Below are 72,089 nucleotides of genomic sequence, written 5' to 3'. Positions count from 1 at the left end.
AATATCGTTAGTTTTTAACGTCAGACTTTCGTTAAGTGTCACGTCATTGAAAAAGCTAACGTGGACGGTGGACATGTAACTGGATAATACCCTTTATTTTTATTTCACTACACACCTATTTCTCCTTTTGAAGAATCCAGCCACCAGTACTGCCCCCTGCCACCGCCAGAGCTTCGCCGGAAAATCAAATTATGAAGTTTCAAAAAAAATTACATACAAATACATTTATACATATGTATAATGTATACACACTGATACATATTCATAAAACCTTAATAATACATTGTTAACAATAAAACTCTCTGTATTTTAAAGAATCATCAGTCATCATCAACAAATCAAAACAAATCAAATTATGGCTTCATTTGCAAAAATCGTTATTTCAGAATACGTATAGCTTGAAGGGTTTCCCACCGGCAGCCAAAAACGGCGTTGCCAAAAATGAATATCGACTATCGAGCAACAAATTGTTTAAGATTGGATGGCAATTAATAACTCACAAGATGACACAAGTGGCATGAATTAATTACTACCGCAATTAAACTGAGATATGGCATAAAATCGTTTAAGATTTTGAGGTTGTCAGAATCTGCTGCCGCTGATGCCACCATAATCTTTTATTGTTCCCGTTACCGGAATCTGCTGGCTGAGTAGATTAGATCATTAAGTTAAGAGTCTCATTTTCCAATTAATACAATGGGGACTAAAAAAATCAGATCTATATTCGTCAGAATTTTGTTTATTGGAGTGTTTGGAAAAAAAAAAGAAAAAAAAAAAGTTGGATGGCATAAAAGTAGCAGACCCTGTATTGTTCTTTGAAGTTAGTCCTAATGTTGTAAACTTTGTTAAAATTGTACCAACAGCCATTAGTGTATGGATTCAAAGATCTTTAAAGTGTGCGATGTATATTAATGGGAAACTTTAAAATTTGCGTAAACTTCTTATAAGGAATTTGAAAATTAATGAATTTTTATGAGGAATATGGATGAATTTTTGATAATTAATTGAATTTGACAAATTTGGGTGTCCTTGGAATATGGTGATGTTTGTAGATGAAGGTGATGTTTGGATGTACTTGAATATCTAGCTCATATGCCCGTGTGAAATCAATGATGTGGCATGTTGACGTGACATTTAACGGATAACTAACGATCAAAATTAACGATATTACCTTTATTGAGAAATTTTTAGAAATGAAATACTTTTAATAGACACAAAACAAAATTTGTTCACTTTATTATGAATTTTGAGTAAAAATATTACCTTTTTATGAATTTTTTTCCTACTTTTTATAGTTATGTTATTGATGGTGTGTGAAAAATCGTGATTATAAGAATTAATTGGATTTGCTTAGATTATGACCTAAGTATGGATGTTTGTGGTCTGGTTTCGACTAAATCACAAACCAAACCGGCATTTCTGGTTTCAATATGTAGCAAACCAAATTAGACCAAGTGTGTTGTTTAACCAAACCAAACCATGTATATCAGTTCGATTTGACCGGTTTGACGGTTTATAGTTTTAATTTTCTTTATTTTCACAACATGCAATACCAAATCTGTGATTATTTATAAAAAAAAAAAAGTTAATTGTTATTACTAGTTACTACATAACATAAGAAAATATAATAAAATTAAGACATTAAACTTTATATAAATAGATATATATTGTAATTGCATATACCCTCCAGGTTATATATATTTCATGTCTGTCAAAAAAATTGCAATAAGATCACCATTATGTATTTCTAATATGTTTCTATATTTTATCCATTGTGTAACATCCTATATTATTAAGCTAATGAAAATTAACCTCTATTATAGTTTTGACATTAAAATAGTTTCCTAGTATTTTATTTTTGAATATGAGATTATTTTAGTTGGAACTTTAGTGGATAGCGGGTAAAATACCAACAAAAACTCATTTGGGTCGTGGCACTTAGAAAAGTTGTCAGACACTTCTTTTTTTTTTTTTGAATCACAATTCCACCACCAACACTTTTCATTATTTATCTTTTCTTCATTCCATCTTTACCTTAATTACTAGATTTTTATCCCGCGAAAAACGCGGGTAAGTTTTTAAAAATCGATTTTAATAAATTGATACAAAATTATATTTGAGAAAATAAAATAATTATTTTGGAAGTTTAATATATTAGATAAAAACCAATTACTAAGACATAATAATAACATAATTAGTAAATAGGCTAAAAAATGTATATCCATCATCAACACAACTATATTTTAAATTTTATATCTATTAAATACCTCTTATACAATTTTTTAAAACAAAACAAATTAATTTGATGAAGTACTTAACTAAAAGCGTCTAGATTTTAAAAAATTGTTTTTTGTAAGTTGGGTAACAGTTAAATAAGATCATTAAAGAAGTTTTCGGAGGTATTATGTAATCAAAGAGTGATTTAACTTTAAATATTTCTATCGAAATTTATAGTTTCTCTTTTGATTGATTAATACTAATATTTATGCTTATAATTTAAGGGCAGCCTGTTTAAGTTTGTAAAGATATTGAATGGTCTCATTCTTATTAAGACCTGCGCTAAAAAACTTTCACCACACTATTTCAAGGAATTGTCCACAAGAGCATTAAACCATAAGCAATAGAGTCTCTTTCAAAGTAATATCTACTAACAATCAGCTTCCAAGTCCTTTTTCCTATGCTTAAGTTGTTCCAATTCTAATTTAACTCTTCAAATAATATACAACTACGTCGTTTATTTAACAAAAAAAATATAGTGCACTTGGATCCTTCATAACTACCTCGTGACCAGTGTCACTTTCATCTTCGACATGATTTTCGTCATTAGCATTTGATCGAGTTTTCACTTACTCATATTCTGCTTAAATGACCATTTGTATACAATGTCCATGTGTTTTCCAATGACGTATTACATTGAAACTGGTTCCACAGTTAACATCCTCTAAATCAAATAAAACCTTTTCTTTTGCTCTTACACATTGATTTGCACTAACCTTTATGAGAAATGCTATTCATAGTTCTCTGCTTCCTCCATGTCCTTCACTTCAACAAACCCATCAATGATTGTTTCAAAATCATACGAATTTAAACCATATGGCCCATTTATGCCTAAAACCTCTTTTTCAATTTGAAGGAAATATATACTTTCATGTATATACCAGCACACTCAAAATCAGCATTTCTATATAGAAAGACATCCACGCTTCTGTTGATATCTTTCCAGTTAATCACATTCACTATGATGTCCACTCCATCATCATTCACTTTAAGACCCTAAAAATGACGTATTTTAGCACCCTGTAAATACAAATGAAGACGAACAATTCTAACTATACTGATCCGCCCATTTTGTCTACTTTGACCTGTATCTACCATCCATTAAAACTACAAAGTTTTAACCTTCATCTACTTTGACCCGTTACCCAACCCGACTGACCCGCCCATTTTGTCTACTTTGACCTGTATCTAACATCCATTAAAACTACAAAGTTTTAACCTGTATCTACTTTGACCCATTACCCAACCCAACTGACCCGCCCATTTTGTCACCCCTGTTTAAAACTAAATCAAATTCTTGATTTCTGACACCCTAGACCTCAGATTACTTTCAACCAATAAAACAACCATCATTATGACAAACCCATCTGAACTCACATCTTATATTTTCATAAAACATACTAATATATTATAATTTATATTTTCATAAATCATACTAATATATTATAATCAGATTTCAAGAACAGATGATATATAACTATATATAACAATATAAAAATAGTGATAAAATATGTTTATCAACCCATCAAAATAGTGAAATCTTTGAAGTAAACTTTGACCAATCTTTTGGTCAAATAATGTTTTTGACCCAGCCGCAACCCAAATCTGACCTAAAACAACCCATCTCAAAATTGACTTGTTGGAACCCACTTGCCATCTCTGATAAATTGACTTGTTGAAGCACATGTATAGTTAGAAATATGTAACAACCCCTACAACCTCATGTGTTGTAAAAATCACTGAATACAGTCAACCCAACCCTCCTGGTTCCGCCATATACTTGAAACTCATTCTTTGATCAATTACCCAACCCACTCGACCACTTTTGTTTGCCACCTGGTTGTGACCCGTATAACTATAAATGGAGAAAGCTTAAAAAGACAATAAATAAATAAACTATAAACACTCATTTTGTTAACTACCGCCTGTTTTGATCCTTCAACAATAGAATATCTGCCATGTATGCCGACCTCCAACCTTTCGTTATGACCAGCTTGTTGAACATCCTTGAGCTTATGAGTTGAGCTCTCATATGCGGCTGCACAAACAGGATTGTAGAACTCTTACATAAAGAACAGGATAAAGAAAAATTATAAACCATATACGGTAAAAGACCTCTTACTCTATGTGGACAAAAAAGAAAAAGAAACAGATTGCTTGCCCCAGTTCAAATGCAAACTAAATCTTGTTTTGAATGGGCCAAATGAGTACCGGCTCTTAGGCACCATTAATTTAACTTCTACTTATTTGTAGAGTACCACAAACACAAGCTAAAATAAACAAACCAAATGAGTACCGGCTTTTGGGCACCATTAATTTAACTTCTACATATTTGCAGCTATCACTAACATGTTATCGTAAACACGAGCAAAAAGAAACAAACGTAATGCACCCAACTGTACCAAATCTGAGGTGGGTAGATGTTGGATGTTGCCTTCTCAATCTCCATGTCTATACCTTGAGAAAATAAACTTTTGGACCACTCCTGGTTACATGATTGGGCTTGGGTCCCCAGGATCTCCCTCATTTAAGACTGATCTGGTATAACAAAACACGATTAATATTAGCAAAAAGACCTTTCAAATCACACACAATATGGGAATTAGGTAAAGGGTTGCAAGCATAGTATGTACTGAATTTGTATACATGTTTGATTTGGCTTGATTAAGCATAACATGTCCTTTTCCAAACCATAAGATCGTGTCCAAATCTAAGATGCTCACCTGATGGATTTTCTTTTAACCATAATGTGACCATTGTTTCTTTCCAAAAAGTAATAAAGTGAACATTAATAATAGGCCCATGAAAAGAAATAATTACCATTTGCTGAAACTTGGGGTTTGAGACTTCACAATAATAATACGACCTGTAAATCCAAAACATGGAAAGTTCAAGGATCTAATATTGTATAAATAAAATTGAGTATATTATCAAATGACTCACTGTTCCAAAGTTTATAGGATTTACATCCTTCAGTTTCCACACATGCCCTTTAATCTCACGGCTAAAAACACTTCCGATGAAACTATACACTTGAAAACAATTAAAAATGATCATTCTTCTTGAACCCCACATTAGAAAGCAGCTTAAAAAAACTCCAATTCTGTCCAATACAACTCTGTTAATAATTATCACATGGAACTGAGTTTTGTATATCACACTTGCTAACGACAACACAAGTTTCTCATATATAAAAAGAACTAACATAAGATTTACAAGTAAGATTACCTGTCAAAAGTCAAACCCTTGCCCACTAATGCAAGCTTGGTTTTGACTGCTCTAGTTGGCGGTTTATAACATAAATGAATAAATTAGGATTTGTAGAAGTAGCAGCAACACCAAGATAAGAACCCATTTTCAGTTCTTTGCATTGCTCTGTATCCAGAATTGTTGTTGTGAAATATCACGATGTGTCGAAGCAATCTTCTCAGCCTCTTCCGCAAGTACCTCTGCAGCATAACCACACACACAATTAAATCGGTAATTATTGGAACAGAGTGCTAAAAATGAACTATCAAAGCAAAATACTATATATTTTGTGACAACCTCATGTGCAATGTATTGTTGTAAAAGTCACCGAATACAGTCAACCCAACCCTCCTGGTTCCGACATATACTTAAAACTCATTCTTTGATCAATAACCCAACTCACTCGACCACTTTTGTTTGCCACCTGGTTGTGACCCATATAACTATAAATGATCAATTTGACTGAAAATAACCGTTATCTCAATATGTATGATACAACTTGAGTTGACCTCCAAAACACAAATACCTTTTATTGCAACGCTCAGCTTCTTCGTTCAAACATCGAAAGCTTCCTGCCAAGAGACATATTTACAATATTTAAAAAAGAAATCAGATTAACCAAACTGATTTAGATGTATCAAACTGATTACTTATTTAGATGTATCAAACTGATTACTTTCAAACATCGAAAGCTTCCTGCAAAAGGGTTATTATACCTTCTTGTTTTCGGCTGCTTAAAGAAACCCTTATTTAGATGTATCAAACTGATTACTTTTATATGCTTAATCGACTCTTATTCAGTATCAAACATAACTTTTAGATGGTCCATTATTGGCATCAAAATAAACTCATTGATTTGAGATATATATATTGAAAACTTACTAATCTCAAAGCAACCTTCAAGCTTGGTGAGGCATATTTTAACACCATCCCGAACCAAAACTTCAATGACCTACTCAACCTCACAAAAATTGCACACAACATTATTGAAGAAACCGAATAAAAGCAAACTAACACTCCCATCAGAAGAATACTCAAAGCACACAACATCAGTCCAATTTTTTGATTTTGTATAGACTATAGAAAAGCCAAATCAAATTCTACCTCAAATTGGGTTGTAACAATTCGCCTACAATCATGTTTGGCTCTGTTAAATCTCTCTCATTCACACGAACTTTACATCCTTCCTGTCACAACCAATCACAATACACACACTTAGGCTTATACTGGTATTTGAAATCTGAAAATAAAAAACATAAAAGATCAAAATCTTTCCAATCATAAATATTCAAAAAAAGATTATAAATTCAAAACCTTTATAATAAAAATGACGTATTTTTTCAAATCTATAAACATACAAAATTTAAAAACTTTATGACAAAAAATACCTTAGATTTCTTCAAATTTCTTTGCATAATCCTGAATCTGCCACAATATATGATGCAATAAAAATGCTAGTCACATAAAGTTATATCCAAATGAAATAAAACTTATAAATAAATAATACCCACATGAAAATCCAAGCTAAAACCAGATCGACCAACCTTCCATAACCCCTAACCCTACAATAATTTTATAAATGATTAAATCAGCAAATTTTGTAAAAGATTGAATTAACAAAATAGAAACTCAAATACACATACATATACTTAATTAATAAAAGATACATCAAATCTTTATTTTGAAACTCTGATTTAAAAAATCATAAATCATAAAAGATAAATTAAACTTACTGTAGAGTAGCAGCAGTAGGTGAGGTGTTACTTGATTTTCTTAACCTCTAATGAAGACCATCTTTTTGTTCTCTTTAATCTTCAAACTTCAACCTAAAATTCTTCATAGTAATCAAGATCTAGTTCCTAAAACAACATAAAAGTAAAAGTGTATACAAGAAGTTTAGAAAAATATAAAGAATCAGATTTATTTGATTTGTGAGTTTGATCCTGGAGACAAAAGAGTAAATAAAAGTGTATAAGATCACCTTCTCTCTCCTCTTCAAATACTGTCAGAACAAATATCTATACACACACACTCACATGTATATATCCAAAGTTTTAAAGTACCGAATTTTCATTTAACCTGATTTCCTTTAGAAAATTAGGGTTCTTGCTATTAAATTGAATTGGGAAATTTAGGGATTTTCATAAAAATGAGTTAATTTATATAATACAAGTTAGGGTTTTTAATTTAATTAATTTAGGGGTTTTTAGTTGGGTTGCATGATAGATTTTGGTGAATGTTAGTAAGAACAAAGTTGGAGAGATTTTGTCCCTGAGTTTGAAACGAGTTAAACATTTCCATGACAGAATTTTCACTTGTCGAGTCCTAAAAAGAAAATGCAGGTTATTGTGTTAAGTAAATTTTGCCACTGGATTGGGTTAAAAAGATGAAGTAGAACTCTAGATATGAATTTTTGAATTCAGAGGCGCAATGCTGATTTTTCAGCAAAACTGATTCTATGTCTGTCATTAAAACGGGTAAAACACATTCTTGCAAGTTAATTCATATCTTGGTCACTGAATATAAAATGTACCTAAATGTGTTAAGAAGAAGTGGCCACTGGGATGAAGTCAATATATGGTGTAGAACTCAAGTTATGGTCATTTGAAGTTAGTAAGGTCAAAACTGTTTTGTTAATGAAAACAGCAGCAGTGTTGGTTTTTAAAACGACCAAAAGTCATCTTTGAAAGACAATTCACATGTTGGTCACTAAAGATAAAATGTAGATATATGTGTTTTATAAATTAAGCCACTAGAATCAAGTAAAAAGAGTAAGTAGAACTTGAGTTACGCTTGTTTGAAGGTAGCTTGGTCAAATATGAAAATGGCACTTTGTGTATGGAAGTGAGTTTGGCCATATGAAAATGATATAAGAGATACATGTTATGTGAACTAACCCAAGATTAATATAAGATTGTAAATGATGGGTTTGGTGCTAAGATACTATTGAATGTGGCTAAGTGACCTTGTATGTGATTGATGACATTTTATTTATTTATGAATCCTTGCTAGGTTGATGCATACGTATTGTGTACTTGCGGTCTTGTTGATTTATGATTTATTTAGTTGTCGCGGAGGAGGTGAGTTTTCTTGCATACTTTTATATATGCCTTGGGTCAATTACCATTCATGTTGAGTGTGTCCATGGTGGTAATTGATTTGGCGTTAAGTCCCATGTTTATAGTTGAGTTTGATTACAGGCCTAATTGGTGGCCATAGGCTCATGTGGAGCATTTGTTATTGTTATAATCGATTGTGATGGTAATCATTTGCTTATATGGATCCATGTAATGCCTAGCCCAAGGGTGAGTATTATAGATATGACACGACGGTGTTATAGTCCATATGCAACAGTCCCTTGAGCATTGCCCTCCTTCGTATGTATAAATGTATGCAAGATTATTCACTAAGCTTTGCTTACTTTTTAGTTATTTAACCTTTTTATAGGTTGTCCCGGATATGGAAGAAAGTTAAGTATTCTAAAGATTGAAGTTAAAGTTGCTTAATGGATATGCTTACTTTAGCTAAATGCGGATAATGGTATTGGTATTAGGACCCTTAATGACCCCCTCTGAACTATCGGCTCGTTGTACCCTTGTTATGTCTTTTTGGATAAAAATATTATGATGTCTAGTGTAAACCCAAGTTTTTGGGTATTTTTTCAATGGGTCGTTTTGTAGTAGTGATGTATTGATCATGATTAAATGTGTTTTGGTAAAATTCATAATCCGTAACAGGTTTGGATGATGATTTTACTAATGGGTCATGCCAAAATTTCTAATTTTATAGTTTGACTTTGGTTATGATTATTTCCGAGTTTTAAAATTTGAAATGTTGTATTATGAAGTTTGGTTTTGGGTTGGAAATTGTAAGTTGATCGAGTGTCAAAAATAAAATTTAGTGTTGTTGCTGTACAGGACTCCCACTGCGGCGCAGTGGGCATGAGCACTCCCACTGCGGCGCAGTGGGCATGAGCACTCCCACTGCGGCGCAGTGGGAATTTACGGTTCGGGTGATGCTTTGTTTCCACTGCGACGCAGTGGGGAATGCACCCTCCCACTGCGGCGCAGTGGGATATCACTAAAAAAAAAAAATCTTTATTTTTCTATTAATTCGAGTTGAGTCGTTTCACATTGCAAATCCATGAAAATTGCAATAAGATTACCATTATGCATTTCTAATATGCTTTTATATTGTATCATTGCAAAGCTTTCTATATTTATAGTTAAGCATTATGCTTTTGTAAATTAAAAAGAAACTTTGATAAATATACTTGTGATATTCGATATGTTCATTTGCAAAACCTAAAACAAGAGACAAAATCATATGTCGTTATATATATAGCGTGGGTTATTTAGAGTACAAGCAATTCGAAAAATACAAAAATACAAGGCACCGTTGGATCTTCTTCCTTCTTCTCCAGCGAGACTTTCGCCGCCTGCCACCACCTTCTTCTCCGGCGACATCTCCCGTGACTTTTCCGGCGAGAATCAAGTTCATTTTCGGGTTGATACGGTACGGGCGTTGCCCTCAGTAAATTATATATTGGATCACATGTTTTTTTTGCTCATTCACATGTGAAACGTTATAAAAATACATGTTGTAGAAAAAAGTTTTTTTCAAAACCTTATATATACCCATTTGTTAACATGTGAACGAAAACGTGAACATATTCATTCACAAATTCACAAAAGGCTATTTTGAAAGTTTTTTAAAAAAGTTTATTCTACAATATACTTTTTTATATCATTTCACATGTGAATGGAAAAAAAAACATGTGATCCAAAACATAATTTGAGAGTTTTCATGGTTTTTACAAAAAAAAATTGTTCTAAAAATAAGGAGAGTATATATATATATATCGGTTTGGTCCAGTTTTGATGGTTTGTTTTTTACTCAAACTGTAACCGGACCAAAAAACCTGGTGTTTCAAAACATAAACCGTCGGATTAGACTTTAGCAACATAATTCAACCAAACCAATTCAAGTACCTCGTTTTGATCCAGTTTTGACGGTTTGATGAACACCCCTAGACCTAAGACCTAAGTACTTACATTATTTTAATTTTTTTTAGTTTACTTATGAAAGTTTAAAATATTGTAATATATGGGTTTCTTATGGGTAAAAGTTTGTATACAAGTAAAATTAAATTTTAAATGCAATAGAGTAAATCATAATAGGAAATTAGACTTAACACGATTGAAAAAGAAAAATCAAAATATTAGGACATATAGTTCGATGCAAAACGAGCCTACAATGTTTTTACAAGAAAGGTGTCCACTAGAATCATGTTTCATTTCTTCAAACTTGTCAACTATCATCACATTTGAATTTTCCTTTATTCTTTTATTTTTTTGGTTTTCCAAAGAGCAAGCAAATGCTCCATATATCGAACAAAAGAAACAATTTCTTATTGGTAACGTCATTGACTTTGGGAGTTTCATTTGGGTTCGATTCTTATTTTTTGCATGTATAAGGTGGATTAATGAGGGATTTTTCAAAAGTCTTAAGTTGTTTCTCTCATATTCGTGTAACTTAACAAAAGGATAGTGAGAAAAGAATCTGTACGTATGTAACTTGTGTTCAACTACTATTGTAGGAAAAAAAAACTTCGTTTTAGTTCATTGTATGTAAGTCTGTCTTAAAACTGAACAAATTGTGTAAGAAATCGGCTAGATACCAACGTAGCACCATCAAACATACGATACATGGTCCAATGAGAGACCACCACATCAGAATTTAGCAGATTATTTACACGATTCGTTCAGTTTAGCAGATTACTTACATGCAATGAACCAATACAAAGTTTTTTTCCTACAATAGTTGTTAAAGACAAGTTATATACACACAGATTCTTTGGAATGGTATGTCGTTCTAAGATAAATTAATTTCGAAAATGAAAAAATAAAATAAAATAAAGAGTTTGGCCATGTAAAATATTCATTACAAGTTTAGAAACAAACAGAGGCCCAAAATATGATATACTAGGCCCAACATACGGACCAACCAGTTATCTTGAAGATGAAAAGATGTAAAGACAAAGCTAACATATAATTCGTCAAAATCCTTAATTTAACACTTACTAGCTAATTAAGTTTTATAAAATCGCACTTTCGTCACCGAAGTTGCGATAGTCTAAGAGCACTCGTCTCCTCAAAATAGTATATCTTATAAGTTATAATTAGTTTATTAACTCGCATAATATGTGAATAATTAAAAATATGTTATGATAAAATTATTTAGACGATGAAACTTATAAAAACAATGTATAATTTATTAGAGTTTTTTTCTAAAAAAATTAAAAACTATATCTCTAAATTTTTTTTTGTAAAATAACAAAAACAAAAATGCAATAAATTTTAAGAATAAGAGTGTTTATGACATCATAAGTAAATTAAAAAAAAACAAACTTAATATTAAGAAATAATATGGATGTCACAAATAAGCAATATTTATAGAATGATGATGTCACAACAATCCTCTTTTATTTAATATAAAGATAAAGATTGTCAAAAATTTTAATGTAACCGTGTACAAGAAATAAATTAACTGATAAAACGATTGGATTTTCTCTACCTAACTAAATTTGTATCCCGAACTGAATTTATGTGATTACAAGTTGTATCCGTGCAACGCATATGATTGAATGACTATCCAAGAAAACTAAAAATTATAGTCTACATTAAATTTTTATTCTTCATTCTATACATGTATCAAAAAATGACGATTAAGGTTGTTGGTGGGTTTTGGATTATTTAACATTTTTTTTTTTTTTTGTTTTTTGCTCAAATAAAATATGTGTTTGTAATTTTTGCTAGAATGGTTTATCATCTTTTATTAATTTTCCGTATTTACTTAATGGATGATGTATAGCGAAGTTGGTAAAATATAACGGGGAAGTGTAAATGCATTATAGGGCTATATATTTATTCAATTTCTTTTATAATTTATTTAAAATATAAAAATACAATGAAATTGTCAATATCCTATACGGAAAAACATTTTAACTTATACTTGTACCAAAATTTCAGTAGCGGACCCATGACCCAATATTATACGGTCCAGAAAACATTAACACTGGATTTATTTTTCATTTCGACTTAATAAATTTTCATTAAAAAATATCCTTTTAACAGTTTCGAATAAAAATTATGTACGGATTACAGTACAATTATTCACACTTTTAATTGGTTAACATGAACAAATTAAAAAAATTTATTACGTTTGTAAATATGTAAAATTATATTGAATTATTTTTTTAAAAACGACATTATATCTTACTCCTTACTTTTAAGTTACGCCCATTTATGAGATTAAACTCAATTCTCTTTAAAAATCTCATATTAAGGTCAAAGACCTTATCAATGAGCTACCAAAGTCATTGGCAAAATTTTGCACCTTTAAGTGTGTAGAAATACGTATGAGAATTACAAAAGTTCACACTTAAAAATATAGATTTTTATCCACATTAAAAGTAAAAAAAAAATTTAAAATCCATATTTTTTAGTATGGAATTTCACAAATTTTCACTAACTTTCAATTTCTCGCACATCTAAATGTGAATCTATGATTAAAAACGTGTGAATATATGGCTTTTTTTTAGTTGTGAGAAGTTTATATTTTTAATTTTTTGAACATAAAAAGGTTTAAATTCCTACTGATTTGAAAATTATAATTTTTGATTGCCTTCTACTTCAACATCATTGTTTTATATGTATAATTATATGATAAAAATATGCATTTTAGAATTAACGTATAAACTAATTAATGAGGCAATCTAATAAAAACAATAATTTTTTTGATTGGTCTAACAGGGTATTGTATAACCGTTTCTAAAGTTTTTTCCGATGAACTCCAAATTTGGATCTGATGTGATTTGTAAAGAGGTTTAATATGCTAACCACAATGTCCCGTTCAAAATTAATCATGCTGAGTATTGTGTTTGGTAGGAGGGAATCACAGAGAATGAAAATATAATAGAGAATGGAAATAGTGAGAAAGAGAATGAGTATTTGAAAAAAGAATGGATTTCGTTGTTTGGTACCAACAGAGAATGAATATATATAAAAAAATAAAATTTTAAATAATAATACATTTATTACATATAACATATTAAAAAAAAAAAATTTTTTTTTTTCCATTCTCACCCATTCTCTACAATTTGTAGAGAATGGAATTGATTCCCCTTTCTCATTCTCTTTCTTCGTCGCAAACAAACAAGAGAAGTCTTTCCCATTTCCTTTCTCCCCTTTCCATTCCATCATACCAAACATTTCAAATTGGATAAATATATTATTCGCTTATAATTTTTTGTTCTTTCAAAGTGTTTGCTTGTTCTTTTTAGTTTATAAAAACTCGTTGGGATGGATATATTATTGAACGGAGTAGACAAATCGAATAAAAAATTATAAAAAAGAACAAATATCCCAAAGAAACTTGGCCTACCCGAAAACACCAAACACAAATAAAGAATCCGGCTCAACATAATACGAATAAGATAGAGAATATTCAATATGGTCCCAATCTATGAGCTTTATATCTTTTAGTCATTCGACATGTTCATCCAACAGAGAAAAGTAGCAAGTATAACGCATGACTGAATTTCTTTTTGAATGACCAAGCAAAGATTAATGTATGAGTTTTGGGTTTACATAATGGAAAGAGACATTTCATACATTGTTTACAACAGGGCCACAGGGCAGCCTAAACCCACAAAAGCTCATTTTTTAAAGAAAACTCACCATCTAATAGCCCATTATGATAAAATCCGATATTGATTGGATTTGAACCTTGAAACAGATGGTCTCAAATCATTTATCTTTATTTCCTTTTGGGCTAAAGCTCGTTGGCGGGCATGACCAAATTTAAACATGAGATCTTAATAAACGTTTTACTTGAAACGAATGAGCTAGTAATAATCTCTTTATAATGTCATGTGGAGTAAGTGCACCATATTTAGCTCTAATATGTTTTGGAAAATGTTAAATAACGTGCATAAAAACACTTGTATCTTTCATATTAAAAGTTCACCCCTGATTTTCATGGTAAATGTACAAATAATTTATGCACCTTAACAAACCCATATGTTTTATGACAAACTTATTGCAGATATTTTTAAGAGGTAAAAATAATAGGGTTAATGTCGTATATCCCAATTTAAGCCTTAAAATCTAATATTTACCCATCTAAAATCAAGAATTCCATATTTATCCAATCTAAAGTCAAAATCTATTATTTGTACCCATTTCATTAACTTTAATCATTATTGAAACACTAGTTATTTAAAGAAAAACAATTAATAATTACATTGACTAATTTGTCCTTTTATTTACAAATTGTCACTTTCTTTTCAAAACTGGAATTAAAATAAAATGAACATAGATGATTCAATAAAAACATTAACCAACATATTAAAATGAATTCAATGGAAGAAAAAGGTTCCAACCACCACTGATCAGACCCAATTGGTTTTAGTCAATGTAATTATTAATTGTTTTTTATTTAAAATGTTTAGTGTTTTAATAATGTTTAAATTAATGAAATGGGTACCAATGAAAGATTTTAAGTTTAGATTGGACAATATGATATTTATGATAGGTGGGTAAATATGATATTTTGAGGCTTAATTTTAGGATATATGAGATTAACCCAAAATAATATTCGTTTGTAACTTAAATTTTTAGTCACAATATTAATATATTATGATACAAGAGTAAATGAACCATTTGCGAATCATTAAAATAATTTTAAGAAATAATATATATTATGAAAGAGAAAACATGTTTATATCCGTAACCTTTCTTAATGTCACGATTTATAATATCATAGCATGTGTAATTCGATTAATGTCTTAATTCTGTCTCATAATTCGATTTCATTGAGAGTTGCATTCTTAATTTTGTGATGCATAGGAGCTAGGTTTCGTAACAAGGAGTAGTTGATATGTACATGTATATTAGTTTCACAATACGCAACTCATATCTTATCCGTACAATTATTGTATTGTATATACTACAATAATAAGTTGTTGTACATGCATCATCTTCCTCTTTTATGATAAACATAATTTAAAGGATAGTGATATCCGTATCATGTCTTTTGATACATTAATATTAATGTGCATTAGTTAGTTATACCGTATACATAAACTATTTGTATTTTATGATAATGCATCAAAATTTTAAGTACTAACATTATTGCCCTAATTTAAAAGGTGAATCAAACCTAAACCTAATTACTATGGAATAAAAAATGAGAGGTCAAAGCCCAACCATGTGGGTGGTGGTGTCAACCATTACGTGGCAGTCATTGTTCAAATTATAAGGTGAAAATTGGGGTTGTTGAAAATGTTGTTGAACATATACATATATGCGTCGATTTTGGATAAAGTGTCATTCATACGTTGAAAGTTTTCTTAAAAAAGTTTCATTACTAGTATTATTTATATTTATTTTATATTTTTAACGACTTACTTCTAAACCTTTTGATCGAACGCATAAAAAGAAATTAAAACATTTAAAAATATATTATATACGTCCTTCACCCACCATCATAGAATATGAAAAGTGGAACATAAATTTAGATGTGAAACTCCAAGGGGTATGAAAACTTTATTAATGGGTCATTAACCTCATTGGTTTTCTCTTTTTTTTTTCAAATGGTTATTGGATATTGTAAGATTAATTTTTTTTTTCTCTTGAAGGACTAAGAATTTAAAATTGTGACGTAAATATTATGTGGCAGTGTTAATGTGTCAACAATATGACACACCACCTTAGGCTGAATAGAGTGGGGCGCATCTCCCCCTTCTCTCGCCATTTTCTCGCCCTCCATACCACCCCTCTCTTCGTTTACGCCCCCAAAACACCAATGGGCGAAATTTTTCTCTCGCCCAAACTCTCCTTCCAAATCTCCTTCTTGCCCAAATCTCGCCCCCTACGCCATTCTCCCCTTTTCCCACCAAAATTTTCTTGCCCTCACCTCTTCATCTTCCCCCACTCTGTTTAGCCTTAGTGTGGTGATATAAAATTACTAATGTAATTGGACTATAACGTGAGGGCATCTTCCGTCATTTTCAAAAAGACATTCTATTGATACTCATTAAAATTGGAGGGAGTGAAGCGTCCTAAAAATGACCCTATGTATCTCAGTGTCTCACACGTTGACAAAAAAAAAGGCGTCCAAAAGGCAAACGTCCAACAAATCTTTTGGTCAGGATGCTCCTGGGAGAGGTGTTGAGGGCATTTTTGGAGGCGTCTTGGAATGAAAAGGGGGTTAGATCAGAATTTCCTAATAGTCTAACGTTCTTAAAAATTAACCTAATAATTTTTCTAACTATTAGATTATAATACTTGGTAAAATTAAATGATGAAATTAGAAAAGAGATAGCTTAAGTGACACTTGTCATGGTTCAAAATTGTTAGGATGATAATTAATTAGGCTAATTTTAAAAAGATATAAAATTTCCATTCTCATGTACATATATGATGGGTTTTTTTTTTTTTCTTCCAATGAAGTCTCTTCGAAGTAAAGCTATAAATGTCAAAATATCATATTTTACATACACTACGTCACATGTTACTGTATCGAAAGGTATAGTAGAAGAGAGAGAGAAATGAATAAATAAATGAAATAAAATAAAATAGTGAGATGGCTTGTAAACCTGGGTCATTGTTACTTATTGGTCAGTTTCTGCATGCAGTACAATGTCCACACACACATACATACAACAGTACGCAGTAGCAACAGCAGCTAGCTGCAGAAGTTAATAAGCAAGTACCAAGGCACAGACATGGAGGAAGCAAGCTGTGTGAATGAAATAGTTTTATTTATTTATTATTTTTTTTGTATGAAGTAGTTGTGATTATAAATTGAAAGAGATAGTAACAAAAAACATCGATTATATCCATTCACACGCATAACGATAAAAATACGAGGTTTAATTTTTCCCGTCTGAGATAATATTCAAAAATGATAATAAATATATCGACCCAGATGTATACAATTTAACTACGATAATTTTGGTCTAATTAGCAATCCTAAGATATTAATTTGTTAAATAAGATTTTTAAACTTGAAATCTTTTGTAAAAAGAAATAGTTTGATCACTAAATTAACCACATATATAAAAGAAAAGAAAGGGAAAAAAAATAAAGGAAAAAAAGAAAAGAAGGTAAAAGACATTTTAGGTTTTGAGAGTGGAAAGCATGGGAAATTGGCAGAGATATTGCAGGAGGCCACACAGTTTTTGTGTGATTGAGAAAGAGAAAGAGAAAGAAAGTAAATACTGGTCTCTCTCTTTCATCTGCTACTGCTTCTGTTGTTTCTGCAGACAATCAGTGGACCAATCCTTCATTAACTTCTTTCTCAATAATTATCATCTTGGTTTTTAATGGTGAATATACTTTTCAGTTATCACATTTGGTGAATATAAATTAACCAACATTTGTTACACACTATGATACATAAATATAACATTAAATTCAATAGTATGTAACATTATTAAGCATAAATATCTATGGTTGGATGAGTATATACTGGCTTTAAACCAGGTATAACAATATACTATTGTTTTAAAGTTGATATATGAACATTACTTACACTTATATAATCCATACACTGTTATTGTCGGAGCCATGTTTTACAAGCATATATCAATCTAGCACGGCCATTATACTTTTTTTTTTTCTTAATGTTAACTAACTAATACATGTGTTGGTCTACACAAGTAAGTTTTGGCCCTTGATCACAATTCACACATGTGATCATAAGTATGTATAAATTGGGTATACGTACATTATTATTGTCCGATCAACATGTCTACATTTATGTGATAAGATACACATCAATTAAGTTTTGACCACTAATCAATACATACATCTGGCCTATGCGAGCCCATTTTTGCTACTTAATCATTGTACGTATATATATATGGATATAGAATTAACACATGTACATATATACGTGTATCACTTATACATACCTGGTCTACAACATATGTGGTCTACACCATTGACATTTTGTCATATCATAAGTATGCATAAATGGTTTACACATTCTCAAGTTCACTTGCATGATACTCCTTGCTACATGGCTTATGACAAACAACACATGTGTGGTCTATGCCATTGACATTTTTGTCATATAAGCAATATATACAGATAAATAGATAGATGTTTCGCACATTCCCAAATTCACTTGTATGATACTCCTCCAAGACTTAAAATACATATTTAACTTCAAGTTATATTATAAGGTATAAATAAAGTCCTAGTGATCACTTAATCGAAATAGGCTTAACATGAAATTTCAAACTTTATTGCATTCTGGCTAGAAATCCTGGAACCACACCCTTAACTTTTCAATAACTATACTACTCCTTCCGTCCCACTAAAGTTGTCCACTTTTAAATTTTTTCAAAGTCAAACTCTATGAATTTTGACCATATATATTTTTAGTTGTGTTATATAATAGTAGATAGAAGTTATACTAATGAAACACACATCTAAAACACAATCAATCCATATAATTTTCATCAAATATTACATAACACAAACAAAAATATTTATAGTCAAAGTTCGTAAAGTTTGACTTTGAAAATAATAAACTTGACAAGTTGTTCACTATCTCTGCCGCCACTACCGTCGCTATTACCACCACCACTCATTACCGTCACTACCGTCGTTATCATTATACCACTACATTGTGTGAGCATATGACTCGTTACTCTCAATTTTTGATCTCGCATACATTAACATTAAAGTTTTTATTATATTTGTATTCCTATCAAATTTAATTATATATATCGTTTTCGTTATAGTATTATATAAAATGATTAATTTTCTTAAAAATTAGCTTAAAAATCCTTTTAAAAACATATAAATGTGACAGGTGAATTCAAGTTATTTTTTATTTATTTATTTTACCCTTTGAATTTTCACATGTAAATATGTAACGACTTACCATCTTATAAATTACGATGATTAGTTAAAGATAATAGAGGGAAGTTCACTCACATTTATTATTATATAGTAATTATATACACGTTATAATGGAAGATCATAAAAGTTGATGATGGGTCACCTCAAACTGTAAAAAGAATCAAAATGATAGGTAGAGTGAGAAGGTAGAGAACACTTTTAAGTTAAACATAAAAATAAGAAAAGTAAAAAAAGGGAAAATTAGAGAGCGGGGAAAGAAGCAATAATGAAGGGGAAGGAGGGAGTTTTGTGGGATGGGACCAAGCTTGGCAGGGCGTGGGTGATAACTCCCAACGTGACTTTGTCGGTTTTCTTGTCCATTTTCCCATTTCACCTTTTTATTTCTGTTTTTATTTTTACCATTTTATATTTTAAATAGGGATTTAAGGTACACTTTTGGTTTCAGACATAAGGAGGAGACGAGTGGTGGACGGCATGGCCATGTCGAAGCTACACCGGCGCCATCTAAATGGCATGAGGACGGCATGGACACGAGTGGCATTAAAGCCCGGGGAAGGATGAGAGTTTTGAACCGTTAGGAGGAGCGTGTGAGGGTGGGGTCCGTCACTTTTTAACCGTTGAACCTTAATTAAAAAAAAAAAATTTCCTTACTCTTTATTTATAAATACACATCATTTTTAACCAAAAAAAATCACCAAACGAAAAACATATCTTCACATTTTCAACAAAACAAACACCAAATTACTAAAAAATGGATTCCTCTTCCTCACCTTCTTCATTTTGTGTTCCCCAGAGTTAGACGAATCGTCTACGGGGAGTACTTTTGAGTTCTTTAACCAAGTGTACGCCGAGCTTGAAGATACCGGTACCTCTACCGACACTCGTAGGTATATCGATCGAGACCGGAAAGTAGCTCACGCGATATTAATGCGTGACTACTTCGTTGAAGACTCAAAGTTTGACGAACCATTTTTTCGTCATCGTTTTCGCATGAGCAAGAGGTTGTTTTTGAAGATTATTGGTGATATTGAAGCCAACTTTAGTTACTTTCAAGAGAGGTACAACGCACAGGGTAAACAAAGTTGCACCGCTCTTCAAAAGTGCACATCGGCGATCAAGCAACTGTCTACGGGTGAACCTTCAGACGCGTATGACGAGTATTTATGTATGGCTGCTAGAACGGAACGCAAGAGTATGGAGTACTTTTGTGATGCGGTCGTCAATTTGTATCAAAAGGAGTTCTTACGTAGGCCTACATCTCATGACTTGGCTCTCATCACACAAGTTCATGAAGAAAGACATCACATTCCAGGAATGCTTGGTAGTCTTGATTGTACACACATCGAATGGAGGATGTGCCCTAAACACTTAAAGGGGCAATACACGAAGGGTGATCACAAGGTACCTACTATTATGATTGAATGTGTTGCTTCTTATGACTTAGGGATTTGACATTCGTTTTTCGGTCCCGCTGGATCGAACAACGATGTCAATGTTTTGCAGCAGTCGCCGTTGTTTCAAAACGAGTGTAATGGATCCGCGCCAGACAGTTCATTTAGCGTAAATGGACATGAGTACAAGCGCGGTTACTAACTTACCGATGGAATCTATCCTAGGTGGGTTGGGTTTGTTAAAGCTTATCCTCATCCAGTGGAACAAGATGAAAAGAAATTTAAAAGACTACAAGAGGCTGCAAGAAAGGATGTTGAGCGAGCGTTTGGTGTTCTCAATGGAAAATGGAAAATCTTGGACCGTCCCCTCCGGCTATGGACAATGGAAAAAATCAAAAAAGTCGTCGCTGCGTGTACTATACTACACAACATGATCATCAAAGACAACGGGCGGGCGATATCACCGGTTCATATTATGGATCCACCGGTGCCAAGAGTTTATAACCCGGAAGCAAACCGGGAGATAATGGAAGAGAACGTGCATCATCGGTTCCGATACGATCTCACGGCGCATGTATCGGCTTTAGACTTATCATTCCTTGACGATCCAGCGATGCAGCAACCATCAGTTGCGAGTTTGATTTAGTTGTCTTCATTTTAGAAATTTAGAATTTAAATTTATGTACTTTTTAATTTATGTTTATGTAATGTTTAGTTTAATTTGAATGAAATATTTGAAGTTTTTATTAAAAAAGAAAATGTTTAATTAAATTAAATGAAAAAGAAAAAAAAAATTGGGAGGGGTGGGAAAGTCATGAATGACATTAAAAATAGTTGGGAGGGATGAAAAGGAAAATTGAGTTGGAGGTATTTGATTGATAGAATTTGGGAGAGATGAGAATTTGAGCCACATGACTCCTCTTCCCCTAAAAATGAGTCGAGTTCTTTAACTAGGTATTTAAGCCTAAGCTTGTTTAAACTGGATTCAAGCATGATTATGCGCGCTTCAACTTGAGTCGTACTACTCGTACTACTAGATTGATGTCACTGAGTTGAATTTTAAAAAGTTAATATTTGAGTCGCTTGTTCGAAAAACTTTCTTTAATTATTCGGTTGAACGAAGTATCTGAGTTACACGAATCACATGGATCCAATGAGCTTAGCATAAATAAGTTTGATGCGTTCTTTTTTAACTTAAGAATAAATTTACTTGGCATCATAAATGAGATTTCTTGAACACAAGTTTATGGAGTTCATGACTATGAAATATAGTTAAATAAAAACTTAAAAACTTAAAGAGTGTATCGAACTCAAACTAGAAAAATAACTAAAGATTCGTGTTCGAACACATTTTTGAAATGTTATTCAAGCTCGAATCTAACTAGAGCCAAATTACTAGTAAACATCATGATCGACTTGTTTATAACCTTAGTCACGGGTAATAATGTAAAGTGTGTTTTATAAATTACTTAAAAAGGTATTAAGGTTACAAGTTATCTCAAAGAATTGATTGGTTAAGACTTAAGAATCGAGTATTTAGACAAGTTTATGAAGTTCATGATTGTGAAATATAGGTAAATAAAAAGCTAAAAACATAAAAGCATATCGAATTTAAGCAAAAATAATAACTATAGATTCGAGTTTGAACACATTTTGAAATATTATGCGAGCTCGAATCAAGCTAGAGCCATATTATTAGTAAACATCAGAATCGAATTGTTTATCCCCTAGTACGGGTAATAATGCAAAAGTAGGTTTTATAAATGGGATTTGCTAACTAGTACCCCATGAGCACTAGTTACGGTGCATTTAATGAAGTCAAATTTTCCTTAAATATTTAATTAGGTATTTATGATTCATATAAAAATGGTAATTATCAAGTTGAATTAATGAGCATTAAATGTAATTTTTAATAATTTAGGAAAATTTTGACTTCATTCAATGTACCATAACTGGGGCACTAGTTAGCAAATCTTTTTATAAATTACTTAAAAAAGGTATTAAGGTTACAAATTATCTCAAATAATTAATTTATCAAGATGACCAAATGGTTAAACTCATGTTTCCATATTAGAATGCGATCTCATATTTAAGACCTTACTACTTTAAGAGTAATTAGATAAGTGGTCTAAAATGGTCACATAAATATCTTCATTAATTAGGTATATCTGAGTTTAAAACTACCTAGACATCTTTGAATCACCCAACATTTATATATTATAAAAAAATATGATAAATCTTTTTAAAAATTAATTTAAAAGTTTTCATGAAACTACAAGAATGTGATCATGTGATATCTACTAATTCTTTTTACTAATTTTACCTTTAATTTTGCGAAGATTTTTAAATCATTCTATTAAGAGGATTAATCATATATTTTATTATAAATGTTGTCAAGATAATAATAATACTTATACCAAATGACTATTATCGATCAATTTTTTTTCTATAACCTATATGATCACATAGTCTCAATATATAAGTCCAATTAAGGTTATTCTTAATATTAATATTTATATCTATAGATAGAAACTGATTTTTGTTATGCATAAAATTGATTGATGTATAACTTAAAGAAAAATTCATTTGGCCGGTATAAAGTGTAAAATAAGTAACCATTTGTATTTTTATAAAAACAAAAAGTGTTAGATGTTAATGATCCAAATCACGGCAGTGACATCCAAGGTAGACAATATGCTGGAAGTTGAAACCCGCGCTTTCTTGTAGAATATGAGTGATAACACGTACACGCTCAAAAAATAAGTAATGTCCGAAGCAATAGATAATCAAGACTTAATCCCAAGTCTCTAATCTAAGATCCCTTCCGCCAGGTTCCTAAAAAGATCCCCAGCTTCGCATTCTTAATATTAAATTTTTTATATTTTATTTTTTTACGGATACATTTAGTGTAAATGTAATAAGGAAAAATGATCCGTACTGCAGACTTTACCTAAGTTTAGATACTGGCACTTAAAAAAAGTTATAAATTAAACTTTTGAATTTGATAAACATACATAGCCCCCCACCCCTGAATTTTACATAACATCCCCCGAATTTTACATAATTCTCCTTGTTTTATCTACGATAGATACTACATGTTTTACCTAACATTTCTCATGTAATAATACGTTACCATTTGCATTTGATTAATGTTTTCATTTTCAATATATCATCGTGTTTAAGTTGGCTACTGCAAAAAAATAAAAATAAAATAAAAAATAATAATAATAATTAAATAAATTTAGAAAGTAAAAAGAGGGGAAAAAAAAAAGAAAAAACCTTAAAAAGTGTTAGTTAATACGTATTATTAATAATTATAAGATATACGTCTCCTTTAGCCATTTAATGGATTTTAAAGCCTGCAGATGAAAGTACATTGGCATAGTGGATTTGCGGTCGTGTATAGATAAGAAGACACGCTACAAGAAAAACATTGTATTAAATCTTTTAATTAGCCATAGAAAAATATATATTTTAGTCATATAAAAAACTATTTAATTTATAGTTAAATAGATTAAACGATAGACGCATGATGACATGATGCAACAACAATACTAGTAGCAGCGGCGGTGTCTGCAATGACGGTAGTAACAGCAACGGTGGAGACAACAGGTGGTGGGAGTGGTGGTGTTGTATTAAATTTAAGTATTTATATAAAAGAGAAAAGTATAGTTATTTAAAAGTTAAGAGGTATATACTCCAATTATTTTATCAAATGTAGTTTTAGCTCAATGGTTGAAAGACCATTTCATATTAGATTTTTTGAATAACTTTAAATATAATAATATGTTCGGTATATATTATACACTTTTTAAATACGAGTTAACATATAAAGTTTGTCTTTTCTTTGTATTTAGTAAAATATTGCTGATCTAAATACTTATTGACCAATAAAAAATTAATAAACATTTAAATACAATTTTACATGTTTTGTAATTAAAATTATTAATTAAAAATATAGATCCACAAAAGAAATCAATTATTCATTATCAGTCGTCACTTTTCAAGAGAGGTCCTGGGTTCGAGTCTTGCCAAAGGCAAACTTGAGATAATCAGGGGATTATTAAGTGGTTGAGATTCACCTGGACACTAGCCTAGCTGAGGGATTAGTGGGTACCAAATGGTACATGGGATCAGAAGGTTCTCATCCAATTAGCCTTTCTTTTTTTAATAATTGAAAAAAGTTCTTATTATCAGTTTATACTTTTCTTGTTTCTTTTTTATCATCAAAAGAAGTTTGCTAGAAGAATAGAGATCCGGTATTTTGTAATCCCATCTTTACATTACACTTTTTAATTTTTGCATACAAGAATAAATATCACAAAATACCTAAGTTAAGTATAACTATTAATATTTTTTAGCTTTTCATGATTATTAATAATTAAATTATTAAAAATATATTTTCATAAAAGTTACAAAACTTATAAATGTTTCAATTGACGATGGTAATATAATCTACATAATAAATATATCCACGTCTCAAAAGATTCAAAATGTATTACTTGATATATCAAAAATATATCAACAAAAATTATTAACATCTATACTTAAATAAACTTTCACATATATTTATTAATTCACCATAATTTGTTAACATTTATATTAAAATAAACTTAATCAACCCTTTTATATGTTACATAAAGAATTAAAATACCACATGACTTTTATATAAATCGAACAGGTTTTTTTTTTACGAATATCAAAATTCTAACATAGAAACTCTTGGTTCTTAATCTTAAATGGTAATAAAAGTTTATATATAAATTAGTTTCAAAAAATAAAAATAAAAATATTTATACAAGGCACATCTTCATAATTAAAATCTTAGAGTGTACATAAATTTACTAATTAGGAGTTTGAGGCACAAATAATTGTATATTGCGATCACTTGAATTAAATTAAAAAAGATATCAAAATGTTAATTACAAAAATGGTCCCTGTGGGTTTTCCAACTTAGCAATTGGGTCCTTTTCAAATTCATTAGCAATGAGGTTTCTTTTGTGTTGTATGAAATTAGGATATATCCCTTACACGTGATGGCCACGTGATAACATAACGACACTTGATAACATATCTGTTAATAAGAGACTAATCTTGTAAAAAAGTTTTAAAATAATGAGCCCAATTATAATGATACTCGGAAAAAAGGATCTCCATTACAAAAATAGACAAACCACATGAAGAATCTTACAATTAACTTTTTAATCTAAGAAAGATTTTGTGAAAATTATTTCTTATCAAAGCTAAAAATTTATGATGTCTAGATTTTAAATTAAAATTACTTAAAAATGTAATAGCGAAACTTAAAAAAATTTGTGTTGTAAGGTATCAAACAAAAAGCTTAACCGGTCTAAAAATAATTTTACATAAGTTATAAATGGCGGACTACAAAAAATTTATAAACATGGACAGACACAAAATATTACATTCTAAAAACACCATAAAAATTGATATTATGTAACTAACTTCATATGAATTGCAAACATTGTTATATCACTATTTAAATATTTATATAGCTAACTGGTTACATATATTAGATTCTAGTCTTGTATTTACATACGGTATGTTAAACATTATAAATGTTTTAAAAACTTTTATACATAACGAGATTTTTGATTTATAAATTCATTGAAAATAAAAGTGAACATATAGTTATAATAGTTTATGATATAAAAAAAATATTAAAAATATTTTATTTAGTTAAATAGTGAATTGATAATCTTTTTTTTTCAATTTTAAAGCTAAAAGTGTAATTATTATATTAAAATTAAATATTTAGTGAGATTTAATATTTTATGAATAGATAAAAATAAATGGAAATTTAGTGACAGTAGAAAAAAAAAAAATGAATTAATGAAATTTTTTCTATAATTATTAACATGGTTAATAATTTTTAAAAAAAAAATAGCCTCAGGTTATCTAATTTAAATTTGCAATGACAAGATATGAAAAAACTAATTTAGATCAATGAAGCTTTTTATGGGTAATTGGCATTCGAAATTATAAAAAAAAAAAAAAAAAAATCCCATATAATGATTAGCCTTACATGTATTATTTGATTGTTATCATATTATCATAGAACAAGTGATTGAAAATAAACATATGCGTGTTATGAACGCGCATCATGATTAAATACATTTTAATAGCGGGTTGGTTACACTTACAACCGAAATGGAAACCAAGTGTTTCGTGGTTCAAAAATGCGGAATCTCGTCTCAATCATCATTTATCAGGACTCTTCGGCGTAAGTTCCTTGGCTTGGACAGGGCATTTAGTCCATGTCGCTATTCCTGCATCCAGAGGGGAATCCGTTCGATGGAATAATTTCTTAGATGTATTACCACATCCCCAAGGATTAGGCCCACTTTTTACAGGTCAGTGGAATCTTTATGCTCAAAATCCCGATTCAAGTAGTCATTTATTTGGTACCTCTCAAGGAGCAGGAACTGCCATTTTAGGATGTCCTATTGCCAATTTACAGAAGCAAGAAAAAAAGGTAGCGCGCCTTCCCTCTTTATAACACTTCGGAAAGATTTTGCAGTCTTTTCTCTTGAATGTCATGTTCGGGATCACAAATATGTTTATATTTTAATTCTTAATTATTTTTTTTTAATAATATCACATTATGAGTACATCTGTTTGAAAATATATTATAATGGAGAAATTATTATATATAGCATGTGTCTTTGTGGAATAACTACGACAAACAATTCCATCAATATGTCTAGGCTAATAATGACAGTGAGGAACCTATGATTATTAACTACAACTTGCAAAATATAACACTATAAAACCGTGTTTTTTTTAAAATTGTAAGCTTTTATGACTTAAATGTATGAAGATATAATATTGTTAATATCGTAAATCTCGTATCCAGTGTTGGACACGGGTCTAAAATCTAGTACGAAATTATAAAAAAAAAAAATTCCCATATTAGAATGAAAAAATCCTAATATTTTGAATGAAAAAATCCTAATATTTTGAGTAATCCTATTGTGAGATTAGCTTTTTGTTTCTATTTTATTTCTTTTCCAATTAGAATCAATAATTTAAAAAAATTTAATACATTTTTGGCTCAATCTGTAACAAGCACTGATTCTCATACTAAGTAAAATTTTTTTCTTTTTAACTATATGCTATTAATAAAGTTCACTTATTTTCAATCCTCACAAGTAAATTCATTATACACGTTGATCAAGATCAATCATTATCATCAAGACAAAAGATAAAGGATCCTACATACGTAGCTTCTTACACTATATTTGGGCACAGGTTCGAGGCTTACATCCTACCTTAAACTTGTGAAATTTTCTAGACAGACTATTTGCCTGCGCTATAAACATTGTGGTTGTGTGTTGTTTGTATGGGTACTGATATGGTATCTGGGATTGAGGGGTCTCGTCCACTTTACCCTTTTTACACAGCTACTCCCGATCATGTTTTTTAGAATCCGATTAGTTATCTGAAATTCGAATTACTAATTTAAAAGACAATAAACAAATTTCAATTCAAATTGAAACAAAATTATGCAACAAGCCAACCAGACTGCTTAGTCATAAACCAGAGATGTTGGCTCACTATTTAATTGTTTTATAATTTTTTTAAAAAATAACTGATTTAAATATTAATATACGTAAATTGTTGTGTGATATATGTAAATATCCTTAAAAGTCACAAAAAAACATTATTTTGAAAATAACCAAAATGTTACGAGTATTATATATTTAGTATTCAATTTACACAAGACATTGTGGTTACTTTGATTAATGAATAAATTTTACTAACTTGCATGTCTAAATAAAAAATAGATGTTGCCTAGACTTTTAAACAAAACTGTCGTTGAAAGTTTGAAATGTTTAAAAAGTAAATGATTCAATCATATTCAAAAAATCTTTTATCAAATTCAGAAAATATTCGAATATTTCTAAAAACTAGTCCTAATACCCGTACGATGTACGATATCTACATAGATTGTATCGTAATAATTCGAATATAACTCATACATAGTTTGTGAGTATGAAATAAATTATGGTTAAAGTAAACCAATGATCATAGTAAATAGTAATGATATATATATATATAATATATATATATATATATATATTTAGTTAAAGTTTTGGATTTATGTTAAATTTTTAAAATCACATCAAAATTAGAACTTGTAAGCATAAAGGATGACGACAAATAGCCTTGTGATTTTGGATCGTAAACTCAATTAGTTAAAGTCTTTATGTTATTAACTTATTATGAGTAATATAAATGATAAGATTTGAAGAATTGAGGAAAAAAAACAAATTTTATTAATGAGAAAACGATTAATCAAATAAGGTTATAATGTGTTTTGTATCTATAAACTAAGAGCTATAGTTTAATTTTAACTCTAATAAGAAAATTGAATTTATATACAATTAAAAAAACTAATTTAATAAAATAAATAACTGAAAAGGACACGTGTCGATCAAAGATTACGCCATATGTCGTTTCAAGAACATCTTAATCCTGTTTTAATTTATTGGTAGATATCTATATATTTTTTGTATACTTTAGATATCCCGGATATTTCATATATCTAAAAATTCCAAAGTCAAATATTAAAAGTTTGAATATATATTCGGATAGTGAAATATATTATCCGGAAATTAACTTCAAATAGCCGACTTTCAACATTCTTAATTACTGTGTCATAAAATTTTGTCCTCGTAGTGTCATGGATAACTTTGAGTTGTATTTTTCCTTTTCCGACTTAACCCATTCTACTATGTTTAAATTGCACACAATGTAATCAAGTGAATACTTTTTAACCAATTGTCAAACCAACTCCGATCCTTTTACCGTCCACCCATTGTGTAAAAATTAAAAACACATATTGATTTGTCTGAAAAGAGATTATTTATGTGTAAGTTTCTCACATGTAGTAGAGTTAAGCATATTATGTCATCTTTCCTTTGTTGTTGAGTTGTTTCCCACTCTCTCCTCTCTCACTATTATTCTTATCTCCCTATCTCTCTCTAAACTCCATCTTAGGCAACCAAGCTGTCTCTTGTTGCCTTCATACTTGTCCTGTTGGAACCTCTGCAACACCTTCTCCTACTCCCCTTTTTCTATCTCCAAATTCCATGAAATTATCACCATAAGCTGCTAATTCTCTCTCAGGTAAAAGATTCTATCTTTTTTAGGGTTTTTCATCACATTTGATTAATTGGTTTGTGGGTCTCCAAGATTTAAGCTAGCACTATAATGGGTTTGTTTCTTTTTTAAATCTTGTTGACAATGAAGCATGTTTTTAGGGTTTTGATTATTATTAACTAGCTAGCTAAGCTAATTAGCTAGTTAGTTACTCATTAATGGCTTTAAGTGGAAGTACTCATGAGAAAGAAATGATAGGAATGCAAACCTCACCTCCTTATATCAACAACAACAACAACAACAACAACAATCATTTGATTAGAGAATCTTCTTCTGAAACTTTGGATCACCATGGTTTGGATCCGGATAGGTTTCCGGGTACTGGAGCTTCAGTCACCCCAATATCAGTCGGATCTAAACTCTTGAAGTCACCATTGCAACTTCCTCGTTACAAAGAATGCCTCAAGAACCATGCTGCCAACATGGGTGGTAACATCACTGATGGTTGCGGCGAGTTTATGCCATCAGGTATATACACACGTAATTAAAAACTATGCAATACTATCCTCATTGTTAATTTTAAGCTTTATAAATCAAAACTATGAGTGTGCTGGTTATATGAAGAGGCATGCTTTTGAACTCAAATTTACCGTTTAAAAAAAAAAACTCTATATGATTATAAATATGCTAATTAATTTTTATTTATTTATTTTTTTTTATGTATATGGTTATGGGGTTATTATATATATAATATATATATATATATATATACAGGTGATGATGGAACACTAGAAGCACTAAAATGTGCAGCTTGCAACTGCCACAGAAATTTCCACAGGAAAGAATACCCAGCCACAAACTGCAGTCCAACAGCAGGACCATTTCTTCAACTTCCACCACCATTACCATCACCAACACCATCACCCTCATTCCACCACCACCACCACCACCGTACACCACCGGCAATATCCCTCCACCACCACCACCACCCAAACTGGGCTACATCCATCAATGCTCCACCAGTGAAAATGGCATTTGGCCTTGGAAGTGGTGGTGGTGCAGCCACTGAGTCATCAAGTGAAGAGCTGAATTTCACTACTACTACTGGTGGTGGTGGTGTTGTACCACCATATGGGGTGGCTAAAAAAAGATTTAGAACAAAGTTTACACAAGAACAAAAGGAAAAGATGCTTGAGTTTGCTGAGAAAGTTGGGTGGAGGATACCAAGAGAAGATGATCCTGAAGTTCAAAGATTTTGTGCTGAAGTTTGTGTTAAAAGACAAGTTCTCAAGGTTTGGATGCATAATAATAAAGCCACTTCTGGGAAAAAGCAAGTTCAAGATTCCAATGAAAGCATTAATTGATTGTATGGTATAGTACAACCAATTTATGCATTTGAAGAAGAAAAAGAAAATGAATATTGGGAGTGTTAGAAGAATGTGTTTAGTTGGGTTGTGTATATGCTAGAAAAAACTAAGCTAGATTTAGAGATGCATTGTATTGCATCTTCTTAATTGGTGTTTTCATTTTACTACTTTTCTCTATATTAGTTGGGTTGAATATTATTTATCAATGTTATCATCTTAGTTTTATCATTATAATTCTACAACTAGCTTGCTAGTTTCTTTAATTTACAATATCTATATACATTCATTGAATTTTATAAATCCAAATTCATTTTAATATATATTACTTATTTTATTGTATTGTACTAGTATTATTTAAATGAAGGAAAGGACTTGGTAGATTTCATTGGGATTTTCCAAGTTATGTTTTTTTTCTGGGTTTCCAAGACCTTGTGAGTTTATGAAGCTACTAAACAAAAGTTGTTTAGAACATGGAAGTGGAGTGGGCATCCATTTCTTTGCAAGTACAAACTCTTTTCCACATATAAAAAAGTGGATGTACAATTTGCATCTTTCATTGTACATTGTTTTTTGTTATGTCTTGTACAAGCAGTTGTACACCTTGCATCTTTTGTTGTACATTGTTAGATGAATTGATGAAACAAATGTACATGTATATGGTAGGATATGGTTGTTGGTAACAAGTAATAACTTTGTCTTAGAATAAAGTAAATTTCTTGGCTTTTATAAGTAAACTTTATGGAATGTATTAATAGTGAAATCATAAATATTTACTGTGAGGAATTCAAAATTCTTGCAAGAAAAATGGAAACTTTTGGGTTTGGTATAACTTGAATGAATTGACCTTTGATGCAACAAGTGGCAAAATGACACGACATGGATATGAAAAAGATCAATGTTAAAACGACACGATATAAAGATGTAGGAGAGTACATTTGTGTATTTATGTCAATGAGTCATTATTTCATCACTATATTTTACGTGAAATAATATATCACGGGGTATTTAAATGTTCGGTTCAAAATTTATTATATGATCTGTTGTAAATCTTGAAATTATCCTGTTATAAAGCATTGTTGTTCTTGATAACAATATGATTCATACCGATGGTATTGTTGGGTTGTGGGTTCAAAAATGCTATATCTATATAAACTTTTATAAAGCAAATTGACTTTTCTATTTTAGAAAAATTAATATTTTTTATACCCAAATTACCCTTATACTTAAACAACCCTAATATCATACTTCTATCACTACCGTCACTACCGCTGTCACCCGTCGCCGTCACCACCGTTCCCGCCACCAACCGTCGCCATTACCGCCGACATTACTTGGATAATTATATGCACATAGTTATAGTTTTTAATGGCTTAGAGTATGTAGTTTGAATTTTTTACCGCCGTCACCACAGTTTTTACCACCCCGCCACCAAAGTTATCGTACTATGAGATAGAAAGTTTGGATTAGAGTATGTAGTTCGAATTTTTAATGCTTGTTTTATCAAATGTTAATTTTTTATACTTAAAAAAGTCATATATATTAATGATAAACAATAGTTACAATGCTAATTAATTTCACAAAAAAGAGATATAAACTGGTCAGATGCTAGACAATCATATTTTACCCGATGATAAAGAGTCTGTTTTTAAATATTAGTCATATTACTGATGAAGTAAGAGTATAAAATATTAAACCGCATATATTAGAAAGATGATACATTATGCCAACATATAGCCTAATACAAAACCACACTATCTTCGAAATCCTTCACCAAATGACCACAACAGTGTACTAAATATGTAGTTGTGAACTTGCGATAATGAACAACCAAGGCAACAAATTGGCATGACATCGACAAAACACATACTTTGGTAGAGCTATCCTAGCTAGAGGAAGTTATAAGCCGTAAATTACCTCAATCTTACAACATACACTTATCTACATAACTCATATATTTATATGCATAATTTACTGAGCTTGACTGGCCGGAACACGTACCATATATAGCATGCAAATGCGTCTAGTGCCGTGTGAGTTAAGTAGTTAACTATAACCAAAATCAGCCACCAATAATCCCCAAATCATATCGACAAAATTGATACATATATGTTTTTGAGTTTTGATTAATTGATGTGTTTAAGTTAGGGACACCATACGATACAAGTGCCAAAAATGATTATGACTATATCTTACACTTTAGTTTAGAGCTAGACACAATCCTACATAAGTGATTCACGGATTTTGTTAATTTGAAACTTCAAAAAACTAAGGATATCAATATGTTAATTCATGTATTATTTGTTAAGATAAATAGTGACCTATCTCTTCCTCGATCTTTTAACACTATGGAGGGCATGGGGGTTTTCTCTAGCATTTAGCTGGTTTTTTCCAAAATGGTAGTGGGATTTTCCACCGCCAATCATGCCCTTGGATCGACTGTGCTGGTGACGTGGTCGATTTCTACCGGACGATGAAAAGACAATGTCGCTGAATTCAACCACCATTGTTATTCAATAAAAAAAAAATTTGATACCGTTTTTTTTTTTAATGACAAATGTTAGTAGTTAGTTTTCGTTAAGTTAGTAATCTGATACGGATTTTTACACGAGGCATAGTGAAAAGCAAAATCTCCAACATTTAAAATTCATGGGCACACCAACGGGCCATCTATCTACAATGTTGCCACCATAGTCCATAGCCGTTGTCCACAACCACCAACCAACAATAACCGCCGTCAAAGGAAATTTATGCTTATGAGTTTGAATTTTCATTAAAGTATAGTATAAGAGTTAAGACTATTAGGGTGTGGCTCTTTTTTGGACTTGGGCTCAAAAGTTCATTGGCAGGCTTAGTTATGGATGGTGGACCCGGTAATGACCCATTTGTTGGTGTTCTCATACCTAATAGATTGTAATGGAAGGCTAGAAGCTTTACCGGGTGAGTTTCTACGTTATTATCTACTACTCTTTTATAATGATTATTCACCTCCTTATTTTAGGAAAGGGTTAGAAAATAGTTAGATGGAAAATTACTATATTGCCCTTAATAAACAACCCTTAAGGAAAGGGTTATTAGATATTATCAAAATTACCCTTAATGAATTAATTTATACTTTAAACCCTTATATTCTAAAATATCACTATCACCATTGTATCAACTTACACGGTTAAACCACTCAGCACCAATTGTCGATGTCATCGATCACCACCCGTCACCGACACCACTAAACCACCGTCGCCGTTCCCGCCGCCGCATTGCGCGGGTACAATGCTAGTTCTACTAAAAGAATTTTAGTATTAAAGGCTAGTTAATTTTACATGCATCAAGATAAATCATGTTTGTTTTGTTGTTGAACTAGTACAGTGACCATGTTATACGGTTATGTAGTTTCATAGTTAAAAATTTAGAATTCAATCATATCAAGATTTTAACTTATATATAAAAATAATGCATTTTGAGAATATTTTAAAAAGTGCTTAAAATTTATAAAACATTTCTTTCTTTCAATATTTCAACTAAGTATGTAGTTGATAACCTCAAAATACTTTTTTTTATTCACTAATTTAAACATCACCTAAGATATATACTTATATAACTTTTAATGAAATTATACACAACGACATACATCCATCAAATTTTAAAATAACTAAATCACGTCGTTTTACATCAATCACTTTTACATTATTACCTACACCGATACCGCCGTCGCCATCATCACCAACCGTTTTCGTCGTCGCGACACCTCTGAATCAGATGGACATTTGTTTAGTTTGCTTAAAATGGGGTTTAGTTTGTTAACTTTAATAAGGAATATAGAAAAGGCTTTTAATCAATGCTCTAGCTGTATAAAAAAGAATCTAAGTTGATGAGTATTTACGAAATGCATGTACAAATAAACCATCCTCATAAATATACATCACAAGAATAAATAAAATATTATACTATTACGTGATTTAATTTTTCTATCGTCAATTTATTGATAAAAGACTATAATGGATCGACTATTCATTTTCATTTTTAGTTGAGTAATTTGGTTGAGAAGTTTATAACAGTCATTTTAACCAGGGAACCCGCTTTACATAAGCTTCTCTATCGTTATATTTTGTTAGTACGTTACATCAACCATGCACCATTAAGCAACGAATTCGATCAAATTATTGAATTAGAATACAAGAATTGGGACATGTAATGAACATGAATATAATTACCAGAAACGGGAACTAACAAATTCATAAGTTTGTAACTAACACATTGTTGGCCTATTTTGCCTAAAAACCTTTAATCATCTATATGCTTTATTTCTTCTTATAAGACACTCAATATCACATAACCATCCATAGATCATCACCCCAAAGCAGAGGTGGCTCAACAGTACTATGAAGTTAGGCGATCGCTTTAGGTCCTCAAAATTCTACAGGCCTCAATTTTTTATATATTAGACTTAATGTTTGGATTGTGGATTAAGTACCATTATATACTTTGAATTACAGTAAAACTTATTTGATTTTTGCATCAACATATGTATCTTTTTTTATTACTAGTAGTTCAATAACAAATATCAAGCTACTTGTTTTTCCTTTTTTTTAAAAAATTTATTCATTGGTAATTAACTAGGCTCCTAAAATTAATCTCGTTTAAGGCCTCCAAAAACCTTAAGCCGCCACTGCCCCAAGCACAAAAATACTTTGCATTATTAAACCAATGAAACAAAATTCAGAGATTCCTAAAAAAAAACAACAAAAAAACAAAAAACAAAAAAAAACACAACAAATACATATTGCAGACCAATTAAAACATTTACGATAAACGTTTAACATTTTTTTTTGAACAACAGTGGTGATTGGACTCAGCAACATGTCTCTTCATCGTCGGGTAGAGATCGACCACGTCACCAGCACAGTAAATCCGAGGGCATGACTGGCGGTGGAAGTCACACTACCGTTCTAGAGAAACTAGCTAATGCTAAAAAAAACCCCATGCTCCACCTCATTGGCAAAGACTTCCCAATATGTCTTTCAAAGGTTTTGAACCCGTGACCAATATTTGGCTGAAAGACATAAGAGGCATTAAATGTCCAGTTGGACATAACATTTTAATTTGATATGTTTAATACAATTAATTAAAACGAGTATGGTACCCGCGTAATGCAACGACAGTAGTGGGGAAGGCGTTATGCTTTATTAGGGATTTTGGGGAGTTACGTAAAGAAAAAAAACAAAAAAGTCCATGGACAAATAAGATATTTCAAATACAGAAATATTTAATTAGGGAGGGGGGATTTGGTTTATTAGGGATAGAAGATAGAGATTGAATATGAAAAAAAAACAACAAATACATATTGCAGACCAATTAAAACATTTACAATAAACATTTAACATTTTAACTTGATATGTTTAATACAATTAATTAAAATTGGAATATGCCATTTTTATGTACTCAAGAAACTTAATTATTAACAGATACCTAATTTTGCATATAGATGCTTTTATCCTTAATCCTTATCCTTAACTTAAAATAAAGAATTTGCGATCTCTCATTATTTTACAAAAGGAGTGAAGGTCAAAGTTTTGGCTTCAATTCTATTCCAAAAATTAACCCTAGTTACATGTTTTAAAGAAACTTGAGTAAAGTCTAATGTGATATTCTTTGTTAGCCTCTCACGAACTAACAAAAGTCGACAATACCATAAGATCCAAATATGATGTGAAAGGTTTTCATAAACTAGGGGTTTGTTTTGGTTTAAAGTTTTGAATGAACTATGGGTTTATGCATGGTTCTAAATGTCTTATTGTTATGGTTTTTAAACCCATGACTTTTATTGATTTAAAATATTGGTGGGTTTGAAATTCTATTTTTAAAATTTGGGTTAAAACTTAATAATCATGAGATATCTTTTTGTGAGGTTCAAATCTAAGACCTTGTGGTCTCCCGGGCCCTAGCCTTATCACAACATTAAAATACCACCAAGCTATTAAGTTGATATGTATTATAAAAAGATATAGATTCTTTAAAGTTAATTTAACTTTATTAGTAAATTTAGATCAATTTTAACCATTTGATTAAAATGAAGGGTTAAGTTTTAAAAATTAAAATATAATTTTGTTAATTAATTCTAATCTTATGGTTAAAGTTGATCAAACTTTAAGATCTTAATCCATTATAAAAATCATAAATTAAAAACACAAATCTAACAAACATATAAAGAGATAAAAAATACTCTTAATATTTTACAAAACTAAGCTGAACTAACATACATAGGTTTGCCATTTTTCCAAAAACACTTCAATCACGGTATGTTTTTCTGTTAGTTTTTTCATAATGCGAGAACTAGCTTAGGCATTTTGGTCCTTGGCGTATTGCTGTATCAGGTTCCGGCTCATTGTTTGGCATATCAAACACGCTTGGTTGGAAATGGGCCGAGAGAGGTAAATGTCTGTGTGACAGTGTTCGAGCTTGACCTCATTATTAATATAAGTAGTGTTGTGAAGGTAGCAATCAAAATTATAATTTGTTTAAGTTATTTATAGCTTAATCTTATAAATAAGCTAATAATATGAGTATATGACCATCTTGTCAGGTCCAGATTTACTGGACTCGTTCCAGACGTGTCTACTGGAGCCCTCTGAAGATTTGTCCAGAAATTATGTGAAGACCAGTGAACAACTTACTTGTACAAGAATTTGGATTCCACCAGATTCGTTCACTGGACTTCACTCCAGTCAAGATCTTTCCACTGAAAAACATTCTCACTGAAGTCGAAGACTGAAGTCTGAAGAAAGAAGTCTGACAAATAGCGGAGCTCACTGGAAGACTTACCAGATCTTCTGACTGGAGTCCTTGTCAGTGTTCTAGACCTTACAAGTCTGAACACTGATTACGAGGAATTGACTTTATGCTTTTACATGCCTTTACCCGGACAATCCAATTGTCCTTTGTTAAATGCCTTACACACGCATGTATAGGTGGTTGGTTAATTAGAAGACAAGTCATTATCATGTGACTTTATTCTTGTACTTTAATCAATGCATTTAAGGAATTAAAGTAATTTTTTTAAATGCATGTAACCATATTTGTACGGCAAAAAGAATATTATATTTATTCTTTTTGCCTATAAATACCAAGTCACTTCTTCGTCCAAATTACATACTTTTGCAATTTGGTGCCTTTGCTCAAATACTCTCGATCTAAACAGTTATACTTCAGAACTTTAAGTATTTCGATCAAAGAGTTTATTTAGCAAAAATAGATTACTTGTAATTCATAGGTTGTTTAGATACTTACTTTGTAATATCTTGTTCCGCAACAACCTTGTATTTTATTTAACATCAATAAATAAAATACATTTGAAAATTACATTGTGTCTCACCATTTACTTACTTGCTTATCTTTATATTGCTTAAGTACGTATTACGTTATATATATTCTTGCATTTATATTTATCGCAATACTAGTCCAATCTAGTGCTTAGTTGACGTTTCATACTAGTCCTATCTAGTGATTACTTGACTTGTTATTCTACACTTGTGGGTTAAACCATCGAGTGAGGGACTTCACACATCTTTATGGGTAAGACACTTGAAACTTTGACCGTTTGAATTTTTTTTTTTGCAAGAATTCAAACCTGAGTGGTGTTTACACCAAGTCGCTTTTTAGGGGGCAGGTGATCATCTGGCTGTAACCTAAATGATTCGTACTCTACTACTTTCGTTTAACGATGTGTAAATGGCCCGTAAGCCAATGACCCATCGAAACCGATCTGTTCGAAGCCCTAATGGGTCGGATCATGGGTCAAGTTTTTGTTGCGTTCTCGGGTAATAGGTTGGTCGGTTTGGGTGATACAAAAAAAGAGAAAATTAGTGTGAAGAAAACTAGTTTCCCTCCTGAACCGAAACTTCACGGGCCGGACCACTGTTCCGTTTTTCATGCACTCGCGAGTTTGGACCCTTACCTATCATAAAATTACACCTTATAACATTTCATATGAAATTTGAACCCGGCCGTAACTGGATTGAGTTTGTTGTCGACTGAGGCGAATAATCTAAGCTTGTGGTGGGCCCCGGATGACAGTCAAAATCACGTAGAAACATCCATCCATGTATCATCATAAATAAATCATGACAACCAAGCACTACTTGCCACGTCATTATCAAGTCAAAATCTTAAATCCACCTGTCTTCTCTGCTGTCTGTTACTTCTTTTTGTCTTCTTCCCGTATATATATATATATATATCTCCCCCTCCTATATTGTTCTATATAGATATAGATACAGAAGCTTTGAGTAGTAGTAGTAGTGGAGTTGAATAATATTTGTTAGTGAAAAGAAATGAGTTTCAGGGATGAAAATGAAGAAAACGGAAAAGCGGCGGCGGATCTTAAAAAACCGTTCTTACATACGGGAAGCTGGTACAGAATGGGTTCAAGACAATCTAGTATGATGACGTCATCCCAGATGATCAGAGATCGCTCTGTTTCTGTTCTTGCCTGTGTTCTTATTGTTGCTTTAGGCCCTATCCAGTTTGGTTTCACTGTAAGCACTATATAATATATCAGATAAAATTAAAGATTCACTGTAAGCACTATATAATATATCAGATAAAATTCAATATAGATACATAAAACAAAAAAGTGTGATTTTTTCGATTTTTACGACATCAATGCTCATTAAAATATGAAATTCTCTCTATAGTGAAATATTTGAATGTTCTGTTTTTTCTTATAAGAAGTCGTTTTCATTTGAACAACAATATTTATATGTCGTTGGGACCTGTCCATGGGAGACCGATACTTTTTCAATTTAATTATTACTCGTATATAGTACTATATAATATAATAATTTCTTTTGAAAGTTAATATTCAAAAAAAATTATTATACACTATAGTACAATTATATATTTGTTGTAACTTTAACAAACAATTTATATCTATTTGATGAATGTGTATTTTGTTTTGATAAAATGTAGAGTGGATATTCATCACCAACACAATCGGGTATTAGTAAAGATCTTAACCTTACAGTATCTGAGGTTTGCATACTCAGCTTTTTTATTTGTAATTTTAATTTGGAAAATTTTTAATTTATTTATTTGTAATGATAGAATGTGAGAGTGATGTAAAGTATTGTGTGTTTTCAGTTCTCATTGTTTGGTTCTTTATCAAATGTTGGTGCCATGGTTGGTGCAATAGCTAGTGGTCAAATTGCCGAGTATATTGGACGTAAAGGGGTACGTGACCTTTGTCCATGATTTTTTTTTTTTTTTTCATCCTTCTATTGCAATGAAAGGTCACGTCACGTATATATAACTTAGCCAGACACAGAGACATCTGGAAAGTATTCCTTGGTGAAGTTGAATAAGTTGGTTGAGCCACCATCTGAATAACTTAATTTACCATACAGTGTCGTGGGCAGTCATGGGCAGTCATGGGCTGGTTGAAATGGATGGAAAATCGAACTTTTGGTATTGTATTACAATGTACATATATATAAACATATATGTGCTTTAGCAAGATGTATAGAATTCTAGACAAAAGAATGAAACAGAAAAGTTAAAGGTGAAAGTTAGTCACCTGATATGCTTTTGAGTCTTGATGGCTTATGTATTACTAAGAGTATTGATCCGTTTTATTGTTGCAGTCTCTGATGATTGCCGCTGTCCCTAATATACTTGGTTGGCTTGCCATATCATTTGCAACAGTTAGTTCTTATAACCCTTTTCTTTAATGACCCATTGCATTTTTTGTTTCATAAAACATTCTACTAAACCCATATGGCTGCGTTCTTTTTAGGATTCGTCTTTTCTATACATGGGAAGATTATTGGAAGGATTTGGTGTTGGGATTATCTCTTACACGGTATATTTTCTGATTTAGAGAATAACAGTTTGCGAAAACCACTATATCTGAACTATATTTTGTTGGGTGAAATTATAAAGGTTCCTGTCTATATAGCTGAGATAGCTCCTCAAAACATGAGAGGGGGGTTAGGTTCTGTCAACCAGGTAATTCTTTTTAAATTAGTCTATATGGTGAAGTTTTGTACCTTTTTAACTTTCTTTTTTTTTTTTTTTTTATCTGTTCTTTGTAGCTATCAGTCACTATTGGGATTATGCTTTCATATTTGCTGGGACTCTTTGTTAATTGGAGATTACTTGCAATTATGGGTAATCCTTGAGAACACGGAAATTACTATATGCCGAGTAAATCTTGGTAGAAAGCAGCCTGATAATTGTCATATTCTTTGCAGGAACGTTACCGTGTTTGATTTTGATACCTGGTCTCTTTTTCATCCCGGAATCTCCTAGGTGGTTGGTAAGCTTTTTGAGGTGTCTTATACTCTTATGTTGTAAGCTATTTTGGTTAAATTGTTTATTACGAGTAATGCATAATAAGGCGTTCATATATTCCAGGCAAAAATGGGAATGATAGAAGATTTTGAAGCTTCTTTGCAAGTTCTACGCGGTTTTGATACTGATATCACCCAGGAAGTAAATGACATTAAGGTAAATCTTTTTGTATAAAAATATCATGAATAATCTGGAATACTTGTTTTATTGTTGGCAATTCTAAATTTATATTTTACAATTTGCAGAGGTCGCTTGCATCATCAAACAGAAGGACTGCAATTCGTTTTTCGGATCTCAAACATAGAAGATATTGGTTTCCTCTGATGGTATGTAGCTATGCTATATTTTTCACTCACTACTGGATTGAACATGTAATAACTTTAATCTTTCGACAGATCGGGATTGGCTTACTAGTTCTTCAACAGGCAACCGGAACCAATGGTGTTCTCTTTTATTCCAGTACCATTTTCCAGTCTGCAGGTTAGCATTGAACAAGCGATAAATTTAGTGATCTAAAGTTATGGAGCTATAATTAGTTGGTCATGAAATTTCATGGCACAAGTAATATAGCTGTATGTTGCATCTTTTTGAGCTAAGACTAGTTAGACTTGAATCATTTACAGAAATCTTATGGTTTGTAAGTAATTGACAATCGACATGGAGCCATAATTACTTATAATATGATAGTTTGAATTGAATGTAAATAACTTTCTGAATATTCGATTGACCAACTGACTGTAGTCAAGGACATGCTTTTAGCTGAAGTGTGTGCAGTTATAGCTGACATTGCTTTGGCTATATATGCACTCTTGAAAATCAAGTGCATCCAACAAAAACTGTAACTAATTTATTATTCTTTTATGAAACAGGAATTTCTAATGGTAATGTTGCTACATTTGGACTTGGCGCTGTCCAAGTAAGTAAACACTAATGATATATGCGTAACTTCATCAATTTAATTAACAGTATTAAAGGTGGCTATATAAACCCAGTTACTTATGACTGGGTTGATTTGGGATGTGTCGTATCTCAGATGGGGTCAAACAATAAACTTAGTTAGAGGGGGAACAGGCCAAATAGGTCAAGCGGGTTGAAAGTCCAAAAGTCTGATATTCAATACGTACAATATCCTAAGCTTTTTGATTCAAAGGTTCAGATTACAGTGTAATACGATTGTTTCTATAGTAGTAAGTGTAATCGTAATTAAATCATTAATTATTCATAAACATAAAATCTAGCAGAAAACCTTTTTCAGGTCAACCAGACATGGCCCATTTCCACCTGTTCTAAAATGACACGTCGAATATAAACTCGTTACCTAAGCCACCCAACCCTTAGCGCACCTTGCCACCTCCATCTGTTTTTAGTGAATCTTCTTATCCCAATCAAACCATAACCAAGAATCTTAAACAATTCAGGTCATCGCAACTGCAGTTTCGACGTGGTTGGTTGACAAAACAGGCCGAAGGATTCTGCTTATTGTAAGGGTTTAATAAATGTTTTTCCATAATAATAATGGTGTTGATAGTTTGATTGACTTAAAAGGATAACACAATCTTTTCCAGGTCTCTTCTTCTGGAATGACTATCAGTCTCATACTTGTTGCAGCATCCTTCTTCATTAAGGTAATAATGTATCTCTCAAGTCTTTTGCATAAAGCTACAATGCATATTGCTGGGAAAGGACTCCCATGAAGTTGTGTAAATATTGGCATCAATACAAGTCCATTTCTTTGCAAGTAAATGTGGTAGTTTTGATCATTTACTAATGAATGGATGATTTGAATTGTGCTTTATTTCTGTATCAAACGTGTAAAAAGAAGCTTGAAAGAAAGCAGGTGGAGTGGGTTTAAAGTCAGCCAGTATATCATTTATGCATAAAAAGTCTTCTAAATCCTTTTCTTAAAAGCATGATGATATTATTGGAAATAATATGAAACTTTTAATCATAGCTTGACAAAAAAAAGTCCTGTTAACCTTCCAGTCCAAAAGATACATCTGTTTTGACCTGAATCTGGAAACCCTTTCTACACTTTACCCAACCCGCCCAACCCTTGCATTTATATATCTCTACATGTAACTAATAGTCTGAAGCAACGTCTCAGGGTTTTGTGGAAGACGATTCTACAGTGTATACTGTAATGGGCATCTTATCGGTGGTTGGAGTTGTGGTAAATCTTTAATTTTAGGTGATAATGTGGTTATGTAATATTTCACTGCTGAAAGTTTCTTAGTAACTTCACTGACCTTCTATTAGGGCATGATCATCGGTTTTTCCCTTGGAATGGGCCCAATTCCATGGATTATTATGTCCGAGGTAATTACATTAATCTCTTCTCACGAAAATTTTACCATCTATTATATACTTATCATTTTCTTGGTGAAAATACAGATTCTTCCCATCAATATAAAAGGACTTGCTGGTAGTATAGCAACCTTAGCCAATTGGTTCATTTGCTGGGTAGTTACATTGACAGCACCCTTGCTTTTATCATGGAGTAGCGGAGGTTTGTGCTTTTTTGTGTTCTCTATGTGTGTGTATATGTGTACAGAAGTGGCATTTTGGATCCATTCAATCGCGAAAGAGTCAATTTGGATAAATGGGTTGCATATTATCTGAAATGGGTCAAACAAGTCAAATCTAAAATCTACACAAGATTGAAACATATCGATATTTGCTTAAAGGCATCTTTAACGCATACAATGATTCACAAATTTATGTTATTAGTGCAAATATGTTGGTTTTCATATTCATATTTAAGAAAACTATATTACTCCTACTGAAATGTGCTTGTGTCAACCCAGCCTGACATGTTAACCAGCATACTCATTTTGCCGCCAATATTTATGCATAAGCTGTATTTTTCAATTATGTAAAAAAGGAGACTTCCAAGCACTCTTACGATTTCAAAGTTTGCATATATGATCAGTTATCATATTTTTATTAACATCGGCCATGTTCGGTTTTGACAGGAACCTTCACCCTCTACATGCTTATGTCTGCTGTGACCTTAGTATTCTCCGCTCTTTTGGTACCAGAAACCAAGGGCAAAACATTGGAGGAGATTCAGTTTTCATTCAGATGATGTGCGCCTCCATTTCTAAACGTCGAATGAAGCACTATAGTAGTATTACATATACCCTTCCTAACCACCCCAATTTTGCTGTGGTTTCGGATGGCAATTATTTGTGATATAACATACAAAACTCGAAAAATGAAAAAAATATTATTGCATTACCGATTCATTCAATAAATTTTATTTATTTTTATTTTGAAATGGTGGAAGTTGAACTAAACAGAGGTTCGTTTAGAGAGTTTGGGTAGTATTATTAGATTGCTAATCTGGTTATTATCATTTTAAATCATGATAATCAAGTCACTGAAAGAAATTATATACTTATATATCATCAAAGTATAACAAATATAAATGTCTTAATCAAATGTTTTATTTTATTAATGCTTACAACATAGTAATTTTTGTATCTAGCTATGCTTCAGTTTGAAAAGTAAGCATTTCTCAAAGAATGTAATACACTCTGACTCCATATTCAGATGCATTCTTTCCGCTTCAGGCAATCTGCTCTTTCGTGTCTGTGCTCTATGTAGTTTGGTATTGGCACTTGGTCGGACTCGATTAGTTTCAGATCTTCAACCAACAATTGGTAGTATGCCTTGACTTCTTCCACAGCTTTCCCTGTAGCCTTTGCAATGTTTTGCCACCGGTCAGGAGCATCCTCGTCTTGTGAAGCCAATGCATTCTCGAACAGTTTATTTTCTCTTCTTGTCCATGTCGAGATTGAATCTGTTTCTTGAATCTGAATAAACATTGAAAACTGATGAATATATAAGCACTTCAGAAACAGGAATTGTAAAGTTCTACATTAGTCTAAATTTTTAATCAAATATTACACCAGACTTTCTAATACAATAAAGTTGCAGTTTTATATAAGACTGAAGATTGGTGAGAGGTATCTCAATCCTACAAAATCTATACAACACTTATATGTTGAAACGAAATACTGTTAATATTATTTACAAACAAATTGTATCAGTTTACAATCGATTAATGCATATTATACTAGTTAAAGAACATCTTATAGCTTTCTAAGACATTAATGTTTTTCATAATTATAAACCTGAATTGTTGTTGAACATGTATATGTATGTCGGGTTGGGGGCTCCTTACATCGAACTGACTGTGAGTTGTCACGCGGAGATCTTCCCCAAGGCATCCGCGACAACATTTCCATACGTCCAAAAGTTAACCCCTGGATGGATTGAAAACAAGAAGCAAAGAAAACATATACCTTTGGCATTTCTTATCAACTGCAGGTTTACTTGAACAAATTAAGGGAGACCCCCAATCTTACTCATATATATGCAATGGGAATGATAGAGCTAAATGTGTATATGAATGTACGATTGTGTAATGTTTATATGTATATATATAGACTGGTTTGGTTAATTGATTAATGTTGCACGTTATAAATATTGTATATATCCACACTTATACTAATCCATTTTAATTGGATATACGATCTCATCACCACAAACAAACCAAATAGACTTGTTCAAGATTTTGAATCTACCCATTCATGCCAGCTCTGTAACATATCCCAAAAATTGGTCTAGATCTAATAATAGAATGTAAATCCAATATCTTAATTCTTAAGTTAAAACTTTATATTATGAATGTTTATAATGTGAAATGGGGAAAGTTGGTAAGTTAATTGACAATAATATAACTAGTATTTTAACCCCGGCGTTACCCGGAAAATATAACGATACGTAAAACGTAAAAAATGTACCACCCGAATGATAAAAACGGATGTAACAAACTGTTAATCGGTGATTAACCAACCATTAAAACTGTTTAAAAGAAACAATTAAAATAAAATATAAAATATAAAAAAATATAGCATTTTTAGCAGAAATAGTACAATATATTGTGACGGTTACATAACTATTGACCCTGATGAAAAATATAATTTTATTTTCTTATTTAAAAGAGCTCTTTAAAAGTTAAAAGACATTAGTATCAAAAAAAGAAAAAAAGTTTAAAAAAAATAAAAATAAAAAGTAAAGTTGCTAATATAAGCAGAACATCAACAAATGAATAGTAGATTTTGTGAGAGGGGCCAAAGCTACTAATTAGTATATATAAAATATATACTACTTTTTAAATTTTAATTACCCATGATTTATGTCGCAATACATATGGAATGTATGATAATGCGTCGATACATATGGATAAATTGATAATACGATAAAAATGATTTACCTACACAGCTATATAAATTAATGTTAAGATAAGAAAGGTTATGACCATCATGCATAAAATAAAAACTACGAACTTTGATAAATTTTTAAATTTAAGATAAGCGAGTGTATTTATAATCAAACTAAATAAGACAATAAAGCATTGAAACATTGTTCAGTACAATTTGATACCGTACTATATGCTAACAAAGATTATACGGTACCGTACTAATAGCCAACTAATTACCGTACAATTAGGAGCGTTGACTAAGCTAAAAAGTTCATTTTTAGTTTTCTCTTTAAGGTATAAAAAGTAAATGAAAAGATTTAAAACCAATAGTCATCGTATTTGCTACATCTAAAACTTTGCTTTACTTGTGTGTCTATCTTAAGCATCCTTTGAGATGCGTGGATGATTTTGTTCATAAAAAAGGTTAGCTATCATTTGATGCAAGTAATTGGGACTTTAGAAACTAGGAAGCCAATATTATGGTCTACAGCACACTGATTTATTTCAATTTCTATATGGAATAAATCGAAGAGTTTTATGTTAAAGGTTTTTTGTAGTACAAAACTTGATCAAATTATGTTATTTAATATATCATGGAAACAATTCAGCTTGTCAATGCATCTTTTGTCACAGAAACATGGTATTGATGGTTTTTTTATTCTTGATTCATTTGCTGTTACGCATCGAATATGCTTTAGGATATAATATGAAAAGCTGGTTGGTTTTTTGTGATAGTATTTTCAGCTATATTGATAGTGTTGGATTTCCCTATATGTCTGCAGTGAACACCCTTCAAAATTTACAAACAATTTACAAGCTGTTTACAAACACATATCCCACCAATCAAATCACTCTCTTTATTGGCTGTTAGTTCGTTTGTTATGTTAAAAGCACAAACTGATGCTGCAATATCAGCTTTAGTAACATTAAATATAAATGATTAGCGTGCCATGTCGAACAAATGTATAGGTAGACAAAATTAGCAAACATGCGCAATTCAAGTGCAACGATCATTCATGTCTAGATTGACTCGGTTTTGGTGTATTATGCAGCTATGAGTCATTCCACATTCAAGTTCACATGATCAGTATGATTGGTCCATAATAGTCATGGTGTCCATATTCTTTTGCACCGGAGATAATTATATCTATTGAACCGGAGATTATTTGCCATTTAGGGTTAAGAGTGTCAGTAATGTATGAAATCAAGAGTGTAAGTAATGTATAAAAAAATTAGAACTTCTTTTCCTTATTAAAACCAATATAAATATATGTGATGCTTCTAGTTTGCTGCTCATCCTCTTGGAGGTTTTACCAAAAAAAAAAAAAAAGAAAAAAAAAAAGAGGAATAACATGATGCTTCTAGTTTGCATCATCCATAGTCTCAAAAGCTACCAAGTAAAATCATATCATATACGCATATTTGTCAATTTTTACAGAGAGATGACATCAAATTCATGTGGCATGAAATCTTCACTTGGCCTATAGTACTTTGCAGGAGAATATAGGCCCAGATTACCAACCTGACTTGTGTAAAGACATGCAAATCGCTCCACCTATGTTACAAAAAATTAACACTAAGGCTTCATCTAACTCTAACTTACAATCAGACAATATACCAGCATTTTCAGTTAAAATTGACAGAGCTGAAAAAATAAAATGTGATAACTTCACTTTAGTTATATAACCTCAAAAATCATTTTCTTACCATATTTAACCGAATATTAGTAATATCTTTTTTTTTTTTTTGAACGGCAGAGTAATAAAAATCTTTTAAATTGACCAAAGAGTGCTTTTAAGTCAACCTGAAAGGATCTGTTTCAACCCCATCTAATTATCACCAATTTAAACCCAGACCTGCTTTGACTCAATAGTAAACCTGCCCTACTCATCCATTTTTCACCACTGGTTATTAAGTACAAAAGAAAATCACTAAAACCTGATGAGCGAAGCGTGAATTCTGGTACCCAGTTCTCATGAGCTGCCCCCACACCTTGTGGAACTGTCATTACGAACGAAAATGTCACTTTCAAGAATGGCACAAAAAAGGTAACAAAGGTTTTCTAATTTCCAAATGTCTTTTAACAGTTTTTGGCAATACTTGTGTTGATTCAAGTACTAAAAAGTATGTTTAATAATTGGTGGTTAGAGAAAAGAAACATTATAAATTTCACTGTTAAAAGTTTGACTTAATCATATAGGTCCGTTGTAAAAGTGGCTACCTTCTCGTGAAAAACTTTTAGAGTCTCTTGATGTGTTATTCGAACACGGTCACATTGTGCCTGTATCAATAAAACACATTACAGAAGAATAAGGTTTTATAAGTGATGCAGAAACATATTGGTGGTGTTTAGGAGCAAGAATTATATGAACTTAAAAGGAATTAGCACTGATAATGATTATAGATTATGTAGAGATGGCTACCTAAATCAATTTACTATGGACAGGTAGATTTGGATTATGTATTATCTCTGACGGATACAGCATATAGGTTACAAAAGGGTTAGCTATAAAAGAAACTGGTCAGATGGTTCCAATTGGTCAAACAGGAAGAAAGTCAACCAAAAAATGTAAAAAACTATCAATAATAAAAAAAGAATATATTGACAAAAAATATTCTTCGTCAACCCAGCTGGATTTGTTCCACTCGTACTATCTCATACCAAATAAGCAAAAACCTTTTTGGTCAAGTATGTTACCAAAACTACCCCTTTTTGATACGTCTGGCCTGCCTTTATTATATATGGTTCTGCTACTAAGCATAGTTCAAAAAAATCATAAATGGGGCTACTTTTATAATATGACATCATTTTAGATAAGGAACAATGAGCTGTTCTATACCAACCTCAAGTAAATCGAGCTTTGCAGAGACCTTTTCCCCTTCAGCGGTATCCAAACACTCACGTCTGTGAGATAATACAAGTATAATCAGACAGCTATTTACATTTATTGTTAACTGCATAGAATACACCAATCCTTGGGCATATGTGACCATTAGAATTCTAGATATTTCAGCTAGAAGTGGTAGTTTCCACCATAGTTGTCGATTCTTTACTCGAAATCCCAGGTTTTTGATTCGTGACTCGACTCGTAAGAGTCGGGATATTAATAATGAGGGATGGCATTATAAAATTGTCATGTACCCAAGCTTAGGTATAGTTACCCTCACATCTTAATATTTTAATTGATTTAGAACATGAGGGGCCCAATCATTATTCATTATACTAGATATATTAAAAAATTAGTAATGTGAGGAGTTCTATACCTAAGCTTAGGTACATAATAGCCACATGTTCACTTTTCCCATTAGTAATTATATATATATGTGTGTGTGTGTGTATGTGTGGGATGAGAATATAATGTTGTCATGTACTCAAGCTTAGGTATAGAACCCCTCACCTTTTAATATTTTAGTCCATAAAAAACATGGGGCCCAATCATATACTCATTATATCTCAAATATTAAAAAATTAGTACGTGAAGGGTTCCATATCCAAGCTTAGGTACATCACAACCTTATATTCACTTTTCCCTATATATATATATATATATATATTTACATATAAAAATGTTCTATACGTTTAATATAACCAAATTGTTTTTGTATAAAATTGAAAATATTTACATAGATACTGATGAAACTACGATAACAACTTGTTCTTTGTTCTCTAGACTCGAACCATTTTATGGCTTACTCACAAGTCATGCAAGAGTCGGGAGCAACTTCAAGTCACCTACAAAGTCCCCACTTTTTCGGTGTGTTTTGACTCGACTCGTGACTTGCAAGAGTGTAACAAATATGGTTTCACCCGGTAACAAATTAAGATTGTGTTTAGTTCAAAACGAGTCAAATAACAATATTTAGCTAAAAGGGAATGGGTAGGAAAAAAAAAACCTTTTATTTATTTATCAGCTGCAAATGGTAATTTCAACCCTTTATCAGCTAGACCAGTTGTATGCATTAAAAGTACATCCTAAATTTTTTAATAAAAAACTTCAGATTATAGTTGTAATAATATAAGATTGTAGGCTTTTGCAGACTTTGTTAAGGCATCTATTAACTAAAAAGTTCAACAAAACTGGACAAGAAGATGTTTGCAGGCCAAAATCAAATTACCAGACCCATATTAAAAAAGGTAGTTTTATATGTTAGTACGTAACCATATCTGCCAACCTGGTCAATTTATAATGCATAACTTTATAAAAGTGGGAAGGCATTGACTTTATTCATAGTAGAATACTCCTTAAATCCAAGACTAAAAACTGTAAGGATACTTTGCATTCTGTTGTAACATGTGTGTCTAGCAGTTTTTTCATAATCACAGTCAGAAAAAAGATGGTTACTGATATATGTACTTACTGAAGGGACCATTTTAAATGATGGATTTGATCCTCTATCTGATCTCGCTCACTCCGAAGCAATATAAGTTTCTACAGAAAGTACATGATTCAGTAGGAAAAAAGATAATGTTCTCCAATTTATCAGGGCACACTTATAAATGAAAAGAACACTGAATAATGATCTTATCAGGCGATGAAAAGTAAAGTTGGCACATACATAATTAACTACGAGGATTGACATATTAGACTGTCAACTATTTCTTTTTATGAACCTTTTGTCCCATATAGACCAATTATGTTAGTTGATTTGGTCAAAAGCACAGGGAAATAACATTGACTGAAAGATTATCAGAGTATAAGTATGTTAACGATACATTTTTTTGTCAATTTATGTAATTGAGAAAACTATACAAGTTCAGTGATCACTAATTCACTATATATACTTTGTCAATGGACATAATCTGTTCAGAGAGTTTTAGTAAAAAAAATAATGCAAAAAAAAAAAAAAAAAAAAAAAAAATCACATAGATTTGAAACCAAATTTGCCATTCATAATCAATATCCATTAGCACAAAAGACATGGCTGAAACCAAATATTACCTTACGAGTGTCTCGTAAATGCCAGAGAAGTTTAACTTCCTTTTCAAGTTCTGGAACGACAAGCATCGTCCTCCAACCTGATCCATGTAATTGGATTACCAGTTAAAAAAATAATGTCATCATCATGTAACTTGCTAACAAGGTATGATAACTAGAAAGACAAGTGCCATAACAAATTGATTGCATAATACTACTTTAAGCAACTTTCTCTATGTTAGAGTTGAGAAAGTACAGCATAGAGAGGTATACCCAGGACTTTTTTGCTGCGCAAAATATCCCCATATATGTGATCTCCAACATAAAGAACCTAACAGCAGTGAACGGCATGGGTTAATTTTGCCTTGCAAGTGAAGTAAAATTAATTAATGCAACTAGATAGTATCAAGATCATGATACTGGCAGAGCTCAGGTCACGATATAAAAGACACATGTGATAGTGAAGCTAATTAAAAATGAAGGAAAAAAAAAAAACCTAGATTTTTTTTTTTGAAGCTAATTAAAAATGTCATTCAAGTCTAGAGTACATTTGTAAGTGCCCAGCTAACTAGATTCGTAAGTTCCAAAGTTAGAAAAAGAAATAAAAAGGAGAAATATGTTAATGTGTCAACCCAACCCAGACCACTCTAACCTGTAGTAAAAACTTACCAGTTTTGACCCAGAACCCAACCCACCTGAACTGCACATTTGGCTACCTTAAAAAGTTACATACATCATCTAAAGAAAGTTGTAGTAAATCTACTCGAGTTTACTCATGATTCAAAACATTAAATAGCAATTCAATTTCAGGTTAGGCCCAAAAACTGAAAACTTAGCCAATAGATGAAGTACAACACCTGTGAGCTTGATTCGATACTCAGTAGTTTGTGCAGATGGCCAACATTGCCTCCCTGAAAGAGTCATCCAAGAAGAGTCACATATGTGAATGAAAAACACACCCAAAGAATCCTAGACTGTGTTCCCTCCAACCTATGAAGTTGCAACAATTATCATTATGGGATGTCACAAGAAAACTGTAACCATTTTAAACTTTTACTGTCATCATGTAAAGTTGGCGATATTGATATGGGCCCATAAACTTTCCCTCTTTTCTCGTTATTAAAGGATATTTAAAACATTTTCCAAATTGTAAAAATGATAGCCAACTCGGGTTGAATTTAATTTATCTTATATAAAAAGATAAACGGATAAGATAGTAGCTTAAGAGGAAACTAGTCAAATAGGCTGGGCGGGTGAAAAGTTACCAAAAATGCTTATAGACCTCTAGATCATCTTATTTATTAATAAAATAATTACGATTATTATGATAAAATATCTTTAGGAATCAAATTTATACAATACTGATTTCTAAAATTCAAAAAATGGACAATATGTCGGCAGGTCAACCTAACCCGATCAGCTTTGACACACAGTTTAAAATTACTTGTTACAACCCTTTACCTAACAAACTGCTATGCAACCTCAGTGGATGGAACGAGCACAATAGACAAGTTTTTTTGGCCTCTTACGAGATTGGGGAATCCCACTCGCTTTGCGGGCCCGGAGTCATAACTGGAGAGCCTCAATGGCCACTAGGGGGTTTATGCCATGGTATAACTTGTGACCTCTACATTGAGAGGCACAAGTTGGTGACAACCACCTTAGTGGTTCAACACACAACTTTCCTTACCCGTTTGTATTCTGAAAGATTATTTACCTGGAACACTTTGTAAGCTTTATCTGGCATCTCATCTGGCAGTTCTAAAGAAGGACCGCCCACCTGATGAACATACAATTCTGATTAGCATAAATAACCCATGGGGGAATGAAATACAAATACCATAAATTGGCCATACCTGAGCCATAGGACTACCATTGTCGGTATTGATAAGCATTCCCGACTCAATATCCACAGCGAAAAGATTAGCACGATTTTCATCATGGAAAAACTTCGGCTTTGCACTGCATAATTAAATGGATGCTACTTTATGATATATTGATATGTTTAATTAGCAGGATTTTTATTGGCGGATAAACAATATGCAACAAAGACGCTACCAGCATGCAAATACCTTGTCACGCAAATTTCAAGATCTTAAGGAATTTACGAAACAACCAATGTTCTTATCAATTTAAATATTCAAAAGAAAAGAACCAACCGCAAAACTAAAAAATCTATAATTCTAGCATCTTATATTTCCTTATAAATAAAACAATGCAAAGAAGTATAAAATGCTATATGAACAGGTAAAAATGTTTACATATGAAAACTAAACATGTAAGTTCTCAGACCTCCATATTAACATAACACTACAAGCTCTGAAAAAAACACATATTTAATAAATCATTTACGTAGAGACGTGGCTACAGCCAAGAGAAGGAAAAAACAGCATAAATCAACATGAAAGCTCTATCTTACTTTTATTCATCTTGTCAAATACTTTTGGTTTATGTCTACATACTCATAAACCAGGGTGATTCTATATCACAGGGTTCTTAGTCTAGTCCCGTGGTAGGGATATTGTAAAAAAGTGTGGATGTGCATGGATACTTGCCTTTCCAAATAAAATGTTGAAATAAATATATAAACTCTCATCTCCAACATAGCAAATCCTCCTCAACATGTATCACATTCATAGTTACGAGTACATAGTAAAATATCCAATCTTTAAATTGATGAAAGAACAAGACCTGCCGGTTATGACAACATCGAAGTGCTGGAGCCAGTCAAGAGTCAGTGTGGATCTGGCATCAAGCTTTTGGGGGCCACATAAAAAATTCATCACCACATTTGTGTAGTCCCAAAGGCTGCATCAAATATACAAAACTTAAATTACAATAGCCCATGCAGTAATTATATGCAGCACCATGATCTCAAGCAGAAGTTGTGTATAACATCTATTATTGCAGACCGCAGTAGTGTCATGCAGCTGAGCTCATCTATTTGGCAGAAACAAACTAGGAGTACAGACACACCTGTTTGTCACTAAGAATACAGCAAGACCAGAAGTTCTAAGCATCTGAAGCATTGGGACAATTGATTTGTCTTCATTGATGTACCTGATTTTGAAAATATTGACACAATTAAAAAGCTAAAACAGTGTAATGAATGCTGTCGAGATCTAATTATTTTCACATGTCAAAAGTAACTTTACCTTTTCGGATCATGTGCGACCATCTGCTTCAAGGTTCCATCGCGATGGCACAGGTCAACTGCAGCCCGAACATCTCTGTACATACGGAAATAACTGCAAAAGAACATTTGCCACAAATGTTAGAATGAATGAAACAGAGATAATATAACCAACATGGGTTAGATATTTAACCGTCGGAATAACTCTTTGTATAGGTCAAATGAAAGTTGAAACCATAAACGGAGAAAACTTTCCATGTTCGGGTTACCCGGGGAAGGCAAGCCATTTTTGACTCAGATGTAGCGACCTAACCGGGTTTTAATTGCTCGTGGCTGGTTCCAACCATTTCCCTGGCCACCCCCAGCGTTGATATAAAGGTTAGAACTTTATCTCATATGCATATTTAATATACTGGCTAGTAGCTTTATGATCTCATATTAAAACATGTAGCTAACAAACCAATTATACTTGCTACCAGGGCTGAAATCGAATCAAGCTTTTATCAAAAAAATTTTTTTTTTTTCTTTTTGAACAGCTTTTATCAAATTTAAAGCTTTTACCGAATTTAAGCTCAAACTCAAGCTTAAAAATCAATCTTGAAAGAGATACAGACTACCAAGCTCGAGCTTTTAAGGGCTCGCCTCGAGCTCTTATCGAGTATTTCGAGCTTACACCCCAAGCTCTTATCGAGTTTTTCGATCTCACGGCTTGATCTCTTATCAAGTTTCTCGAGCTTACAGTAGTATGTATAGATATTTATAAATATATATGTATTTTCGGATTTGGGATTTCTAAATCATGTTATACATAGAATTTATACATGGTATTTGACTTATAATCAACTTTTGTCCTAATCCATATAGTTTAAAATCATTTTTGTTTTTCAATTCAGGTTTTACATGGACTATAAGTTCACTAATCGAATACAAATTCTTGTATAAAATTCAGATTTCGAGCCCAGCTTGAGCTTAGTCTAAAATACACAAGCCAAGTTCAAGCCCTGAGCTTGAGCTCTCGACTCATTTACAGCCATGCTAGTTTTAGCCACTATTGACCAGAAAATAATCTGCACATCCTTACTCTTTTTCTTCTGAGATTTTTCCTGGATTATTATCCTTGAAGTCGACCAGCTGAGCAAATAAATACGCTTCAGCTAGAGAGAAAAGAGTATCGATAAGTGCATAGTCAGGCTCATCAAAAGCATCTCGAACTAGGGTGTTCCCATATGTAGCAACCTTCTCATCCTTTGACAATAACCTAAATCCATGATACGCCACTTTGACATACTTATGTCTGTCCATCTGCAAAACAAGTAGATAAATACATAATAACATGCAAAAACCTTGAAACTAAAATAAAAATACATTCAAATATCAGCACCACTACGATAAGCTATCTTGGTTGTCTGCATATTCTCTTACCAAGTCATATTTTAAGTATTAGGGGATTCATTTTACTTGGTATGTTCATAATCTTAGGATTTTTTCAATTCTTTTTGACTAGTGAAACTCAGTTCATCCCCATCGACTGTGCTGTTGCAGACTGAAAAAAGGCTATTGAAGACACAAATAAAGTCAAATTTATGAATATGCTGACCTAAGCAGAAAACATTATATATATGATAAGCACAAACCTTCAAAAGGTTACCGAAAACACAGATATAGTCAAATACATGAAGATAACGACATAAACAGTAATATTTTTACGTGTGATAAGCACAAACCTTCAGTATATTTCCTCTCTTTTTATCAAGAACCAGTCCTCTGACCATGTACGTCCAATCAAAAGACCAATCTAGTAACTGCATTGAATAAACCGATACATAGAAGTGTAAGTCACAAAACATGTGATACGACACAAATTCTAGCAAGTAAATACTTAATTCAGGCTTCAATTCACTTGTGTTTTGATGGGCATTTATAGAATCCAGATCTCTCAGTAATCAATCAAACAAGGGTCTAGTTTCTCACCAAAAGAATAAGATACAAAGAGCAAATATAAAATGTTTGATACTACTTTGCAAAAATGTAAACATTACTTTCAAGTAAATGTGAATATTAACAAACTGTTCTACAAAAAGGAAGGCTTAAAGGGGTGCACTAACTTCAAATTAATCTATCATAAGGGGTGACTATTCAGATTTACCCATAAGTTAAGGAATCATATCAAGCTTAATTTTTACATCAAAAACAAATTGAGTCAGTTATTCCTCATTTATGATCTCTTCTTGACATCCTGGAGACACTAGTAATTATCATCTTTTGCAACTTTGCTTTTACACACTCATATTGAACGCTTTGAAAGTGATCAGCTACAAATCATTTTCAAAACCATAGTTCATCCAGGTTTTACATGATCAACATAAACAAACCTCATTAGGGTATCCCAAGTTAAGCACTAACTTTTTGACAGTGCCGTTATACGCAAGGGACTCAAAAGTTTCAGGCTTGTACTGAGCCAACGTATAATCCATATCAAAGCCGACTGCCACTATGTTTTTCATATTCACAGCCCTGTTACAGAAAATATGTTTGCCGATATCAATCTTTTGCCCTCCTTCAGGAGATGTCCATACACATGAAACCTGAGTATTTTCACGGCCATTAGGTCCCTGCATCGCCGATGTAACTCCATCACCAGGGGCCTCCATTTTATAGCTTGCTCCTATATGAAAAGGGCCTGGTTCAAACAGAAAGATAGTTCAATATCTTGAATTGACTTCACAATAGCATACCTTAAAGTAGAAGAACACACTAGTATCATATAAAGTTTTGGATACATGATGCATAAAGTGATCAACAAAGAATATAAGTCAAGAAGAGGCAAATTTAACCCAAGTCAACTACATTCGAGATGATACAAATTGCAGGAGCAGCTACAGTGATGAACCACCAAATATATATCGTATGGCTTTTTTTTTTGTTTTCCACTGTTCACTTCGATAATAATTATAATTGATATAATATAATATGTTGTGACTAATTTGATAGGCCTACAAATATGCTTAAAAATATCTTGTTGACACGCATGATTAGTGATTAAAGTTCAAAAAGAATTCAATGACTTTATGCAATTTTTCTTTCTAAATCTTAGCCATTGATCATGCCATGTGCTAGCACCAGATTTTAGGCATATTTGTACGGCTAGTCGCCTGCCAATTAGTCCTATGTAATTACTCTTAATTTCAGGTATCTAAGAAATGCTTGAAACTTAATATAGACAGTTCATCAAAGAACCCATAACAAGAGTGCATTGTCAAGGGCTAGACATTCTAAGAGCTCAACCTAGCAGCATATCTTTTCAACATAGTATACTAAGTGACAGTTTAGTAAATAAATCTGTACATTCATAAGTTAATCGTACGATGTTAAATTAATCATAGTACAAAGTATCAGATAAGCACAAAAAGCAAGTGATCATGGTAATTAAAGGAAGAAACATAGAGGATCTTTTTCAATAACTTGCGGGTGAATGACACAAACCTAGGGACTATTAACCAAGGTGCAACAAAACCGGAATTGCGACACATTGCGTGCTGCATTTTATAACACGAATAGATCTACTAAAATAATATGATTGGACATACTGAAGGTGCCTACAAGCAGACGATAGTGCCGCTTACAAGTAACAAATTAAACCCCAAAAGTTTAGGTCAGAACTCAAACCAATTAGATAAATATATCAAAACATAATGCAAATATACATCACAGTAGCCCCTAGTTAAAAAAATTAATAAATAAATAGATAAAACAAACGCTACAGAAAACCACCTTAGGAGACATAGTGACATACCTTCAATGACCAAAGATTGAACGCAAAGAAATTGTGTAAATACTCAAAAGGTTTAAGCGTAAACTCCCTTTATATGCCCTGATAAACACCTAACATCCCAAAAAAAAATCTACTAAATTTCAAGTAAAACCGTTACAATCTCCAAACTCAATCAATCCACCAAAAACCTGAACAATCTGGAGAAAAAAAAAATGCAATGCAACTCTCGACACTAAAACATGTATATCCGAAATCTTATATATACCCAAGGGGGAAAAAAAAAGCATGTGTGAATGGACAATCGAAGACAGAAAAATGATAACGAAAACAACTCAGTTAGGCAAATCATAAAAAAGTGTCTAAGAAGCCAGCAAGGAAAGCACTTTAATATACATATTATTAGCATAAACACTATATGAGTGAACTTAACAGCTAATCAAACTAAAACCACACGAAACATGCGTGACTTGTATATACATATACATACATTTTTATATATCACATGTAATTAGGTTCTTTCATTCACACTTGAAAAGCTGTCAAGGCTATAGTGAACAAATAAAAAAAAACTAACATTAATATATATTTATTCACATGTGACACGTGTGAATTTAATTTGCGACTTTTCCTCACATATATAACAAGTAATAATTTAAAAGTTCTGGCATCTAAATTATGTGGCTCAAATGCATTCTTATCTAATCGCTTCAATATATGAATTAAGATCTATATATATATAGATTGATAGTAACAAATTGAGTGAAGAATTAATTATATAAGGGCAAACCTTGAGACCTTTTTGAAGAGAAGAAGTGTGTAGAAGAAGAAAACCCTAAGTTAAGGGGAAAACGAGTGAAAGCGGTGAGTGTTCTAGGAATACGCATCTTATTATTATTATTATTAACGCGATTATTACATAATTAATTGAGATAGATAGATATATGTATAATTTATATTATTATTATTATATGAAATGATGAGAATGAGAATGAATGTGAGGAGGAGCAGAATCAATTCCAACTCCAAAAGAGGAAATATTAATTGATTTTACAAAGATGGAATAAGGTTGAAGAAGCAGAAGGAATCATTAATTGAACGGTGAGCGTTTTGCTGACGCAATCATCAGTGTTTTTATTTTTTCATTCTTTTTGGATGTTAGTGTGGTGTGGGCTTTTCATTAAAATTAATTAATGATTTGATTGATTGATTGATGGATGGAATTATTATATGTGTTTTTTTTTCATCTGTGGAGGGAATCAGATGATGATTATGTGTATATATAGTGGGGGATTGAATTGGATTCTTTCTTGTGTTAGTTGTACGGACCGGGGTGAATGGCTGTGATGACCGTTTTTTTTTATTTTTATTCTTTTCCCGGGTTAATTGCATCCTGTGGTGGTGCTATACTTTTGGGGGGAATTTTTCGTTAGTCCTATGCTAAATAGTTACAGTTATTTTTATGTATTTTTTTTTTCTTTGTATTTTATTTTTGATAGAATTGGTTATTGTGGTTTTGCAGTTTTTCAAGTTTTGTGAGATACTTTGTTTTTTGAAACATAGATAATAGTATTATTGTTTTAAATAGATATATTGCAGAACTCATAGTTATAACTTGTAAATAAAGTCTTTCTCAATGAAGCATTTTTTGTGGCCAGGAGGGTAAGATAAATCCAAAATTCATTGGGTCAAGTGGAAATGGGAGAGGATAATAGTCTTGAAAACTATTGAAGGTTGGGGTTAGGTCATTACGAGCATTTAATCTCTCCTTAGACCATTTTTAAAGGGAAGGTAAAGAGTATAGGTAAATGGAGATAATAGATAGGTGAATTGTTAAGGCACATAGGTGATAGGAGAAGGTAAAGGGGAGATGGGTGAATGGTTTAGCCTAGGTGAAAGGATTGATGTAGGTCCACTTTAATTTATCTATATTATTTGTTTTATTTTGATTGGCTACATTGTGAGGTATAAAATAAAAGTGGGGACCAAATGATAGGTTAATGGTTAAAGAAAAAAGTGGAAAGAAAAAAAAATGAGAAGGTGATGCTGAGTTGGCATGAAAAAATGTAGGTAAAAAAATGAACGGTTACGAATGGTCTTATTGTGTAAATGGTGGTGGAGGGAAATGAATCTCAATGAGTTGTGGTTCAAAGTTGTTTCAGCCCTACATTACCATAGAAGATTAGTGTCTTTTTACTAATAAAACTTTCCTTATGTGGGTTTGGAAGACAATATGTAGTGTGGAACTGTGGATAATGAGATGAAGGCATATGGTTTAAATTTGGATAATATGTTCGCTTAGGAGGAAGGAAATAATGGAGAAAAATGACAGTGGAAAAAAGATCAGTCAGGTGTTTTCACAACGGCTTAAATGAGGAAAAAACTCGAAGCTACTTTTGGTTGGAGTTTTGATCGAAGTTTAAAAAGGAATAACTGGATTCCTATCAAAATTAACTTTCATTTTTAGAGAGCTTTAACTGACAACAACTTACAAGAAAAAATTTGGTGTCATAAGAAATACAAGTAAACTCTAATCGATGTGTGGTATGTGTAGAGCCACTGATCATATGGCGGTAAATTGTGATTTTGTAAAAGCAATTTGGCAAAAAGTTGGGCAGTGGTACAACCTCCTTTCCTATCAATTCAACTCTATAAGTGGTGTTATGGAAGTGATAAACTCAACGAACAAGAACAATCAGAAAAGGAAGTGGCTAGCTTGATAGAGTTATTAAGACTACAATTTGGTGTATATGGATTGCAAGAAATGATAGTATTTTAAAACCAAAAGACCTGGTGTCATTGTAGTGGTGGAGGACATTAAATCGAAGTCATATATGTGGATTTCTGACGGAACAAAGTCTTGTAACTTAGTGAATTGTAGAGTAAAAGATCTATAAAACCTGGATCTAGTATCTTGCTAATCTAAGTTTAAGTTGTATTCTTGTTTAGCGTTTAATGGAATCTGATTGTTCAAAATAAAAGAAACGATATCCAACTTATATGGGTGAGTAGAGTGAGGATGTGTATATATTACTATCAATAAAACTTGTTGGTATATATGAAAACGGTTTTGGGATTGCTTAGTAAATGATGACCCGAACTCGTGAATATTAACAAGTGATGGGAGATGGATATTAACTTATTATATGGGCATAAAATGAAACCCATATATATATATATATATATATATATAAGTAAATTCGTTGGTATTATAAAACAAGGTATTGATGGTGGGTGAATATTATCTACGTTTGTCACTGCCATGAACACTCTATATGTGCATATAATGTTCTTTTATCAAGTCAAGTACTTTATAAAACAATCTTTTGTTGCTTAACGTGTTGAATTAGATATCTTTTTAAATTAAAAAAAGTTATTTGTGGTTAGGTAAGTTGTTACTTCGTAACTAAAACAATAATTATATTGTTTTTGTTTAAGTTATTACGTAGTTGTTATGTTGTATGTATGGTCTTGCAACTTGCTTGTTTGAAAGGTTATAGTAGTAAAATAGAGCACCCAATTAAGTATGAAAATGAATTAACGTTACTAAGACCAAAACAATTTTAAATTTGAAGGAGGACGTATAAAGTTTTTACCAAGATTATTTTATTGTGATTTGAGTTAATATATACAATAAGGTGATAAACAATTAAAGAAATTTTGTATTAATTAACTAACGTAAAAATAAAGAATTTAATATCCACATACTTTTTAAACTTTTCTAATAACTCGTAAAGTTTTGAAACATTATATAGTGTTTGACAAACACATAAAGACAAAAACACATCCCATTCAAATTTTAGTCAATCATTTTCGTGTCACTTTATATTACACCACGTTTTATTTATCAAAGCTACCTTTATTTTAATTATATATTGTTTAAATTTCCACCACAAAAAATAAAAAAATTTGAATCAAATATCACAATGCATGTTCCAATCATGTAATCATCTTTTGATATTAGAAAAAAGGAAAGCTTCAATGCAGCGTTAACATCGTGGTGTTGTTGTATTTCATTTATATATTGGAAGAAGATGATTATAAGGTTGTAGCAAGATAATGTTGCTCCTCGAACCATTATCATATAGAAAAAGTGAGACTTGATTTCAAATTGTTTTAAAATTTAATTTTTTAACGAATTAATTTGATGATAAAGAAAAATGGTTAAATTGGTTGACTAAAACACGAAGTTATAGATATAATTTATTATACAAATCGTAATATCTAGAAAAATAGTATTAACGTTTATATTTATTTATTATCATACTAAATGAAAGAACAATAAGACGCATCTACCAATATATTAAAACATTTTAAGTCTATATATATGTGATATATTATTTAAATAACAAGTGTCATTTCTAAGTATATAAATCCTTTATTTGATTACCATTTATTATTAAAATTATTATTTAGTTAATACCTAAATAAATATACTTAATAAAATTCTTATTATTATGTTGTTACCATACCTAGTGATATATAAACCAATCCTTTCAAATTAAAATTCCTAATTTACCTATCAAAATTATGTTATCTAAAAATTGTCATCTATATAGTTTATATAGACATGGAAATATATATCCGTAATCAAATTACCTTATTTTAAATCACTAATTTTAATTTACATACATACACATTTAATTTTCATATTCTATATGTTAATTTAACTACTATATTCTGACTAATAGTAATATATTAATTTACCACTATTTGATTTGTCAAATACAATAAATGAATCAACAATCTAAAAAGTCATGAACAAAAAGACAAATTTATAAATAGTCAATATGTACATTATACGAGTGTTAAAGACTAATAACTTTAACAAAACAAACAATAAAATGGACATAACTAAAACTAAACATTTAATTTTTGAATTTTATATAATAATAAAATAAATTTTTTAAATACCATGTAACAAAACCGATTTAACTAGAAGAACCGATTGATTTTATAAAATTCACTTACAGCTAAACTGGTGAAGCAATTGGGTAGCAATTCAACTAGTCGAGCTGGACGGTTCAAGTAAAAACATTTATTCCAATCATACAAGTAATGTAGAAAAACATTAATGGATGACTAAGTTATTTTATAGGTTTATAAATAAAAAGGCATTTAAGAGAAATAACACCATACCTTATATTATTTGGATTTCTTGTAATACTTCCGTTAGAGATTTCCGAGTTAATCAAGTATGCTTTTCTAAAATGAAGCAAATCATATATATAGAAAATAAGTTATGTTTGTTGCTAAAACATGTTCTTTCAATAAAAAAATATTGGAAAAGCAATATGCTTTCTGTTTTACAAAGTTCACCCACACCTTTATATAGTGAGAGTATAGATGGTTAAGGATAAGATTCCAAAGTTGAAGGAGTTGGTAGAATATCAAAAACTAGTTATTCTTTAAGTAAGATACTAGTGATAAATATATCTTATATTTTTTTATTTTCATTGGTGAATGTTTTTCAATACTACGAGTATTATGTGTTCTTTTCTACGTTGACTATTGAGTCGATATTAAACGAACATAAAATAAGTAACAAGAATTGGTGGCGGATAAGGCATAGAGATCATAAGTTTATAAGTTCGAATCTTACAAAGAGTTTTCTCATATATACTGAGTTTCCTTCTTAATTGGTGTATTGACATTATTGCCTAGTGAAAATATATATGATCCGATAATACCTTGATAGCACAATGATACTTCAGTGGTCCGTTAATGATTAGAATTTCCTGTTTAAAAAAATCGGAAGAAACCTCAAATGGAAATTACAGAATATATATATATATATATATATTGCCGGTAGAGCAGAGAGAAAAAAAATGAATTCTCAGGCTTTTAATTGGTTGAAAGTTTTATTTTCTTGTATTCTGATTGGTTGGATTATATTTAGAAATTATTTACAAATGTTGTTTTTATATTTGGTAACAACTATATTTAAAAGGAAAAAATATATAATATATTTAAATTCTAAATGAGTTGGAAATCTTTTAATATAACATAACATTCATAAACTCATACTTATGTAATAGATCTGTACATTAAAAAAATCAAAAGGCAAATGATATTTTGTTTCTAGCTAATATATTAATCAATTTATATAAACTGTTTATTTATCAACAATAATTATTTATTTTCTCCCCACTATAATAAATATCAAATGAACTAATATTAGATACGTTCTTTTCCGTTCTATAAACAATAATTATTTATATAAACTGTTTATTTATCAACAATAATTATTTATTTTCTCCCCACTATAATAAATATCAAATGAACTAATATTAGATACGTTCTTTTCCGTTCTAAGATTATAAAATTAATTAAAAAACATTTAATCTAATACGGTACATGTATTTTTAAAATTGATTTAAAGTTGTTTTTGTTTAATCTCTATCCTCGCAGCATTTCACGTTTTAGTGAAATTGGCTTAATCTAATGGTACGTGTGTTTCTAAAAAGATTATGAAGTTGTTTTTGTTTAAACTTTATCCTCGCGACATTTGACACTTTATTAAAATCGGCTATCGAGAGATGAAGAGTTAGCCCCTTATTGATTGACAATCTTTATCTTATTATTGGCATGAAGTGTTTTGTAAAAAGGATTGTATAGCAATAACCCAAGTAATACAATACTTTGATTACGTTAAAATATAATATAACTAGATGTCCTTTATCAAAAAGATACATTTCTCTTAAACAAATAATTGAACTTAAAAAAATATCAATAATATCATTAACAAACTTAAAATTTTGTTTCGCGGGTCGACTTAACAACTTGAAAACTCAGCCTTAACCGATCCGAGAAAATCATGTTGGTAGATTAATAAGTTGAAAATCTCTGATAGTTTCAAGTTGAGTCGGGTATTGTGTTTCAAGTTGAGCCGGGTATTGTCAGTCTGGTTATTGTCTATAAACTACTTAATCATACATTTACAACAACTTAATGGTATTGTGCAAATTTAAAGATTATCTTAATTGTATGTTTGATTTCTTACTAAACATCATTTTGGTATATGATAAGACGTATATTTCTTGCAATGTATGATATATGAACATGTTATTATGTAACTTTTATCGACCGGGTATTAAACTAGGGCCAGTTGAGCTTTAAGATCAAACACTTCAACCTGGACCCGACTCCGGTCGACCCGAGTTGACCAAACTAATACATGGGTTGGTGATTTCACAGATCACTCAACAACTTATTTTAATTTTCAAATAATTATATCAAATCAACTTTTTTTGTGTGTGGACATTTAAATAACCACTATTGTTAGTAAGGCTGTCAATGAGTTCGGGTTGACGGGTAAAAAACCTGTGACCCTGACCCGACCCACTAAAAATTTCAATTCAGAAATTTCAACTCTAACCTACAACATGTCAATCCAAACCAACCATCAACTTGAAATAAATTGGTTTGGCGGGTTAGTAGATCGAGTTTTGGGTTGTCGAGTCAAATAGGTCGGTGGTTTGACGGGTTCGTGACTTAATTTCACGTCAAATAGGTTATATGAGTTGTGGGTGGGTGGGTTGATTTCAGGTCAAATGGGTGGTTGGGTTGACCTGTTAAAAAATGTTATATAAACTTAAAAATATTTCCAGGTTGGACGCTTGACATTTCAACCCAATAGGTCAACTGGAACCTAACCAAAAAAATAAAAGTGGGTTGGCGGTTTGAGATTTCACAACCCTAACTGGGTTGTTTTTCGGGCCGATTCCATTCCTGGTTTTGGGTTGACTCAAGTATTGACAGACCTCATTGTTATCGCTGTCAATTGGGTCGATCTGTATCGAGTTGGCTTTGAGTCAAGTGGGTAAATTGACATGTCAAATAGGTTATTTTCGGGTAACCTGGTCAGCGACCGGGTATTAATCTAGTAATTTTAACTACAACGTGAACACCAAAAAGAATATATATTTTGTTACCATAATAGAATAGGCGTTGAAAATCAAATGTCGGTGCGTAAAAAGAAATCACAGAGCATAGCTTATACGATCCCAAGTACGTACGTGCTCAACAAGTAATACATATATGTGCCTATAAACCCTTATTTTGCATTCAGTTCATTCGTATACAAACTAATTAAACAAATCATCACTCGATAACTACAATCAACAAATCTCCTTTTCGATCTCTAATTAATTCGATAAGAAAGATACAATGGGAGGAGGAAGATCATCATGGTCGTTAATGTGTAAGGAATGTAACAAAGAATTTATGGAAAAGAAAGATGAGCAAAAACATTACAAGTCTGAATGGCATCGCTACAACCTCAAACGCAAGGTACATACGATATATCTAATTAATTAATTATTTGTACATCTACTTTCTTTTTGCCTATATTTTATCGATCGATTTCATTAGGTTTTTCTTTTACACAACCAATTCGTATTTTATAAATCTTGGGTTTTGCATGATTTTACTATTAATTAAAGAAATTGATCGAAGCGATAACGTACGTACATGAATAATTAACATATGCATGGTTTTAATAAGTCGACATAAGTTGTGCGGATGTTATAAAAATTAAATTTATGCTATTTAACTTATTTAAATTTCATAGACGGTCTATCCATATATATATGGCGTTCAAAATTAAACTGTAAACATAATACGTCTATATATTTTGTATGTGATTATAACTAATATGGTTATATATATGGCCGGTCTATGAAATATATGGATGGATCAGATGGCAGGGTTTCGAGGAGTGACAGAGGCATTTTTCTTGGCGGCAAGACATGGTCAGTCCGCACCACTACTACTAGATCATCATGATCAGCCGCCACACACCAACACTAGTAAGAAGGAGAAGAACGGGCCTGATTCCGTGCTCTATGATGATGCTGATGAGGATTATTTGGATGAAGACGAGGAGGATAATTATGATGATGAGGTGGATCCAAGTTGTTGCTTTATGTGTGACCGAAAACATAAAACTGTCGAAAGCTGTATGATTCATTTGCACAAGCAGCACGGTTTATTCATACCCGATATTGAGTATCTCAAGGATCCTCAAGGCCTTTTGACATATCTTGCACAAAAGGTATAACTAATTAAAACCACATGTGAAATTAATTTACAATTAACTTTTCGTATATATGTTCATTTCGTGTTCATATAATAATTATTTATTAATTGCAATAATGATTGATTTTGTATGTTTAAGTACAGGTGAAACGTGAGTACACGTGTTTGTATTGCAACAAAACCGTCAACCTTTCGAGAGTTTGGAAGCCGTTAGGATGCACATGGTCGCAAAAAGTCATTGTAGAGTTCACTATGGTGATGCTACTGATGAAGCTGAAGAACCCGAGCTAGATGAATTCTACGATTACAGCAGCAGGTATATATATATATGAGTTGTTAGTAATTGGATATGGATTTCGTTCTGTTTAATTTACTCGATCTATCTGTTTTAATCATTCTTTCTTGACACTTGCCGCTAATAATGATTATGTGATCCTTTTGATGTCTTATTATTAGTTACATAGATGGAAACGGGAAACAGTTGCAGCTGGTTACCTCTGATGGCATGAGCAACAGTAGGGTTACACTCGGGTATGGCGGGTCTGAACTCGTAATTACTAGAGAAACCAAGGATCATCATGGCGTATCAACAAAAGCGCTTGGCTCAAGGGAATATTTACGTTATTATCGTCAAAAACCACGCCCATCCCCAGATAGAGTTCCAGTCACTTCATTGCAAGCCGCAAAGTAAGACGACCTAATTAAAAATATTCCACAATAGTAGTAGTAATTTTCATGTTGACAGTTGATGATTATGGTGAGTTATCACCAAAATAAATCCCTAATTATATAAAAATATGTCGAGCCTTCACAAAAATACAAAAAAAGTAAGGTTTGCAAGACATAGACTAAGGAGGGAAGGCTTGGAAGCTTAGATAAAGTCTAAGGAGGAAGGCTTGGAAGCTTAGACAAAGTCTAAGGAGGGAAGACTTGAAAGCTTAGACAAATTCTAAGGAGGAAGGCTTGGAAGCTTAGACAAAGTCTAAGGAGGGAAGACTTGGAAGTTTAGACAAAGTCTAAGGAGGAAGGCTTGGAAGCTTAGACAAAGTCTAAGGAGGGAAGACTTGGAAGCTTAGACAAAGTCTAAGGAGGAAGGCTTGGAAGCTTAGACAAAGTCTAAGGAGGGAAGGCTTGGAAGCTTAGACAAAGTAAGGAAGAAAAGGCTTCCAAGGCTAGACAAGTAAGGAAGGAAAGGCTTCCAACCTTAGAGTGGAAGGCTAGACAAGAAAGAAAGAAAAGGCATATAACCTTAAGCAAGGGAGAGGAAGCCATGGGGCCCTACCTAGGCCTCCAAGGAAGGATAAAGTCTAAGTCTAGTTAATATATATATATATATTCATTTATATGTTAAAGATCGGCTGTCGAGGCTTGAGGTTGGAAATGGGCCCCACGCCTAAGCTTAGCAAGAAGGATGGAAATAGCACCGCGCCTAAGCTTAAATAAAGAAGGAAAGAAGTTTAGACAAAGTCTAAGAGAAGGAAGGATAGACAAAGTCTAAGTCTGGAAGCAAGGAGTGGGGGCCAGCCAAGGCTTAAGTAAAAGACAAAGAGGAAAAGCTTTGAGGTTGGAGGTGGACCCCATGCCTAGGCTTACCAAGGAAGGAATGGTGTCTAAGCTTAAAGAAAAGACTGAGTGTCTAAGCCTAGGAAAAGACTAAGTGTCTAAGCCTAGGAAAAGACTAAGTGTCTAAGCCTAGGAAAGGACAAAGTGTCTAAGCTTAAAAAAAAGACTGAGTGTCTAAGCCTAGGAAAAGACTAAGTGTCTAAGCTTTTAGGAAAAGACGTCTAAGCCTAGAAAAGGACAAAGTGTCCAAGTTAGGAAAAGACTAAGTGTCTAAGCCTAGGAAAGGACAAAGTGTCTAAGCTTGGAAAAGACTAAGTGTCTAAGCCTAGGAAAGGACAAAGTGTCTAAGCCTAGGAAAAGACTAAGTGTCTAAGCTAGGAAAAGACTAAGTGTCTAAGCCTAGAAAAGGACAAAGTGTCTAAGCTAGGAAAAGACTAAGTGTCTAAGTCTAGGAAAGGACAAAGTGTCTAAGCTTAGAAAAAGACTAAGTGTCTAAGGAAGACTAAACAAAGGAAGACACTCTCTCTTGGTAAGGCTTAGGTGAAGCAAATATGGGGTGGCCCCCACTGGCCAAGCTTGGCAAGGTAAAGAGAGATGGAGCTCGACCCAATTGTCTTCTTTCTATGCCTAGACCTCAATAACACTTTGGGTATATAAGTAAGCTAAATCGAGGCTAAACCTCGATTGAGTTATATCAAAGCCTGGAAGCTCGATATTGGTTAATATCAATCTAAATTAGCATTGACATATTGATAAATGAGTATTCAAATGACTGACAAGGAATGTTCTATACCTAATATTGTTGTATCGGGCCAGGGCCCATATTGCACGGCCCAAAGTACTAGAAACCCTAATCAGATGCCTATAAATAGGCCTCGTCAATTGTTTGTCAGGACATTCTATTCACAATCAATTCACACACATATTTGTTACAACACTCTCTGCAAATATCAGAGAATATACAGCATCATCAATATATATATTCATAAGCATTCATCATCAATCAATCATTACATAAAAATCATATATCATTAATATCCTCCATAGATCGATACATCTCTTTGGGAAAATCATCATACACCTTAGATTCGTAAGAGTTTATTAGGTTTGCACTCTTTTTGAGGAGATTTTGATGATTTTCGTGGTTAAACCCCTTTTGTGATTGAGCTTAACTTTTCATGCTCAAACAACAGTAGCACTAAATACCTAGATTGCAAAGGACTGCTCAGTAGCGCCTTCCGCGGGTTTTGAGCCCCAATACCTCGATGGTGTATGGGGGAGGTTAAGTTGTAGGCAAACCAACCTAGATTAATTGGTAATCTATTAATTACAAGTAGTTTTGTTATAATTAATTAATTAATCTTGAACAACTTATATATATATGTTGTGTCCATTATATATCCAGGTACATGAGTATCAGTTTGTCAACAGTGCAATTAAAAGAGAAGACGGAAAGGATGGTTTTGATGAAGCAAATAATGAGGCAGATGAATAGGTCGAGGGCCGAGACAATGCAATGTAAGATGAGCAGCATTGATTGGTAGCTGGATGAATCTCCTACATTGATTGATGAACCCCCTACATTGATTGATGAATCTCTATATATGATCGAGCTAGCTAGCTGGATGTACCTACCTACCGCGCCCAACATGTCTAGATATTGGTAGTTGTAGTTTTGGTTAATTTTCATTCCATGTATGAATTGAAGTTTACTTTAATTTGACGCTGTAAATATTTGTTATCGCTATATAATTAATTAAGCTAGCTAGGCTATAAATCGAGCGTGACCCGATTAAAATAAAGACTATTGAGGGTGATATCATAGAGTAAAAAACATAATACTAACATAATTCGAGTTATAGATAATAACTTATAAGTTTTGATCGAGCTCCAACGTTGGGTTAAAAATGAACATAGATGAGATTAATTAAGCTCTAATAATAGTTTGATCCCATAATCACATGTAATTTGTTCTCACAATAAACATGGTTGAAAAGAGAAATTAAAGGTTATAAGTAAAATACATAAATGAGTATAATACCCACAGTCGTCAGTCGAGAGGGAAAAAAAAAGAGATAAAAGACATATTTGAGTATTTAGTTCAAACTCAAAAAATAACTAACATATTACAACTCGAAGACGGATACAACATCCCAAAACTTTTAATAGTTCAAACATCGGTATAAGTAAAAAAAATTTAAAAAGGAAAAATTAAAAAATTCATGAAATATAAATTTAAAAAGGGACAAAATGTTAAATCCTATAATAAAATTTATAAATTCCATTAAAAATTTTAAAAGCATTACCACCCAACCCCCCCTGCAAAACTATCTTGTCCTAATTAACATAGATTCATGTTTAATTGATCACTTTTTCATGGAACACATTAAACCAAACACCTATAACACAAAAATTTTTATACTTCAAATATAAGAAGTATGTATTCAATATTTGCTAAATTTCACCCCACGTATCATTAATTCGCCTCAAATTGAAGTACATCGACTCAACAAACCTTGTTTCTTAACACACACATGCCGACGGAAGGTCATAAACACGCCTCGCGCGTAAAAAAGATTATGATAGTACGTGTGTTTGGGGACCTAGTTTATTATTGTACGTGTTGTATACATATCCTGAAGACGTAATGGTATGGGTGGTGAATTTTAATGATGACGAGTACTCAATAGATTTGAGAATAAAAAGTTG

At 31.8% G+C, this 72,089-nt stretch overlaps 5 protein-coding genes, 2 long non-coding RNA genes and 1 pseudogene across 18 annotated transcripts; 5 read left to right on the top strand and 3 right to left on the bottom strand.

Annotated features, from left to right (window-relative positions):
- Nucleotides 1–2,581: 2,581 nt before the first annotated feature.
- On the bottom strand, nucleotides 2,582–7,716 carry LOC122578278. Of its 6 annotated transcripts, none has more exons than XR_006320495.1 (13): nucleotides 7,508–7,716; nucleotides 7,260–7,385; nucleotides 7,038–7,088; nucleotides 6,915–6,951; nucleotides 6,631–6,766; nucleotides 6,409–6,478; nucleotides 6,053–6,098; nucleotides 5,506–5,726; nucleotides 5,221–5,380; nucleotides 5,098–5,143; nucleotides 4,680–4,815; nucleotides 4,200–4,315; nucleotides 2,582–3,273 (listed from the first exon to the last, which is right to left on the bottom strand). It is a non-coding gene; the product is annotated as an uncharacterized LOC122578278 (long non-coding RNA). The 6 variants fall into 6 exon arrangements; XR_006320494.1 differs by having other exon boundaries at nucleotides 6,409–6,487; nucleotides 6,631–6,713; XR_006320498.1 differs by having other exon boundaries at nucleotides 4,675–4,815; nucleotides 6,631–6,713.
- Nucleotides 7,717–19,731: 12,015 nt separating this feature from the next.
- On the top strand, nucleotides 19,732–21,503 carry LOC122610619. The gene is made up of 5 exons (XM_043783589.1): nucleotides 19,732–19,808; nucleotides 19,885–20,039; nucleotides 20,260–20,867; nucleotides 20,911–21,026; nucleotides 21,083–21,503. Exons 1-5 carry the CDS (start codon nucleotides 19,732–19,734, stop codon nucleotides 21,501–21,503), a joined length of 1,377 nt encoding a protein of 458 aa, XP_043639524.1.
- An 8,288-nt stretch (nucleotides 21,504–29,791) lies between these two features.
- On the top strand, nucleotides 29,792–31,578 carry LOC122579071 (zinc-finger homeodomain protein 5-like). Of its 3 annotated transcripts, none has more exons than XM_043751163.1 (3): nucleotides 29,792–30,010; nucleotides 30,242–30,511; nucleotides 30,758–31,578. In XM_043751163.1, the coding sequence occupies exons 2-3, from the start codon at nucleotides 30,244–30,246 to the stop codon at nucleotides 31,345–31,347; spliced, it is 858 nt and encodes a 285-aa protein (XP_043607098.1). In that variant the 5' UTR covers nucleotides 29,792–30,010; nucleotides 30,242–30,243; the 3' UTR covers nucleotides 31,348–31,578. The 3 variants fall into 3 exon arrangements, with proteins under 3 accessions (XP_043607098.1, XP_043607096.1, XP_043607097.1); XM_043751161.1 differs by having other exon boundaries at nucleotides 30,145–30,511; XM_043751162.1 differs by lacking the exon at nucleotides 29,792–30,010 and having other exon boundaries at nucleotides 30,041–30,511.
- An 8,021-nt stretch (nucleotides 31,579–39,599) lies between these two features.
- LOC122578138 (sugar transporter ERD6-like 6) lies at nucleotides 39,600–44,968 on the top strand. The gene is made up of 18 exons (XM_043750033.1): nucleotides 39,600–39,878; nucleotides 40,312–40,374; nucleotides 40,483–40,572; nucleotides 40,983–41,042; nucleotides 41,135–41,200; nucleotides 41,281–41,346; nucleotides 41,433–41,508; nucleotides 41,592–41,656; nucleotides 41,755–41,847; nucleotides 41,937–42,017; nucleotides 42,087–42,171; nucleotides 42,561–42,607; nucleotides 43,110–43,172; nucleotides 43,257–43,316; nucleotides 43,796–43,861; nucleotides 43,948–44,007; nucleotides 44,083–44,197; nucleotides 44,664–44,968. Exons 1-18 carry the CDS (start codon nucleotides 39,675–39,677, stop codon nucleotides 44,774–44,776), a joined length of 1,473 nt encoding a protein of 490 aa, XP_043605968.1. The 5' UTR covers nucleotides 39,600–39,674; the 3' UTR covers nucleotides 44,777–44,968.
- A 158-nt stretch (nucleotides 44,969–45,126) lies between these two features.
- Nucleotides 45,127–46,092, bottom strand: LOC122578139 (protein RADIALIS-like 3). 3 transcript variants are annotated; one of them, XM_043750034.1, is made up of 2 exons: nucleotides 45,999–46,092; nucleotides 45,127–45,506 (listed from the first exon to the last, which is right to left on the bottom strand). In XM_043750034.1, exons 1-2 carry the CDS (start codon nucleotides 46,005–46,007, stop codon nucleotides 45,240–45,242), a joined length of 276 nt encoding a protein of 91 aa, XP_043605969.1. In that variant the 5' UTR covers nucleotides 46,008–46,092; the 3' UTR covers nucleotides 45,127–45,239. The 3 variants fall into 3 exon arrangements, 1 of the variants encoding a protein (XP_043605969.1); XR_006320482.1 differs by lacking the exon at nucleotides 45,999–46,092 and adding an exon at nucleotides 45,878–45,919 and having other exon boundaries at nucleotides 45,445–45,506; XR_006320483.1 differs by lacking the exon at nucleotides 45,999–46,092 and adding an exon at nucleotides 45,828–45,870 and having other exon boundaries at nucleotides 45,447–45,506.
- A 2,092-nt stretch (nucleotides 46,093–48,184) lies between these two features.
- LOC122578915 (5'-nucleotidase domain-containing protein 4-like) lies at nucleotides 48,185–59,820 on the bottom strand. Of its 3 annotated transcripts, XM_043750967.1 has the most exons (18): nucleotides 59,569–59,637; nucleotides 58,803–58,891; nucleotides 57,382–57,689; nucleotides 56,734–56,811; nucleotides 56,091–56,311; nucleotides 55,032–55,124; nucleotides 54,853–54,936; nucleotides 54,568–54,684; nucleotides 53,733–53,838; nucleotides 53,594–53,656; nucleotides 52,734–52,787; nucleotides 52,150–52,207; nucleotides 51,901–51,977; nucleotides 51,320–51,390; nucleotides 49,805–49,865; nucleotides 49,182–49,241; nucleotides 48,899–48,961; nucleotides 48,185–48,515 (listed from the first exon to the last, which is right to left on the bottom strand). In XM_043750967.1, the coding sequence occupies exons 3-18, from the start codon at nucleotides 57,658–57,660 to the stop codon at nucleotides 48,393–48,395; spliced, it is 1,608 nt and encodes a 535-aa protein (XP_043606902.1). In that variant the 5' UTR covers nucleotides 57,661–57,689; nucleotides 58,803–58,891; nucleotides 59,569–59,637; the 3' UTR covers nucleotides 48,185–48,392. The 3 variants fall into 3 exon arrangements, with proteins under 3 accessions (XP_043606902.1, XP_043606901.1, XP_043606903.1); XM_043750966.1 differs by lacking the exon at nucleotides 58,803–58,891 and having other exon boundaries at nucleotides 59,569–59,820; XM_043750968.1 differs by lacking the exon at nucleotides 58,803–58,891 and having other exon boundaries at nucleotides 59,577–59,660.
- LOC122578916 lies at nucleotides 59,569–60,024 on the top strand. Its single transcript, XR_006320564.1, has 2 exons — nucleotides 59,569–59,642; nucleotides 59,790–60,024. It is a non-coding gene; the product is annotated as an uncharacterized LOC122578916 (long non-coding RNA).
- Nucleotides 60,025–66,947: 6,923 nt separating this feature from the next.
- LOC122610618 lies at nucleotides 66,948–70,924 on the top strand (annotated as a pseudogene).
- The last annotated feature ends 1,165 nt before the right edge of the window (nucleotides 70,925–72,089 follow it).

Source organism: Erigeron canadensis, chromosome 8, assembly GCF_010389155.1.
Source record: "Erigeron canadensis isolate Cc75 chromosome 8, C_canadensis_v1, whole genome shotgun sequence".
Classification (NCBI taxonomy): Eukaryota; Viridiplantae; Streptophyta; class Magnoliopsida; order Asterales; family Asteraceae; genus Erigeron; species Erigeron canadensis.
Note: the sequence above shows the minus strand (reverse complement) of the source record. Positions and strands in the feature narration are given on the sequence as shown.

Bases quoted from the DNA above. Each gene is read 5' to 3' on its own strand.
- LOC122610619 (XM_043783589.1), top strand. From the start codon at position 19,732: ATGAAGGGGAAGGAGGGAGTTTTGTGGGATGGGACCAAGCTTGGCAGG. The intron at 20,040-20,259 runs GTTAGGAGGAGC...TGTGTTCCCCAG, and splicing joins AAGGATGAGAGTTTTGAACC to AGTTAGACGAATCGTCTACG. The intron at 21,027-21,082 runs GTAAATGGACAT...AATCTATCCTAG, and splicing joins CGCCAGACAGTTCATTTAGC to GTGGGTTGGGTTTGTTAAAG.
- LOC122579071 (XM_043751161.1), top strand. From the start codon at position 30,202: ATGGCTTTAAGTGGAAGTACTCATGAGAAAGAAATGATAGGAATGCAA. The intron at 30,512-30,757 runs GTATATACACAC...ATATATATACAG, and splicing joins CGGCGAGTTTATGCCATCAG to GTGATGATGGAACACTAGAA.
- LOC122578138 (XM_043750033.1), top strand. From the start codon at position 39,675: ATGAGTTTCAGGGATGAAAATGAAGAAAACGGAAAAGCGGCGGCGGAT. The intron at 40,573-40,982 runs GTACGTGACCTT...TTATTGTTGCAG, and splicing joins AGTATATTGGACGTAAAGGG to TCTCTGATGATTGCCGCTGT. The intron at 41,043-41,134 runs GTTAGTTCTTAT...CGTTCTTTTTAG, and splicing joins TTGCCATATCATTTGCAACA to GATTCGTCTTTTCTATACAT.
- LOC122578915 (XM_043750966.1), bottom strand. From the start codon at position 59,665: ATGCGTATTCCTAGAACACTCACCGCTTTCACTCGTTTTCCCCTTAAC. The intron at 57,690-59,568 runs GTTTGCCCTTAT...TGTTTGAACCAG, and splicing joins CTCTTCAAAAAGGTCTCAAG to GCCCTTTTCATATAGGAGCA. The intron at 52,208-52,733 runs GTGTTGTACTTC...CACTGCTGTTAG, and splicing joins GTATCGAATCAAGCTCACAG to GTTCTTTATGTTGGAGATCA.